Source organism: Lactuca serriola, chromosome 7 (assembly GCF_051521515.1).
Source record: "Lactuca serriola cultivar US96UC23 chromosome 7, Lser_US96UC23_V15, whole genome shotgun sequence".
In the NCBI taxonomy this organism is placed as follows: domain Eukaryota; kingdom Viridiplantae; phylum Streptophyta; class Magnoliopsida; order Asterales; family Asteraceae; genus Lactuca; species Lactuca serriola.
Genome location: NC_136414.1, coordinates 73,729,650 through 73,801,738, shown reverse-complemented (window position 1 = coordinate 73,801,738; position 72,089 = coordinate 73,729,650). Strand labels below are relative to the sequence as shown.

The window sequence follows — 72,089 nt, the reverse complement described above, 5'->3', positions numbered from 1 at the left end:
TCGAAAATCAAAGATATAAAATTACGTGAAATGAAAAATAAAAATGGAAGCACAGCCCTTCACATTGCTGCAATTGTCGGAAACACAGAAGGAGCAAAGCTCTTGATTAAAAGAAAGAAAAATTTGTTGGCAACAGAAGACAATAAACATGAAACACCTTTGCATAAAGCTTTTGAAAATATGCATCTGGATACCGTTGAATACTTGTTGAAAGCTGCCAACGAAGTTGGAAGAACCAACAACATCCCTCACCCTATTGATGTAAAAAAAGGCTCCAAACTTCTTGCTAATGCTGTTTCTGCAAAACAGTATGGTGTGTAGCTAGCCAAAAAAAAATCTATATCACATTCACATAGATACGATTATAAGACTTGCTGATTAATTTTGAACATGCATGCCTGCAGATTTAGCAAAGGAGTTAATTCAAAAGTATCCTCAATTTGCTGTGGAAGGCGATGAGGTACTGATGGCAATAGCTAAAACCTTTCCGACTGGGCTAGACCATTGGCAAATACTTATATATCCAAGTAAGTTTTTGATGTATATATATATATATATATATATATATATATATATATATATATATATATATATATATATATATATATATAGTTTTTTTTTTGTTATTCGTTTTTAATTATGTTTCCGGAGCAGCTTTAATTCATTTTAATTAAAGATCGGATGCATGCATGCATGCTTCATGTATGATTGGATATGTTTTTTCTGTTTCAGTTCCGAATCATATTTTTGAATGGATGGTCGACAGAGCGAGGATAGTGTTTTATGAATTAGTAAGATTCCACAAAATCCCAATTATGAAAATCATAGAGGATGTACCTAGCAAGAAGATTTTGAGTATTTTGAAAGTGGTAGAATTCACCGTTATAAAGGGTGAGTTATCAATTGACAACCAACGACTATATAGAACTCGAGAATTATATATATATATATATATATATATATATATATATATATATATATATATATATATATATCGTATTACTCTAAGAATAGTTTGTGTTTTTGCAGTTCCATTATATATGCTATCTTGGATCTATTGCTTGATAGTTCTCCTCTTCATACCGATGGTTTATTTTCCGCTCTTTATGTTTTATTTTTCTATGTGGACGATTTTAAAAACACAATGTAAGAGCGTATATATGAAGTTAATCCACTTATATAATTTATACAACAAATTTGATATTTTTTTACCTTTTTTCCATGCATATACAGTTAAATATATTGCCAATATCGAGAAGAAACACAGGAAACCCGAAGAAGCAAAAGAAATTTTAAAATTGGTATGTGATGAAATCGACAAGTTAAAGACCACTAATAAACCTCATGATCCTCGATATTACAAAAGACCAGTTCATGAAGCAGCACGTCAAGATGCTTATGAGGTTGTTGATGAGATTTTAATGAGATGCCCCCAAGCAATTAGGTATAAAGATAAAAGTGGGTATGACATCATCCAGTTAGCAGTAATATACCGTTCAGAAAATATCTACGAGCTTATCAATATCCTTGGGGAGCGTAGGAATGTTTATAGAACTATCGAAGACTCTTCACAAAACAATATGTTACACTTGGTTGGAAGATTAGCTCCCACTCGTAAACTAAAGCTTAGAACTGGTGCAGCACTACAACTACAAAGAGAGCTTCAATGGCATGAGGTATGAATTGTAGGACTGGAATTATATATTGTTGTTTAGTTAACCAGTTAAATAATTCTATATAGGTGGTGAAGAATATGGTATCTCCAGCATACATTACTAAAGAAAACATTTTTAACGAGACACCGAATATGGTATTCACAAAGGAACACAAACATTTGGTGAAGGAAGGAGAACAGTGGATGAAAGCTGTAGCAGAATCATGCAGCATCACTGCAGCACTGATTGCCACAATCGTATTTGCAGCAGCAATCACGGTACCAGGTGGAAGCAAGCAAGACACAGGCATCCCTGTGTTTACAGAAAACGTTGCCTTCACAGTCTTCGCTGTAGCAGACGCAATCTCACTATTTGCATCGAGTACATCATTACTAGTGTTCCAGTCCATCCTCACTGGCCGTTTTTCTGAGCAAGATTTTCGAACCAGTTTGCCAAACCGATTGATTCTTGGTCTCTGCAGCTTAATGATATCAACAACTGCCATGATGGTGGCCTTCAGCGCGACCAAATTATTTTTAGATTTCAAAAAATCAAACTAAGTATTTTTACATTATAAATTAACTACTATATCCTTCTATATCATTGTTGGTACCGTCTACATTTTTTTTTAATTTGATTCTAGTTTGTTGTTTATGAATTCTTTAAGAATATATTGTATAAGAAACTCAAAATATTGAAAATTTTTTGAAGATTGCATTGATTCTTTTGGTTGATTTATTGATTATTTTTTATATATTCTTTAAGAATACAAATTAATACTTTTGAAAATTAACTTTCCTAACCGATTTCTTGGAGATTGATTTGAACTTTTTCTAGAGGACACAATTAAATATTTATTTTTATCATTTTCATTCTTGAAGAATAAAGTACAAATTACAAGTTCATAACTAATATTCTTTAATAATAAAATTAACATTCTTGAAAAAAAAAACAACATTCTTAAAGAATTTGATATAATAAATCTTGCATATTGGATGTTCTTTAAGAATACATTCATTCTTTTGGTTAATTTTGTTGATTATTGTATCAGCATTCTTTGGTTAATTTTGTTGATTATTGTATCAGCATTCTTTTAGAATTAAACATTCTTAAATAATTCAAGTTCTATAAAGAGATTTTATATGAATTAAACATTATTAAAGATTATGACCGAATATATTATAAATAATAAGAATATTCTTACTGCAAAATTGATAGATTCTATTGAGAATCGTATAAAAATTATTACAAGTCAAAATATAATATGTTGTTTCAGTCTATAAAATTAGTAATACATGCTCAAAGAATAAGATTTCTTTGTGATGTCCATTTTGAAAGAATATCACAACAAAAAAAAATGGAAAAACTCAATAACGATTTTTATTTCTCTTTTTCTTTGAATAACTTAGAAATGATTAGAAAAATAATTAATAATGACTAGAAAAATAATTAATAAACATTATGAATGAATATGCATCTTTTAAATAATTTCGTATTATGCATTCTTAGATTATCATATTATGTATTCTTAAAGAATTTGGATAGCAACCATTCCTTTTGATTATCGAATTGCAGATCCTTAAAAGCTATTAATCCAATTTGTGCATGTTGTTCTCAAGAATAGAAGATTTGAGTGTGACTTGGTTTCACCCTGTTATACAAATCAATGCAATGACCAAAACAAATATAACATATTATAAGGATATAATTTCACTTCCATAATCAGAGACTTAGTTTCCATAATAATAGGCTTACAATTTTAGTATGTAATTAATTAGTTAATGAAATTTATTATATGAAATGATTGGTTAAGAATTTGTCATACATTCACACAATAATTATAGGTTATATATGATCCTAACTCTCTCCCTCTCTCTCTCTCTCTCTCTCTCTCTATATATATATATATATATATATATATATATATATATATATATATATATATATATAGGGCTAGGTTATAATGTGGATGGAAAACTATTGTGTGCACGTGTGGATAATGTTATTTTATGAAAATTACTAAGAGAACTATACATTCAATCTCACAGAACTATTGTTATTTTAATGGATTATCACAAATTCTAATTCATTTTTGTTCTCATGCATCATTTTTTATTTTTTTGAATTCTTATAGAATATATCTCAATAAACATCCTAATAACATTCTGACAGAATGAGAATATTTAAAAAAAGTGTATAATAACCTTATATATGATTTGATTAATGAAAATGTTTAATAATTACAATAATTATATAAGATTAAACGTATTGATATTATCAAACAACATATTTTCTTTGTCATTCTCACAGAATAGCATTATCCACACGTCCACATAGTAGATGTCAATCCACATTTGAACCTAGCTCTCTCTCTCTCTCTCTATATATATATATATATATATATATATATATATATATATATATATAATGGTTGTAAAAATCGGTCTAGGCTGCCGATTAATCGGTGCCTAGATGCTTGGCGGCCTGTAACTACCTACGAATAGGGGTTAAAGGGTGAAGCTAGGCGGAATTGGTCAATATCGGTCAAAACCGGCCCAACTCGGACCTAATCAGTCCAAAATACTTTAAAAGACCCACCAACTTATGGAGCCGGCTTACCAAAAGCATAAATGTGTTTGTTTTCGTAAGGAGGATTCCCTTTATATAGAGTATGTTTTCCCTGATAGAATGTTCCAGCTTTAATGTGGGATGCTCAAACTTTTACTCTTTCATATATGTTCTTTGCATTTCATTCTTCCCCCAATTTTCTTGATGGATCGTCTCCTCCCCTGTTCGACTACTCCTCCCCTGATGAAGTATCGGACCCAATCAACAATAAATAATCGCTTAATCTGGAATCAATAATCGTCTTCTGCCACGAGTTCTCAAGTATCAATTTTCTTGATGGGTATGTCCTTTTCCAGGGAGGAGTTCATGTTTGGATTCAGGTGTCATAGAAAAGATATAGGTGGTGTATGAGGCCCTTTTCAGTGGTGCTTTCCGAATTGTAGGTTCGAGCTATGTGTGAATGAAGAGCGATTTCGAGGGTGAAATCAAGTTAAGTGGGGGAGAGTTGTAACATTCGGATTTCCAGGTATCATAATTTAAGTATTTATTTTTAAGTTAGGAAGAGGGGCTTGACGAGTTGACGCGTAAACTCATCGAGTAGGATCGCGACTGATGACTCAGATTAATGAATAGACTCGATGACCCGGTGAGTCGACTCGACTAGTCTGCGATGTGGACAGAAACCCTAAATCTTTGGGCATGTGCCCTATTTAAGGAACCTTATGGCCTTCATTGGCGGCCACACACATACTTGAGAGACCCTAACGAACCAGAGAGCATAGAGAGTGAAGGAAGGAGCTAATTACACCACCATAGTGCATTCTTGCAAGGAAGGAAGGGAGATTCAAGCTAGGCTGCTTAGAGGGGGCTCAGAACTTCTTCTATTTCATCAAAGGCTTCTGTTTGAGGTAAGAATCCATGCCTATTTTCGTGTATATAGTAGATCTCATGAATCTAGGGTTTCTTTACCCCTTTTGTTGAGATTATGGAGCATGGGGAGTCCCATTGTGGCATATGACATTAGATCTGGACCTTGATAGGTCCAGAGAGTCCCAATCATCCAGCTTTATGTAGTCCCATTGGATTTTTGAGTCTAGGTTGTCATTTTAAGGGCTATTTCTTCAAATAGAGCTTGATGTGTGGTGCATAGACATAAAGATTGAACCTTTACGTGACTTTTGGGTGCTAGAAGGCCATATCTATAAGTTAGAGAAATAGATCTGACCTCAGAAGCTCAAATGAGTGTTGCCATGGAGGAAACTCGCCGAGTCCATAAGAGGACTCGACGAGTCGCATCGGGTTGCCCCGCGATTCGTGATCAGTGGTAACCCGTCGAGTGAACGGTTAACTCGACGAGTCGAGTGAGGCCTTAGGAGGATTCAGAGGACACGCATGGACTCGCCGAGTCACCCGAGTGTACTCGACGAGTTTAGTCAAAGTTGTTTTGTTGACTGGAGTTGACATCTTTTGACCTTGGGGGTTTGGTCAAACTGATTCATGAGAGGCCATGGTAGGGTAGAATGGTCTTCTACCCATTCTTTAGAGATGAGAACATGAGGAGAGTATTGATTAGAGATATTATCATTTTAATAGACAGAGGATAGGTCGGGGATATCGAGCACGAGAGTTTACTAGACATCATACGAGGTGAGTCTTCTCACTATACATTACCTAGAGTGGTATCTATATACAAATCGGAGGGTCTTATGTGTTATGTGTGTATTTGAGATTATGTGCATTGTGATATATGTATGCTATGTGTTATATAGATCGGACCGGAGGGTTCAACGGCTTACGAGGCCAGAGGTTCCTCAAGTAGACCAGATCGGAGGGTCCAACGATTTAGATCGGAACGGAGGGTCCAACGAGCTAGACCGAACTGGAGGGTCCAACGAGCTACGGGACTGGAGGGTCCCGTTGAGACACATTGACCGGAGGGTCATACCGAGTTATAGCCTTGAGTGGCTTATGTGTTGTATGTGGTATTTTGGGGAACTCACTAAGCATTTATGCTTACCATGTTATGTGATATGTGTTTCAGGTACTACCGAGGATTGCGGGAAGGCGCCGACATCATTTCTACTCACTGGCAGAGGATTATGCTTTTTTTATTCAGGGATATGTTTTATTGTTATGACATTGGATACACATGAGATTTTGAGAATATTATATGAGTTTTATTGTGTTTGAAAAATGAAAAATTGTTTAAAAATTTACGTCGTTACAAGTACTTGTATTCAGATGGCCCAACAAGACCCCATGCATCTAAGCCCAATGGAAAGGTCCACACTTGAAGCCCAATAAGTGAAGCCCAAACGGACTGAGTACGTGGGGCGTACTCAGCTGTACGCTAAGTGTACACGCTAAATGGCTTGTATACGACATGTACAGACTTCTACGCCCAACATATTCACTCATTGAGCCCTAAAGTCACTTTTGACCCTTAATCCATTAAGACATTTTTCCAAAGTGTAGATCTGACTTCCCTGAGCTAGATTATCACGTAAAGTTGCTAACTTTACGTTCATGCATGGCTAAATGAAGCTCTTAAGCTTAAAAGGGAGTTAGTAAGTGACTTAATGCATGCATGTGACCAAAAATCCCATAAAACTTGCACCTTTAAGACTAAGGAGTCCATAATAAGCTCATATCTAAAAGAATAAGTCCTTAAAACGTCTTAACTCTTCAATCAACCCAAAAGGGACCAAAAGCATAAAAAATAAAGCCAGAATGAGATCTAAACATTTACAAGCCAATATATGAATTTGTTACCTTAAAAAGGTTGCAACAAGGGTGATGATTCTGGATCTATAACCTTCTCACCAAGCCAAGCACCTTCAATCTTCTTAACTCCCTTCACAATGCGCAAAACAACCATCAAATCTTCTTAAGGACTCAAATGTACATCAATGGAGGCTAAAGGGCCGATTTAGGGGTTTTAGGGCAATGAAAGTTGGTAAAGAGACCAGCCCTTAAGACTTAAGGTGCTTATATAGGGTGCAACACCCTAGATTAGGGTTTCATTAAATCTTAGGTATGCCTCGCATACATAGATGTATGCCCCGCGTACGTTCCTGGAGTCCCGATCAAAACCTCGCATCAGTATGTTAAGCGTACCGTGTGGTACGCCCCGCATACTACCCAGGGGCCAAAAGTGAAACATTTAAATATTAAAGGGACATAATGAAACATACCAATATCCAAATGTTACAGAGACGGTAGAGAGGGATGCAACAAGAGGGAAGAGGGGTACTGGAGAAGAATGTCGTGGGAAGGAACATCGGCTGAAGGGACAATCTCCGGAGAAGAATCGAGGGAAAAGAACACACAAATCAAAAAAGGCAGAGGGAGGATCACTTTATATGGGTTAAAAATAGCAACGACACCAAAAAATTGAAGGATTTATTCGCGGTTCCTTTTTCATGGTTTTCGCGACGACATCATCTCCCTTAAGAGTATCACCGCTATTGGTCATTCACAATTAACATTAAACCTTACCTGTTGGATATAATGAAGGTTACTTCGCTAATGGTTAAATTTCTTTTTGTGCAATCCAGATTACGATTAGTCAATTAACATATCCTATTAAGATAGATAATTTTATATCTAATCTATTTTAATCCTATTCATGTTTATCAAATTCTTTATAATCTTTTTTATAAAAAAATGTTTATCAACTATTTCACATAGGATTTAACTTAAAAAGTTAATACCATTAACCAAAAGGACCTTCAGTGTCAATTTTTTTTGGGAAGAGATCTCCATTGTTCATTTGAAATGTGAGAAAAATCCTTTTTGTATAAAATTTCATAAAAGACATGTAGTAGTACTCTTTTTAAAAACTACAAACACCAAATATGGAATTTTTTCTTATTTTATATGAACTAGGATTTGTGGAGGTTGGCAACTCGCATGGTGCATCATCTTTGGTGGTGCTGCAACGTTAACGAGGGTGGCGAGGTGGTGTAAATAGGCACAAGACGATGGAAGGGCAGATAGGTCGTGTTTGGCAGGCGTTTCCAGAGCAATCGACATACCTGAAGAGAATGTTCGAATAAAAAATAAGTAGGATGCACCCAGTTCAAGAGTAAAGATTTTTGTATTCAAAAGGTTAGAGTTAAATTTATAAGAATCGGTACCGGTACGATAACATACTGAGGAAAAAGGAAATGACGAAGAAACGAAACTGGGGAAGGGAAAATTCGAAACTTGTTCGATCTTTCTTCTTTCCCTAGTTTATACCACCCAAAAAACACATCGGAAACTGGGGAAAGGAAAATTCGAAACTTGTTCGATCTTTCTTCTTTCCCTAGTTTATACCACCCAAAAAACACATCGGAAATAGTAATCAAGTATGAAGTGAATAAACAAAATTTGAGTTCAAGGCCTTTACCTAGAATGTATGGATCAAAGTGATGTGAATTGTTATAGAGATTTAGAATGCAATTATGATTTGTATAAATGAAAAGTAAGAACACAAGAAGTAAATATTAATCAGATCTTATATTGATGAAGAAACTGATTACAATAAGTAGAGAGAAAAATTATTCTTTCTACTTCTAACCTCAGTCCCTATTTATAGGAAACCTGAGTGTACAAAAAATATACTAAGTCATAAACTGTAAGCTTCGCACAAAAGAAGACTTAGTAAAATAACTAACATGCGAAACAAAAGAAACAACCATTTCGACTTTTACAACTTTTATTCTCTACAATCTCCCCCTTTGTAAACAGTCGAAACTATTCTGTCTGTGAGACGCTGAATAGCTGAGTTCATTGTTCTTCGGATTTCAGAATACCAAGTAATAATCTTTTTAAGCTCCTTCCTGTCTCCTTCATTGTTCTTCGAGCAATTATTCATACGAACTATGAAATTCGTATATTGCAAAGTTGTATATCTTTCAATCTCTGAGACTTTAAACAAAAACTTCTTTGGCTTCCCCTTCGTATCTTTCCCTTCCTGACAACCTTCGCATCTTCAACTTTACTCCCTTTTATTTCTCCCCCTTGCACCCCTGTGAAAGCAGGTGGGGCATTCTTCGGCAATAGAGAAGTATAGTTGGTAATCGGGGCCAACGCCTTTTGATTTGCTTGCTCCAGAGTATTAACTTTGAGAGTTAAAAATTCCGAAGTAAGAATCGTTTGTTGAGAAGTCTGCGAAACACAACTTTTTAACTCAGTAGCCAACTGAATTAATTTTGAAAATTGCTCTTTATTCTCTTGATGCTTGGCTTTGATCAATTGAGCAGACGGTTGATAATCAGTAGCAAGCTTAGTTACTGCTTCAACAATAATATCAACACGTTTCTGGACCTCTGAATTTTTCAAATGAAGGTCTTGAATCTCCTTTGCCACTTCAGCCTTTAACTCCTCAATTTTGAAGTTAACATCTTCCCAGACCTTCTTTACATCTTGTACAAAAAGAACATGGCGTTCTTTTGTAACAATTTTTAAATCCTTGATAACACCATCAAAAGATTTGCCTTGAGCTTGAATAAGAAGCTCATTATTTTTGTCGGAGTCATCAACTTTCGCAATGATCCGCTTCTCTGCAGCTTTTATCATAGATTGAACCTCCAAGCCCGAGATAGATGACTTTGTACCAGCATCTGCTTGTGATTGAATAATGGCATTCAACTTGCGATTCAGTATTTTAAACTGCTTACCTGACATAAGCATATGATAAGGTATTTCCTCCTCTTCTGAATCAAAATGGATGGCTGCAAACATTCCTCCAAAACCACCTCCTTCGGTTTCTTTGTCAGACTGAGCTTGCGAAGGTATAGGTTGTGGTGCTTCAGGTGATTGAGATGGAAACAGTGTAGTGAAGGGATGTTTTAAAAGATGATCAAATATGGATGATGTGGTTGTTTGAGTATTTGGAAAAGGAAATGGTGGTAACAAAGTAATTGGTTCTGTGATTTGAATATTTTTGATAGGTGTCTCCGTATTAGATACGTTAACAATACTATCAAAAATAAGTTCTTCCTCTTGAACTGAAGTGTGTGTAACAACTTCCAGTGGTGTGGATGTGGTAGTCGAAATTTGCGAAATGATTGGAAGAGAAACAGTTACCGTTGTGGAAACAGGTGGAGTTTCGGGAACCACTTCATCTGATGATTCATTTTGAATAATCAGATTTCGTTTCTTGTATAGCTTCTGGGTAATATGCTTCGCAACGTCTGTGGCTCTTTTTCTTTTTGAGCCAAGAGAAACAGGAGCTGGAACATCTCTAATAATTGCTCCTTTACTACTCACCTCAGTTTTGCGAATAGTAGGTGAAGTAGTTGGCGATTGTGATAATTTGTGAAGCTTCTTTAATACCCCTGATTTTGTTGGGATTGTTTCCTTCGTCTTGGTAGGAGAAACCACCTCTTTCTCAGCCCCTTCATCCTTCGCCACTTTGGAAGATTCTTGTTTGGCTTTCTTTTGAGTTTGCTTCTTTTTCTTTGAAGATTCATCAGTAACTTCAAGCAACACTCCAGTTCGCACATTATGATCAAATGTTTTCATGTAACGAACCAAGACTTTATGAGTAGGCGAAACTTTGCGAAGCATCGCATCAGGAATTCTTGCGACACTCGTGAAGATATTTTCATCATCTTCAACAACCATTGGAAATTGGTACAAAGAGAATTCTGCAACTTCTCCGTCTTCAGGAACTTGAATTCCTTCTTTTTCGTATACTTTCTCCAAAATTAAGCTCCAGTACCTGGCACAAGAAATCCCCTTCTCAACACTTGTATTTTCAAGACTTTTATTGAACTCCTTCCAAAGCTGAGTTCCATAATCCACACTCAAATAGTAGTAAAGACCCATCATCATAGCATAAACCTCCATCCTTCCCCTGTCTAAGCCAACACTCCTCCCAGTCAAACACCTGAGAAATATGCCAAATAAGAAGTTCCAGATGCACGGTAGGCTTGATTTGCTGAAATCACTTATCTTTTCAAGAGTGGGTTGATGACCCATCTCATTGAACATAAAGATAATCTGTGAATTTGTTGGCTTAAAGAATGGTGGGTTATTTGGAATGTACAAGAAGTTCATGAACATATTCTTGGTAAGACGAACTGTCTTGTTGTTCACAAGATTGAAGGTTATTACATCAGTAGTATAATTGTATGACGCAGTTGATGCTGCTATTGACAACCAAGACATTGGAACAGAGAAAGAATTGAACATTGCAGTAGATAAAGGTGACCTTTTTAGAGCAACTACCAACATCTTCAGTTCTTCTGGGTAAGATGAAACAGTAGGATCAACTTGGTAGTTTGTGCTTTGAATCTTCATAAGGGATTGTGAAACAACTTCTTCTGTGTTGGATTGAGTAGCAGCCATTGTTAGGGTTTGAAGAAAAGAAATAATCAGAGAATTTGGGAATTTTTGTGTTTGATCGCGTAACCGTATAACACCCACTTTAACCCCCTTTTATACATAACCCTGATTGATTTGAATTTGAAGCGGGATGCATTTAATGATATCCGATGTGACACCTTGAAAATCAGACCATTACTGCAAAAAGTTAGCCATGTGTGAAAAAGCACCTGTTACATTGCCTAGAAAACCGCGCAGAATACCATTCGTCATGTATACACAGCCTGTCAATATTCCCTTTATTGAAATGCAGCCGTTGGAACCCTTCGCATGGAGGCAATGCTCTTTCACTTTTGGGATGAAAAGCAAAGTCATATGCCAGACTTGCGAAATCTTCAGTCTAAGTTGGTATTACTTAGAACCTCAAGGATTTCGTGAGTGCAGTGTTCCAAAGAAATAAGATAAGAATCAAGATAATTTTTTTTTTTTTTGAATTTTGTGATGTCAAAAATGCACTTTGACACAAAAGCAGTTAAACCCCAGGCAAAGGTTGCTTCGTTAATCATCAAGAAAGATGATCAACAGCTTGTGTATGTTCCTGTGAATTACAATCGAATACTTTTTGATAAGTATCAAAGGGCTTCTTTTTAAAATGGATTCTTGGGTTAGTTTAAAATTTCGTTACATTTCATCCTAAACATAAGGTGATTAATTGTAACAGAAATTACTTGTATGACCAGTGTAGTCAGTGACAAGTCAGCTTTAAAAATATTTATCATGACTAGAACATGCAAATGAAACTCACACGAAAATCATATTCATAAAAAAATTAATGAATTGGATCTTGTTGGATAACAAACATCGTGGGTTGCGAAAGTTTGATCAAGACCACGCATGCGAAATGAATATGATTTGGAGTTTCAAATTTTTGGTACTGAAACAAAAGTTTCTTCAATATCTGGAACAATGTTCCCCGTCAATTCCTTAAGTTGTTAGATGTTTGGGTTTTACCTTCATCACGTACTCATGATGTCAGATCATTAACACATAATTTTTGTATATCTAGGTCTTGATTGGTTTGATCAGAGACCTCTCGGACATACATCTTTGTGTGTGATTTGTGTTAAGAATTTTGTGATGAAAAAGATTGGCTATAAGATCGAATGTACCTCTGTTATTTGTGGACCAAACAGAAAACTCTTTTTCTCATATGAGAAGAGTAAGGGTTCTCTTTTGACTAATGCGAATACAAGCCTAATCGGGAAGAAATTTTCATGAGATAATTTCATTAAGGCTTTCACTTCTCATACATAGAGTCATATGAGGCTTGGGTCAACATGCTGCAGCATGCTTCTAGGGACATCCTAACTAATACAAAATTGAAAGAAATGATACCTTCCCATAGAAACATATATCAGCATGACCTATTGGTATTCTGCTCTTGACAAAAACTAAAAACACACAAAACTTTGTTGTCTGATGTGAGGATGCGAAGCAATGTGAAGCCTCTTAATGCACAATAACTTCTGAATGATTTTGTCTCAGAGCTGCTGAATGGACCTTTCATTCTTGTGTTATTGATTTTGAAACTGAATTTCCATCAATCATTCCGAAACCTGCTAAAATTCTTACAAAAAATTTTTCATCAAGAGGTTTAGTAAAAATATCAGCAAGTTGTTCAGTGGTTTTCACAAAATGTATTTCAATATTCCCATCTTCCACATGATCTTTGATAAAATGATATCTAAGAGCTATGTGTTTTGTCTTTGAGTGTTGTACTGGATTATGACAAATGCGAATTGCACTTTGAGAATCACAATACAAGGGAATCTTTTTCATGTTTATTGCATAATCACGTAGTTGACTCTGAATACAAATGATTTGCAAAGTGCAAGCAGCAGCTGAAATATATTCAGCCTCAGCAGTTGATATAGCAACACAAGTTTGCTTCTTTGACTGCCAACTCACCAATTTTCCATCCAATAGTTGACATCCACCACTTGTACTTTTTCTATCCAAAGTACATCCTCCAAGATCAGAATCTAAAAAAGCTTGAATGAAGAATCCCAATTTCACAGGATACCAAAGTCCTAACGAAATTGTTCCTTTAAGATAGCGAAAAATATTTTTCACTGCAGTTAAGTGAGGTTCTCTAGGATTAGCTTGATACCTAGCACAATTACACACAGAAAACATAATATCAGGTCTACTTGCAGTTAAATACAATAAAGACCCTATCATGCTTCGATAAAGTATTAAATCAACAGCAGGAGTATCTAACGAAGGAGTTAGTCTTGTTCCCACTGCCATTGGTACTTTAAGCTTTGTGCTATTTGTCATTCCAAACTTTTCAAGTAGATTCTTTGTATATTTTTCTTAGTTGATTAAAATTCCATCCCTGTTCTGTCTTATATTCAAACCAAGAAAATTGTTAATTTTTCCCATCATACTCATCTCAAATTTACTTTTCATGAGATTTTCAAATTCAGTAGACAATGCTGGGTCAGTTGAGCCAAAACTAATATCATCAACATAAATTTGGACAAGCATAAGATGACTCTCAACATTCTTGCGAAATAATGTAGGGTCAACTGATCCTTGTTTAAATTTAGATTGTTTCAAAAAATTGGTAAGTGTTGCGTACCAGGCTCTTGGTGCTTGTTTTAACCCATAAACTGCTTTGTCTAAGATGTAGACATGATCAGGATGTTCTTCATTTACAAATCCTGGAGGTTGTTCAACATAGACTGTTTCTTCTAGTTCTCCATTTAAGAATGCACACTTAACATCCATTTGAAAAACATCGAAGACTTTGTGAGCTGCATAAGCTAAAAATATGCGAACTGCTTCGAGTCTTGCAACAGGTGCAAATGCTTCTTCATAGTCTATTCCTTCTTGTTGCGAATATCCTTTAACAACTAGTCTAGCTTTATTCCGAATAATATTGCCATCTTTGTCAGTTTATTTTTAAAATCCATTTTAATCCGACAATTGAAACATCAGAAGGTTTAGGAATTAATCTCCAAACCTTATTTCGTTCAAATTCAGCCAATTCAGATTGCATAGCAATAACCCAATTTGAGTATTCCATAGCATTCTTTACTGTCTTTGGCTCTATTTTCAAAATAAAAACATTAAACATACACAACTCTTGATTCACATTCAGTACCTCATTTTTCGCACGAATTTGAACTCTTGTCAACACACCATCTTCTGGATTCCTAATCACCTGTTCTTTGGGATGATTCCTTGTCCATTTCTGAAGTGGTGGATAATCAGGATTAAATTCCAATGGTGCATCTTCGTACAAATCTTCATTTTCAGATCCTGCAACAAACAAATTATCATTTAATTCAAGAAATTCATCATTTTCATCAAGATTAATTGTCTCTGTTGCATCATGCTCCCCCTCAACATGATGTTCATGTTGAAATTGCGAATGCTCCCCCTCAACTTGATGTTCATGTTGAAATTGCGAATGCTCCCCCTCAACTTGATGATTCAGATTTTCATTCTCCCCCTCGGAAGTTTGCTCTCTCTGTGCATTGTTGATCGTATGATCCCCCTCCATACGAACTTCTGGCACACTTTCGCAAGATATTGACTTTTTAGTTATTATTGAATCATCAATATGTTTTGAGGATTCTGATGTTTGATTATCAGGAGCATGTACTTCTGCATCAATTGCCCTGTCAGGAGTTCCAAAAATTAAGTCATAATCAAAATCATTGATATCTGAATTGTCAATTTGAGTATCTGAATCAACAAGAATTGATTTATGTTCAAATTTACTATCCGTTTGTTTAATATAGTATTCATCAAAAGTTAAGTTGAAAGTTTCTTCAAATTTTCTTGTTCTCTTGTTTAACACTCTGTATGCAACTGAATTTTGCGAATATCCTAAGAATATGCCTTCATCAGCTTTAGATTGGAACTTGGTCAAATTATCTTTTAGATTCATTATAAAACACTTGCAACCAAAAACATGGAAAAATTTTACATTAGGTTTTCGATTGTTAAGTATTTCATATGGAGTAACATTGAATCTTCGATGAATGAATGATCGATTCTAAGTAAAACATGCAGTTAATATTGCTTCAACCCAAAGATATTGAGGTAAGTTCTCATATGTTAACATGGTTCTGGCAGCTTCGCATAGAGACCAATTTCTTGTTTCAACAACACAATTTTGTTGTGGAGTATATGGTGATGAGAAATTATGCGAAATGCCTTTGCCTGTGAGAAAAGAATCCAGTGTTTGATTTCTAAACTCAGAACCATTGTCACTTTTAATTTTGCGAACACTCTTCTTAAGACTCATCTCAATCTTTTTGATAAAATCAATCATCGTGTTAACAACTTCAGATTTTAACCTGAGAAAAAATACCCATGTGAATCGAGAAAAATCATCAATAATAACTAAAATGTACCGTTTTTTATTGATTGTTGCAATAGTCGACGGTCCACATAAGTCAATGTGAAGAAGTTCCAATGGTTCCACGATCTTTGAATCTATCACAATTGGATGACCTTTTCTATGTTGTTTTCCTTGTTCGCAAGCTGCACACAAAGTATCATTGTCAAATTTTAGTATTGGAAATCCTCGAACCAAGTCTTCAGTGACAAGTTTATTAATATTGCGAAAATTCAAATGTGACAATTTTCTATGCCAGAGCCAGCTAACATCATTAGAGGCCTTTAATAGTAAACATACAGCAGGTTTGCCCACAATTGGTTTGATGTCTATTGTAAACACATCGCCATATCTTTTGGATTTGAGAAGTACTTCATCTGTCTTTGCGTTTGAGATGATACTTCCTTCTTCATTAAACACAACCTGATTTCCAGTACCTACAACAAGTTGCGAAACACTGATCAAGTTATGTTGAAGACCTTCAACATAAGCAACCCTGTTAACTGTGAATTGTCCATTTGTGACTTTTCCATAGCCTTTCACTTGACACTTGTGATTATTTCCAAATTTGACTACTCCGGCATTCTCCAAACTTCTATAATCTCGCAAGTTTTCCTTTCTTCAAGTCATGTGACGAGAGCAACCACTATCAATATACCATTTCGCATCATATTGCTCGTCACATATCACCTGCATTTATTGAAAAAATTTAGGAACCCAAAACTTATTAGGTCCATCATTAGTAGTTTTGAACAAATTCCTTGAATTTAAAAACCATGTTTTCACTTTATCTGAGACACTTTCCATTTTATGAATATCATCAGATCTAGATATTGAAATATAGTTATTCAACAGTTTTGGATTTCCATTGACTTTCATCTCATCCTTCACAACATTCGCAACTTTCATAACTGGTTTCATAACTTTCATAATTTAGTAGCAATTAGGGTTCTTTTATGGTGGAGCAGAATTGATTGAACTGAAGGCAAAAACAGACATAGATGGAGACAGACGGTTTTATAGAGCAAAACTGTGACAGATGGTGAGGATGAATAAGCTGTAAGAGATGGCGAAAGCGAGATGGATTAGGGATATTACTAGTCAAAGCATCTAGAAAGCGTAGAACAGTACGCGAGTTATGAACAATATCCGAGTTCGATGAACAGTTCCGAGTTATGAACAGTGTCCTATTTGGTACTGTTGCTAAATTCATCCTTTTTTTAATACATATATATTAATTATTAGGTAGAATCAATTTTGGTAGCTATTTAATGCGTATAAAGTTCTCTAATATTGCTTTATGCACACTCAAGATATGTGAGCATTAGCAGTGACAGACATTGTCGTTAAAAGTTAGAAATGTCACCACTAAAAGCTTTTGCGACGGTCTACCACCGCTAAAAGGTTGCCAGTGTTGCCTTGCTGCAAAAGATCCATATGTCGCCGATATTGCCCACCGTCGCCGGCAACGGGTCGCCGGTGATGGGAAGTCACGATTGAGGCAGGTTGGGGCTTTTTAACGGTGAAATTCTAGCAACGAAGACAGAACGAAGCGAATTAAAGAATCGGTGGAGTTGGATTTGGGAAGACAGAGCAAAAAAAGGAAAGAACGAAAGTTCATTATTTGCGCAGACTTTTAGCGGCGACACAAACGTATTAACAACGGTGAATTATTTGTGGCGACACGGAGGGAACTTTTGGTACCATCTATTTAGAGTATTAGCGGCGACACCTTCGCTGTCATTGGTGTCGCCACTATTGGTAATGTACGCAACGAAGGTCCAACCCATTGGATTTGCAACAAGATGGACGGGTAGATGTAAAATCAAACTTTCACATGGAACGTGGTTGAAGAACATTAACGCCGACGCTATTAGCAGCGACATCCACTATTGTGGTTGCATGCATTGTTTTGCCACGGTATAAATTGGTTAATTATTATAATGACGAGTTTTTTATTTTTGTACTACAAGTATATTATTGTTGAAAAATCAAAAATGAAATACACACCCACGTTTTTCAGGCCACCGACATATATAAACCCTCTCTCACTATCGACAAGATTCATTAGAATAAAGTAATTAGTGATAAAATAAAAAAAGATAAAGCAAAGAGGATGCTATAATCAAGTATTGAATACAACTTATTTTATATATATATATATATATATATATATATATATATATATATATATATATATATATATATATATATATATATATATATAGGGTTAGGTTAATGTGAGACGGCCTAATTTTGTGAGACCGTGAGACGTATTTTTTTATTTATTTTTTATTTTTTTTATTTTTTTTAGTTAATTCAAGTTCCGAAAATAATATTTAAAAAAAGAATTTTTTGATTTTTCCATTTATTTTGCATTTTAAAATTATTTTTAGAATATGTATACTGTAATATTCTATTTAGAATATTTCACGTATTTTTCAAAAAAAATAGGACTTTTTTTTATTTATTTTTTATTTTTTTTAGTTAATTCAAGTTCCGAAAATAATATTTAAAAAAAGAATTTTTTGATTTTTCCATTTATTTTGCATTTTAAAATTATTTTTTAGAATATGTCAGTGTAATATTCTATTTAGAATATTTCACGTATTTTTCAAAAAAAAAAAACGGGATTTTTTTTAGTTAATTCAAGTTCCGGAAATAATATTTAAAAAAAGAATTTTTGGATTTTTCCATTTATTTTGCATTTTAAAATTATTTTTAGATTTGGTCTCACGGTCTCACAAAATTAAAATGGTCTCAAATGAACCTGAACCTATATATATATATATATATATATATATATATATATATATATATATATATATATATATATATACTCTCACTATTAACAAGATTTAGTAGAATAAAGTTATTAGTGATAAAAAAAAAAAAAAAAAAAAGATAAAGCAAAGAGTATGCTATATTCAAGTACTGAATACAACTTATTATATATATATATATATATATATATATATATATATATATATATATATATATATATATATATATATATATATATATATATATATATATATAAGCATGAAGAAGGTAACTGCATATCAAACATTATTCATCTGCGTAGGAATTATCATCTAGCAAAAACAAAGTGAGTGAAAAAAGATAAAGCGGAGACTAAACAATGCAAGTATCGAATAAAATATAAAGCTCTTTACACAATATATAAACCATGAAGAAGTTAACTGCATCTACATCATATCTTACTCATACATACCCATTCTCCATTCAAATGGAAGAATCAATCCCTTATTTTGGACATCGTTTTGAACAAATACAAAGCCCTTATGTTCGACATCCTTTAGAACAAACACAAGAAGAGCATAAGTACTTATATGCATCGATTACTAATGTTTCTAACTTTGTCTCTGTGAAGCTTTCCAGTGCCCGCAATTACCATCTTTGGCAGACACAGATGCTTTGCCTCCTGGAGACTTACAATCTGCATGGCATTGTAGATGTAACAACTACCCGTTCAAGAGCTTTAAGTCCGGAGATGGAGAAACAATATAACAGTCTTGTCAAAGGTTGGATCTTTGCTTCAATCAGTGAAGAGCTACTTGGCACGGTTGTCAATCTTGACTCCGCCAAAGCAGTTTGGGATAAACTGAAATCGTTCTACGATCCAGTTTTGATAAGTTCTCAACAAGGTATCGTACCTATCTATCTTCTAAACAAATTCTATATTACAAATTATCTCACGCACGTGACCTAGCTAGGCACCTAGCTACTCTCTAATTAACACTTTCTTCGACGTAGAAAATGGAATGGTCATTATATGTCAAAAAAAATATAGATGACATTTTCCGTTGGAAAAAATTTATATGGTAATAATATAGATGTTTGTGTCCATGTATATTAATATAAATTTCTTAAAGCACATTTCCGTTTGTTTTATAGACATAATGGAACAACAGCCAGCAAAATATTTGTAGTAAATTATCATGCAATGGAGAAACATTATATTAATCAATCTAACCAACATGCATATATGTTTTCCGTTCCAGAGAAAAAAACATGCATATATACTTGTTTCTTTAATTCATGTAATCTGTTAATTTAGTGATTAGCTTGATTTTGTACCAATTGTGTAAAATCTTTATTTATCACGATTGATGTATATAATTAAAAAGGTTGTTATGGTATTCTTTTAAATAAATTTTTAATACGGTAATGCACATTCAGCTCAAACGAATAAGGAAGCAGAAACAGACACAGAGACAGAAACTAGAGGCCTAGATAAAGGTGAAATACCTTTGGATAGAGCTTATGAATATTTGTTGAAAGTCGACAAAGGTGCTCGTATACCAAAGAGAATGTCTGCTGCTTCAGAGGGTTCTTTTCACCGTAGTGGAAAATTTGGCGTCATCCTTCTTGTAAATGCTATTTATGCAAAGAATTTTGGTGAGTAGCAAAATATATATATATATATATATATATATATATATATATATATATATATATATATATATATATATATATATATATATATATATATATATATATATATATATATATATATATATATATAGGTTCAGGTTCATTTGAGACCATTCTAATTTTGTGAGACCGTGAGACTAAATCTAAAAATAATTTTAAAATGCAAAATAAATGGAAAAATCCAAAAATTCTTTTTTTAAATATTATTTTTGGTAGTTGAATTAATTTAAAAAAAATCAGTTTTTTTTTGAAAAATACGTAAAATATTGTAAATAGAATATTAAACTGACATATTCTAAAAAATAATTTTAAAATGCAAAATAATTGGAAAAATCTAAAAATTCTTTTTTTAAATATTATTTTTGGAACTTGAATTAACTAAAAAAATTAAAAAAAATCCTATTTTTTTTGAAAAATACGTGAAATATTCTAAATAAAATATTACACTGTACATATTCTAAAAATAATTTTACAATGCAAAATAAATGGAAAAATCAAAAAATTCTTTTTTTAAATATTATTTTCGAAACTTGAATTAACTAAAAAAAATAAAAAAAAATGTGTCTCACGGTCTCATAAAATTAGACCGTCTCACATGAACCTAACTTTATATATATATATATATATATATATATATATATATATATATATATATATATATATATATATATATATATATATAATAGAAAGCATTCACACTCTTTTTAATATGCTTCAGGTTTAGCATCGGATTTGCTCAGAAAGTTTCCTGAATTTGCTGTGAAAGATGATAATGTATTGATGACAATAGTTAAAAACTTTCCGAGTAGGCTAGACTATGGGGAAGCACTTATATATCCACGTAAGTTACTTTCTAATGCACTATATATAAAGTCTAGAGATAGTTTATTTTGTAATTCTTTTTTAATTTCCCTTTTCTTCCATGGTGATAGATTATGGTTTTTTCTTTCAGTACTCATGGGCGATATTTGTGAAAGGATAGTCAAGAGAGGTAGGGACTCGTTTGAAATATTAGTAGACTACTACAAAAACATAGTGGATGTGATACAAGAAATACCTGACGACGTGATCTTTGGTACTATACAACTTCTGCTATACTTAACGTTAATGGGTGAGCTATTGGTAACCTGTAACTCATGAATACAAACCCAGAATCAATCATATATTTGAATTAAAAAATATATCATATTTTACTAATGAAAGATTTGTTCTTAATTATGCTGCAGGCCCGTTAGCCATGCTTTCTTGGATTTATTTCATGCTTCGCGTACTCATGTTGATGCTTTATTTTCCGTTCTTTATGTTTTATTTGCTCTTCTGGAAGGTTGCAACAAGAGTAGGTATATAATGACTCAATGTCAGCTGAATTTGAGGTATAATTCCGAATATAAATTTGATGATTCTGTTTTAACCAATTGTTTTCCAACTTTTAGTTACACCCATTAAGCATATCGAGAAGAAAATGAAGGAAAGGAAAAAAGCAAAAGAAGTTCTGGCGTTGATATGCGATGAAATAGACAAGTTGGGGCACCCAGATGCACGTCGTCGCTTGTACACCGGACCAATTCACGAGGCTGCACGTCAAAATCTTTATGAGGTTGTTCATGAGATTTTAACGAGATCCCCCACAGCAATGCAATTTAAAGATGAAAGTGGTTACGACATTATACAGTTAGCAGTTATATACCGATCAGAACGAATCTACAACTTTATCTATTCAGAGCGTGAAGGTATTTATAGAACTATTGAAGATTCTTTTAGGAACAATATGTTGCACTTGGTTGGAAATTTACCTCCTTCACAGAAACTTAGACGAAGATCAGGTCCAGCACTACAACTACAAAGAGAGCTTCAATGGCGTCAGGTATATCCAAAATGTATTACTATTATCCTTATCGTGGGGGATCAATGTATATATTCGTTGAATAAACAGAGTAATTTTTTTGTAGGAAGTGGAGAGGCTCGTTGCTCCAATATGCATTACTCAAAAGAACGCTTTTATGGAGACACCAGATATGGTGTTCAGAAGGGAGCACGATAATTTGTTGAAGGAAGGAGAAAAGTGGATGAAAGCCGTAGCAGAATCATGCAGCATCACTGCAGCACTAATTACCACAATTGTATTTGCGGCAGCCATTACAGTACCAGGGGGAAGCAATCAAGAAACAGGCATCCCCGTGTTTACAAAAGAAATTGCTTTCACGATCTTTGCAATATCAGATGCAATCTCACTATTTGCATCCAGTACATCATTATTACTGTTCTTGTCGATCCTCACAGGAAGTTTTGATGAACAAGATTTTGTAGTCAATTTGCCAAGGAGATTGTTGATTGGTCTTTGCACCTTGATGTTGTCCACAACTACCATGATGGTTGCATTCGCCGCAACATTGTTCCTTGTCTTTTGTCATAAAAGACCATGGATGCTTGCTCCAATATGTGTATTATCATTGGTCCCGATTGCTTCTTTTGGTATTCTTCAAATGCCCCTCATAATAGATTTCTATCGGTCGACATATGGACACATCTTTGGCCTTCCAGAAAACAATAACAAATTGAAGACGAATGACATATAACTGTTTTTTGGTAAGTGAAACGATATCTTGGAAAGATGCATTCTAGGTCCAACAATTATATATCGACTTTTTTATTGTAAACTAGGGATAGGTGTGCGAGGATATTGAGTTTAAAAATAACATACACAAATATCTACGTATTAAGTATTTTTTTTATTTACAGAAATCAACATATTTTGTTTATGTATATTTAAAGAATATAGTTAAATACAAATTAACACATTACATTATTTAAAAAAGGAAAGAAATAAACATATGCTGATGACTTTTGTTCAAAATAGAATGATATTGTCAATCTTATGAGGTGAGAAGAAGATGTTTTTATCATTCATTGCTTTAGGTTGTTCCCATTTTTGTTGTTCCCATTTTTTTGATAAGCTGATTGAAGTAAAGTTTTGCTATTTCATTAACCTGGAATGATACACAATTGTTCACTACAAGATTATGAAAACAAAGCCGAATTATGTTTGTAACCTTTCTTGGAAATTATGTTAGTTGTATGAGTTGAAATTAAATCTCAAACTCATAATATAGTTCAATACATATCGATTGAAGGCAAACGGACAACAAGCTGTGCTGCTAGCCTTTTCTGAATGGCAAAATCAATTCTTTTGAAAACAACATTTGTGGATCTAGGAGATATGACATTAGAATGCATGATCCATTTGACTCTATTGAGGAGCTCCACCGCCTCTGATGCGAGAAAACCAAATGTATCAAATGCAAAAGGCACAAACACATGTTGATTTTCTATACATGCATCCTCGTGCTTCATCACTTTGCGCGTGGCGGCTATCAAAGCGGCTTGTCCAGCTGTGAAACCCCGTTCCCCAAACCAACGAGAGGAGAGACCCCAGTAAGATCCATACACGCATGCTTCCCTCCTATCCATCCAAAGACCAAAATGTCAGCCGGTCTAAGTGTTGACCTTCCATCCTGTAGGTCCGTCAAAAAGTTCACTGACGCTTCTTTCTTCACAGAAATACCAGCACGCCGACAAGCATCAAAGAGAACATCCCGAACCACATCATGTTTGTACTTGAAATCAGGGAGCTCTCTACAATGAACCGCGTGTTCCCCAAAGGTATCCCAATATGCCTTGCGGCAAACTGGGCATATCTCGTCAATTGAGAATATGGGATCATGAGGCGATAATGAAGGATAGTTCGGTACTCTGCAGGAGACATATGTTGGCCAAGGCCATCAATAGGGATGGTTAGCAGAAATTCCTGAGCATGAGGTGCTTTAAGACACTCAAAGACTGCTTTCTATCTGACAGTCATGTCGAAGTCGACTTCCATATCTTGGACGATTTTGCTAAAAAGGATACACACCAAAGCTTTTTGGGATTTAGGGGGCGGTGTCCTTATTAGTGAAACCGCTACAGTCAAATCCCGGAATCGTATCGTGAAGACAAGTCATAGCACATAGGTAATCCGAGTCCATACCACATACCCCACTGTCACATAAGATATGGTCTTGTAATGCCCAAGATTGGGCCCTCGAGGCTACAAATGCGTAGGAGGAAACCTCGTATGTCGAGTACAAACCCAAACCACCAAAACGAATAGGTAAGGAAGCCAGGCGCCACTGAATGTCTCCAAAGAAGGGGCCTCCACATACCACCATATCCTCGATAGACCTACGCAATCCTTTGTCAAAGAACAAAGCTGCCTCTTCTATGTGTACTGGCTGGCATGTCCTTACACTGAAGAAAAGTTTTGCAATACCCATACATGATCGAAGCAAAAGGAGCTCACTCTGCGGGTCACATAGTTGTGGAAGAAGGCCCATCAAATCAACAGCATTGACTGCTCTCTTCATGGCCAGCCCGCTAATAAACTCTGTGTCTCTGCTAACAGTCCCCCAAGGAGCTTCACTCCCAAAGAAGGTCTCCCTATATCCGTTGGGAATAAATCGGCACGAAGCTTCCTACCATCACAGGAGGGCCAAAAAATCTCTGTTTTCTTGATGTTCAACTCAAGACCCAAGCCTGGACCATGGAACCGAATAATGTTCAACACTCTAGTTACCTCCTCTGAATCCCCAATGACAGTCTCATCATCTAGATACCAAGCATGGAGAATGAGCTTACAATTGTCTCTAATCTTGTGCACATGCGGGTGCAAAACGAGGGCAAAAAGAAGAGAGCCCAAGGGGTCACCTTGTTGCACCCCAATGGCAGACCATATATGTTGGTCTCCGATATAAAGTCTCGTTGCTTTCCCGTATAAGAAATTCACCCACAAAGAAATGGAAGGGCACATCTTCTTAACCTTGTGGAGCAATGCTGATCGATCCACCAGGTTAAAGGTATTCGAGAAATCCATAGTCAACATTGCAAGAGACCCATCAGCATGGTGTTCACTTAACACCCTATTGGAACTGTGTAACACAGCTTCAACAATGCCTGATACACCAACCCCGAACTAAAAATCATTGAGGTACTTGGCTATTTCTTTACCCACACCTTTCATGGCAACCTTGGAAACCAGACATCTCCATATAGTGCCTACTACAATCGGATGGATCCCGTTGTTAGGTTTAAGTAGAGGCGTGAGAGGAGCGGACGCAACAAACTCTGCCAAAATGGTTGGACATCTTCTTGCTAACCATAAATTAACCACTAAAGTGAAAGCATGTATGAGATATGTTAGTTGGCATAGTAAAAGAAGGATGAAACAAAAAAAAGCTAAAGACGACATACGAAAAGGTAAAACAAATGGATTTAAAGGAAATAAAGAAAATCAAATTAAACAGAAGATGGTAGGGGTGTTCCTTTGATTGATCGGTTTCATCCGGACAATCAAATGAATTAAAATTTGTTTTGAAAACGTGGATCTGGATAATCCAAACCAAATTCAAATTTAATACTGACCAACCAAATTACAATTCGGATGTATTGGATTTTACAATTCAGTTTTCAAGAAACAAAACATTTAAAAGTAAGTATCACATGAATATTCATCGACTTAAACAAAAACAAATTGTTTTCTTGGGAATGAAAATGTATGAGCAACTATTCAAACATTTTATTATAATTTAATATTTTAAAAATATAAAAAACTTTTGAGAAATATACACTAAGATATTTTATTGGATAATGCTTTCTAATCTATTTAAAAATACTAATAATGTAATCTAATAAATAATTAAAAGATGTATATTGAAAATAAACAAAATAATAATTCGCTTTTACTGAAACCTCATTATTCAAAATTTCAAATATCCAAACCAAGAAGTCATATGAAAATTTTGCAATTGGACAATTCAGTTTTATTTAAACACTAATGTAACGCCCCAAAAATTCATAGTAAATTCTCATTTTTAAAACAATAAATCATACAAACTAGTTGATCCAAAACCGATCAAGTGAATATATTATTTAAACATCAGAGTAATATCGTTAATTGCCAATGCAGAAAACTTTGGGGAAGTTGTGTAGTCACGTCAGACTCTTCCTTTTCGAACCGGAAGTATTTGAAACCATAAATATGAAACCGTAAGCACAAAGCTTAGTGAGTTCCCCAAAATACCACATATCATATATACAATAGAGATTGCTATGTGCCAACCATAATCTTGTCATTATACCATGAGCCGTATCATGGTCTTTCCTTACCAGATCGGGGGCAAACATCTTGGGTCTTACAAACTAGTACCAAGAGCCACCTCATGGTCTTCAATGCAAGTATCACATCGACAATAGCATACTGCATATAATTGACAGGGTCTGATCCCTAGTCTTGTAACCAAATTTTCGGGATCTACTTCTAGGTCTTTCATACAAATGCCAAGGTTCATCCCCTAATCTTCCTATATAACATAAGTTAATGGGCCGACATTGGTGCCTTCGACCCCCGAGTATAGTGAAGAGAATCACCTGAATTACCAAGCCGACTAAGACGCTCAAAGCCATGCAACCGCCACTACAACACTCTTATCACAACATACAAGGTCCAACCTTAGATTAAATATTGGAATCAGCCATCTTGGCCAAAAGTCAACCCAAGTCAAAAGTCAAAGATCAAAGTCAAAGGCCAATGTTGACTTCAGTCGACCGCTACGTCGTGACCACTTATGGCCACGTCGTGGCCCTCCAGCAACAGTCCATCGCGATATTTGTTATCGCCACGTCGTGGCGACTTGGTGTCATGCCATGGGCACTGAGTCTTCAACAACTCAATGGATTAAGCTATTTCCCTTGATCCTAAGGGCTCCAAAGTTCAGATCAGGTCCATATTATTGTCTAAATAGATAAAGTTTCCAAATTTATCCATTAAGGCACCCAAAGAGATCAATATCTCAAACCTTAGGTCTAAATGAAGCCAAAACCCATGATATCTTAATCATTAAGCCCTTGATCTGAAAAAGTCCTTAACCCAATTACTCCAAAAGGTTTTCTAATACCAGTTCCATCATAAAGGTGGAAACTTTATAGACACGCATGTCCAATACATGTCTAAGATCCATCTTAGTTCAAAATATTAACGTTAAAGGCCATAACTTAGGTGCGTCATCCCCCAATTTCTCGGCCAGAAAAGACCGATTTTGTTTATGCTTTTAAAATAAAATCACAGTGTAATCTCTCCAATAAAATATGTGGAATTTGACCTAAAACAAAAAATGATAAAAATATTTACCAAAGCATTTCTTAAAGAAATGTATTTTCATTTCATTACGAAACTCGGGATGTCCACATCGATACAGACCAAAAAGATAAGCAATATATTATAGGCATTACAACAGTTATTTACATCTATTGGCCTATAATCCAAAAATCCTTCGTCATCATCCAACTATGCTCTGGGTCCACTACCTGTATTATAGAAAGTTGAGTGGGTGAGACTTGGGAGCCTGGTGAGCATATAGGGTTTTCAACCCACAATAAATTAATTTATTAATTTTCATCAACCAACAATAAATTTTTTAATTTCATCAACTAACAATAAATTTAATAATTTCACTAATCAACAATAACCCTGATTACTAGTTTCTATTATCCTTAATTTATGTCCCTTAACATCTAGTAAAAGGGACCTAGCTTAAGGATCATAATCGGGCTAACAACAATGCTTATGGGATACTTCTGCAGTTTCTTAAGGTTCCACTCTAAGAATCCTCTATCATTCACTCATTCATTCCAAATATTGTCCTAAGGTATAGGCACAAAGTTCATCGTTTCCAATAGCACAAATGACAACATTCTCTATTAGGCACAACTGCTAATATTATCCTCCGTCGGCTGAAAATCACTCAATCTAAAATTCGAGTTTCGGGTTGCATACTATTTTGCCAAATCTTAGAAAATTCATAATTTCCTCATACAAAGTCAGATTTAGACATTCTTTTTATGCACGCTCTCGGTTTAACGAACACTGCGACTTTCCTTTAGATTACTAATGCTAAAAAATACTTTATCGAAAACCCACTTTTTACGTCACACAGTGTCGTGTCGATTTTGTCGCGGAACTTTGACAGGTTATAACTTCTTCGGTATAACTCGGATTTCGGTATTCTTTATATCTCCGGAATCCTTGTTTCAACCATTACAACTTTCATCATAGATAACGACTTGATCAAAGATTTATATTAGACGCTTATTTTTATCCTTAATTCATTAAATTATAATAATTATGTATAAAAGACATAGTACTCAAATAATACATCTTATTATTTCAAAACAAATTACAAAGGTTGACCTAGACTATTACATCATCATTAATGCCTAGCTTTGAAACACGGGCGTTATAATTCTCCCCCCCCCCCCTAGGATGATTATGTCCCTAGAATCATACATCAGCAAACAAATTTAGATAGCGACTCATCATGCCACTCTCCGTTTCCCACATTTGTATGTTTCCATTGCATAAACACTAACTCGACCATCTTGTATCCACTACTAGAAAAACAGCCTTTTACGACGGGCAATTATTGACACACACTAATAGAGGACGCGCATGTGTGCGTGCCTTAAAAATTTATGTCAGTTTTCCAAAATTTGAAGGATAGAAGACACGCATTTTTACGCGCCCTAAAATTAGTGTCCGAAAAAAAACATGGAGGGCACCTATCATATGAAGTGTGTCGTGTAAGGGTGTCGTTTTATATTTTTTAGGAAGCGCGTTCTCCATTTTTTTAATAGACTACGGGGGGAATGAAATCCCAAAAAAATTAAACAGCCCGCCTCTTTTTCGCCTTCTAAAATCCTCTACCAAATTAAGAACCCTAAAATAGACTAAACACATTTTCGATCATTTATCTTTGATCAACCCAAGCGATCGAACATACCAACACCTTATCCCCTACTAATACTCTCCTCTTCCTATTCATTCTCCAAATTTGATTTCTCTCTTCCTCCCTCAAATCCCCCAAATCAGTGATGTCTTGTAATTTTATTCCTCCCTAAAATCGGCGTACGTTATATAATTGGAGCAATTTTTCTTAATGCATCAGATTATCGTATAGTTAGAGCTAGTTGTCTTCTGTTGCATCGTAGTTCTAACCAAGAACAGTCAATCTCGTATTCTTCTTCTCGTCAAACAGGTATTATTCATCTCATATTTCTGGCATTAGGGCTCTTTGGTTAGCGTCATTCTTTTGTTGCTGATTCCATATCTGTGTTCCCAAGTAGAAAAGCTTCTTATATGCAAACTGGCCCAACATAAGGCCCGCTTGCAACTGGTTCTAACCCGACTGGACCCGATGTCTGCATCTCAACGACCAAACCCGCAGTTATCGTAATCGCCGCACCAAAAAAAATGGCAGCAGGATCCGATTCCGATTCTGCACCCCCCTCCGCCAACAACTTCTCGTCCGCCGCTAAGGGTGGCATGACGGTGGAGGAGTGCGAGACTATGATCCAAAGAAGCCTTAGAAGTAATTCTGCATAACTTTTTCAGATTCTTACACCCTGTTCCCGAGTGGAATTTAAGGAGCGAAAGGTTATGTGGATCATGTTCCTGAGTTATTTTTTGGAATGATTCGGAAAGAATGGATAGGATTTCGGAGGATTAACTTCTCTCCTAATCTTCCTCCCAAATTGGAGTGATTTGGAGAGAAGAGAATCACTGGTGAAGATAAATTGAACGTATTCCCAATATACCCTTACACCCTTTATAGCGATTTCTTCAAACATACAACACGCATCAGGCGAAGTCTCTTCCACCTATGTATACACAAGTAACAACTGCCTGCAAGTCTCGGCTGCTATCAGGTTTCACCTTCTTCTCCTTATCACCCCAATTTTCTCCATTTCTTTCTGCTTCATTGCTGCCATTAGTCGAGTATATTATGTTCACGTTTTTTTTTTTTTTTTGCTTCAAACACTTTTTCTGCTTCAACAATCTGTGAACCAGTTTATCGGTTTGCTTCTTCCTCAATTTTTTGCTGTTATGTTTACATATTCCTATGAATGTTTTTATCCTCATGGGCTAACTGCAGAGTGGGGTTCAATCGGTCATCATTTTTATTTGATAAAATCAAAAAGAATTATGGGTCCATGGGAGTTTTACATCGTCAAGTAACTTTCAGTTTGCAATGTTTGGTAAACAATTTTCAATCTAGCATCTTTTCGTTGAAACTTCAAGCAATTTGCAACTTTAGGGGCCACAAATTTGTGGTGGGCATTAATTTAATCCACATCTTTACTGTAAACAATAATTGAAATTCCAATTCATCAAAAACTATTGTTTTAACAGGGGCATTTTAGGCATAATATTTACTTTTGTTAAATTGATTTTTCCTTTGGTATTTAACAGGGGCATTTTAGGCATAATATTTACTTTTATTGAATTGATTTTCCTTTGGTATTTAACAGGGGCCTTTTAGGCATAATCTTTGTTGAATTGATTTTCCTTTGGTATTTAACAGGGGCATTTTAGGCATAATATTTACTTTTTGAATATATTATTTTTATAAAAAGCATTACTATATATTATGTTATGTGTATATTAATTAATAGCAATGTGTTTGCACTTGGACATAATCTAACTTCTCGATGTAACTACCCTTCACCACCATCAAAGAAACTTCATTTTCTTGATTGCATCGTTGCTACTAATAGAAAAGAAATCAATAGGAAACAGTGGTTTTCTACTCTTTATTTATAGACACTCATAGAACTTATGTTTGTTGAGTTGTATTTTTGGATATATATATATATATATATATATATATATATATATATATATATATATATATATATGTTCGATACTGACTAATTCTTTTCTTTATTTGTTTGATTGCGTGACTTGTAGATAAGATTCATGGGAAAATGGGAGAAGGTGAGTACAACTTATGAACAAATTACATCTAATTGTTTGTAATATATGATTATATTGACTAATCTGATTGATTAATGTATCATTCAGGTACATTTGGGCAAGTACTGGAATGTTGGGACAAGGAAAGAAAGGAAATGTTGGCAATGATCTCAAGGGAAGACCCCAAGAGGTTATTATTATTATTATTATTATTATTATTATTATTATTATTATTATTTAATAAAAAATGCTTTTTGTGGGTTTTGATGAATTTATATTATATATATTTATAGGTGAGGGAGGTTATTGGTACTGAAGATGATAGTGAGGTGAGGAGATATAAGGCAAAAATGGAAGAACGTGCAAGGAGGGAAGAAGACCTCTTCACCCGTGCTCCTCTTACAAGTAAGGAAAAAAAGAAGCTAAAACATATGCGCAACTCAAGAAATGGGTGAGTTGATGGAGGTGCGCTTTGGTAATTATTGCGGGTGCGAATGCTGGTGCGCTTTTAGTTGATGGACATGGACCTGGACAGAAAGCTTTGGACAATATCAATCTCTTCTTAGTTATCACCATCATCTTTTTTATCTTGTGATCCCTTTTGTCTTCTTATTTGAAGGCTTCAAGCTTACTCCAGAGTACCTGCAGTCTACTGTGAGTATATAATATATTATATAGACCTCAATTGCCATATAATATTTTAAACTGTGATATTTATATGAATTTTATGAACAAGGGATTGTTGTAATATTTTTAAATTGTTAGGCAAGTCAAGTTGTTAATGTGAGAGAGCTATGTGTGAGGTCTGTTCTAGTTGGTGTATGCTTTCATAGTTATCAACAAGTAAGAACTTAAACTTCTACCACATTTAGACATAAAGAATATTGATACTATATTAATGTGATGATTAAAGTAAAAGTATGTATATGGAGAGGAGTGACTAGTATCGTATATGATACTACAAATGGTAAATCCAGTGACACCAATGTACGTCCTCTGTTATCTTCTTCCAGACACCAGTGTCTCCCATCAACTCAATTAGTAAAATTTATAAATATGGATACTGCTTATAAAGTACAAATTGCATTTTCTACTGGATACTATTTATCTTACCTTCATCATATTTAATTTCAGGAACTGGTTTGGCACTTGCTAGAGTTTTCCTATATTCAAGAGCAAAGAGGATAAAGCGAAACCCAAAACAAAAGGCTGCTTGACTGGTAATTAACAACTTAACTTTCTAGAAATTTTATTGTTCAGATTATTTCACCTATTTACCTTTCTGTTTTTTTCCTCATATTTTATTTGTTTTTAGCTAATTAACAACTTACCCTTTATTTAGGAACTTCTTGTTTGTTTTAATGTTCCGATTATTTCAGAAGTCTATATTTGGGCAAGCTAATGAAGTAGAACTGAAGTTCAATAATAAGAGAAACAATGAAGATTTAGATCTTTTCATTACAATCCTTAACCAAGAAATCAAAATGCTATCACAATAGGTTTGCTATGATTTTAATACATACAGCTCAAGATGTCATGCAGAGCACCAAACAAGCCTGGTTGCATGTTTATTTTTTCTAGAAAGAAGGGTACAATGTTCGTATTTAGATCATTCATACAGTCCCAAAAAGAAACAGTCATTGTTAGTTTGTTTATATAGTACTTTTAGGTATGTTTTTTTTTTCTAGTCCAAATAAACAAGAAAGTGTTTGTATGAGACTAAATCACTAAATGACCATTTTACCCTTATATTCCTTTTTTGTAGGATAGAAGCACAGTAGTTTCTTTAAGAAAGAGGTTAAAGTTATTCTATGATTTTCAGGAGAAAATTTACTCTTTACTTTACTTTTTTACCCATAATACCAATATATTAACAGTTTGTTTTATATTTATGGAACAAATCACCAGAGGGGTTCATGGTTATGAAGAGAAATTTTCATATTCCATTAGAGGAGGAGCTTAGAAGAATGGTGACACCAGAAAATATATGTTTTCACTTTTCTTTAATCTTTATCTTTATCTTCTTTTTCTTTTATCTTATTTTTTTGTGTGTTAGGTGTGAGCTTTTGAAAGCATGCTAGCTGGAATGTACAAATTAAAACTTCTAGGAATCAGCATGACTCATCCATGTCGTCTCTCCTCTGCACTGAATCAGCTCCCTACTGAAGCAATAGCTTTAGCTGCTGCTTCCCACATCAAGACAGAATTACAAATAACTCCCTGGAATTTAAGCATCAACGTTTTTGTACAAATCAGGTAAAAAAACAAAAAGGTACTTAATACTTAACTGGATATGATTTATTGATTTGAAGTCTTAACTGGATACATATACCTTATTTGTTGTGCCTTTGAAGGGGTATGATCCTCATCACATCACTGAAGAACATCTAGGTGGCAAAATAATATAATGTTCTGTTCTTCTTTGTGCCTTTGAAGGGGTATGATTCTCATCTCATCTTCATCTTTATCTTCGTCTATGAGGGCAAATTTGTAAAAAGTGTTTAATGTTTCATTATAGATACCTTACTTGTTGTGTGCACTTGGGGATGGACATCTTTTGAAATTTTTACTCAGCACAAGAACAGGGAAATTAACAGACAGGAAAAAGGTGTCACTTGGGAAAAAATTAAGAATGTTGAAGCTGGTGAGTGAATTTTCTTTAAAAAAATCTAAGTAGTATATAATACAGTTTTATCTAAATTCTTTGAATTGTAAGAATAAATAGTATTTAAAAAATTATAATATATGTTTTCACAGGCTGCAACAGATGCTAGAGCCCTTAGAGAACCTAAGGACAAACTAGAGAAGTGAGTTGAAGAGCTGACATGGAGATTAGACTTTGAATATCTCCCATTTGAGGGTATATATTTTTTTTATATTTCTTGTATCTAATTAGTTTGTAAATTTTTGTTACAACTATTGATTTGTTTTATCTTTCCATGGAACAATTATTTGTATGACATTAAATTTTATACAATGGATTGTATTTTTTGTATATGATATTTTATTTTCTATTATGAAACATTAAATTCAAATTTAAATTGAAAATTAGTAAAACTATAAATAATATTTTTTTTAAACATTTAAAATTATGATACGCCAAAATGTGTGTCATCTTCATTTATGACATGGCCTTTCTTGACAGGGGCTTTCTTGATACGCATTGCGTGTCATTAACACGCATGTCGTAAGGTTACGACACACGAATGTGTGTCATCTTTCTTTATGACAGGGCCTTCCTTGATACGCATTGCGTGTCGTAAACGCGCGTCGTAATTGCGCGTCGTCTATAGATGACGCGTAAAAGCACGTCGTCTCTCTTTATGACATGGCCTTCCTTGACGCGCATTTGCGCATCGTCTGAGCCTTTTACGACGCGCAATGAGCGTCGTAAAAGGCTGTTTTTCTAGTAGTGATCGCAACTTCTTAGTCTTACGGTAAACAATTTCCTCCGGTTCTTCAATTAACCTATTGCTTTCATCCATCCTTAACTCAGAAATTGGAATTATGTTGGGAACTTCTCCCGTGAACTTTCTTAAATAACACATGTGGAAAGTGTTATGAATACCATCTAGTTGTTCTGGTAGTTCTAGCTTGTAAGCTTGGTTCCCAATCCTCTAAAGAACTTTAAACCATCCAATAAATCGTGGACTCAACTTAGTTGGACTTGATTCGATATGACCTCTAGGGTCAGAATATCAATAATATTCTTAGTCATTATCGAAACGATGGTAACGACATACTTGAACAAAAATGAAATAATTTACTAGCTTCTTGGTAACCTTGTGACCTTCCGTGTGTAACGCCCCGATTCCCAGGTACTGATTTATGTATGAATCCTTTTTTGGTTTTTGGGTCTACTCGATGAGTTGGCCGCCCTACTCGTCGAGTAGTAGCGGGTTGGTCCACGTGTTTTAGTGATCTACTTGCCGAGTCAAAGAGCAGAATCGACGAGTAGTAACTGGCAGATGAAACCCTAAATTTCAGGATATTACACCCTATTTAAAGGATCATTGGCCTCCCCCAGCCTCCCCATTACTGCTTCTTGTCCCTCTCAAACCCTAAATTGAGTGTATGTGTGTGTGTGTGTTATTTTGGTGTGTTCAAGCTTGGAGGAGGAGTTTTGGAGGAGGAAACACTTTAGGAAAACAAGCAAGTAGAAGCAAGAACTCGTGGGATTCAAGATCTACATCAGTGAACACTCGCTTGAAGGTATTAGACTGTTTTCCTTGGCTCATGTTTATCAAAAACCTCTTTTGGATGGGTATTATGAAAGGCTTCTTATGTTTGAGCTAAGATCTGAAGTTGTAACTTCAGATCTGGACCCTTTTGGCCCCTAGATCCATAAAGTTATCAGTCTTGACTAGAATGAGGCTTCCCTCAAGTGTGAGACTTCATTTCAAGCTTAGTTTTGTGATTTAAGGGCATTAAAGCTTTGCATGCACATAAAGTTTGCAACTTTACATGATAAGCAGCCCTTGGAAGGCTGGATCTATAACCTGGAACTTTTGCATGGCTTAAAAAACATCTGTATGGTTGAAGGATTGAAGGGACTCGGTGAGTCGCAAGGTCGACTCTACGAGTCATATGAAGATAGACATGTACTCGACGAGTTGGATGAACAACTCGGCGAGTCCGATGAAGATTGCCTTAGGCTCGGCGAGTCAGTCGAATGACTTGGCGAGTCGGCTAGGGTTTTTCCCGAACCTTTAGACACGCAAGAACTCGACGAGTTATAGGGGAACTCGACGAGCCAACCAAGGATTTCACGACTTCTCGAGTTCATGAAGGAATCGACGAGTCGGTGAACTACACTCGACGAGTCGGGTCAACATGGACTGTTGACTTTGACTGTGGACTTTGACTTTGACCAAGGGTTGACTAGTTGACCTCTAGGGGCATTTTGGTAATTTGGAAATTTATGGAAAAGGGTTTTATGGTAACTATAGGTGGCGGAGTTCGTGTTGTCGATTCGAGAGTTGAGCCTCTCACTTCAGTGCGACATTTGGGAGGTGAGTTATCCTCACTATATCAACAGGGTCTAAGGCACCAAGGCCGGCCCTTTATGATTACATCCTAGTTAGGATGGTAGCTATGTTAGATTTCATCCTGGGTTAGGATGGTTTCCATGATTAGTGATCGGTTAGATCTGCATGTTTACTTGTTTATTTGTATGTGTACATGTTTTTTGGTTTAAGGAAAGGGTTAAGGAAGATCCTGCTGTGTGCAGTAGGCCAAGACACCCTGGGCAGACCGGGTAGACTGCAGGCCCGGGCTGGGCAAATCCAGTCAAGCCGAAGGCCCAGCGAGCAGTCCGGATAGGCTGATGGCCCCGAGGAGGGCGGTCTAGACGTGCCGAGGGTTCGGAGAACGGTCCAAATAGACTGAGGACCGGGAGTCGTTCCAGTCAGACTGATGGATTATTATGCATGTTGTATCTGTTGTTTATATGTTATATGATACGATTATGACTGTATGGTGTTGGTATTTTGGGGGTAACTCACTAAGCCTTTGAGCTTACATTTATCAATTATTGTTTCAGGTACTTCTGATGATCGCGGGAAAGCAAAGGCTTGATTGTACCGCTCCTCACATCTTATGATTTTATGATTTGATTCTGGGATACTTTGACTATACACTATTTTGAAAACAAAAGTGTAATAATCATGTGTTTGAAATGCTTTAAAAAGTTTTAAATTGGCTTGAATTTTATGGATGTTACACCGTGATCCAAGTGTGAGTCATGTGCTTCCAGTAGTATAGGCCTCTACACTATTCACACCTACTCATACTCATCCCAAGTTTTGTCTTGCAATTTATCCAAGTCACTATACAAGCAAATCACATAACAACTTAACACACCGGATAGCAAAATCAGGTTTTATATTACTTCTTGAAACGATTAAATGGATGTTCAAGTTTAATCTATATTATGCCTCTAATAGGCTACACCACCGAATACTATCTGCATGGCTATGTTATATCTTGATTTTGGTATATATAGTACTTACTCCTGATCCCTTTCATCCCCGCCTGCTTCATTAAGGATCATCGGGAATGCTTTTTCCTTTGGTTTTAGAGCTACGTTTAGGTTTTTAGCTCCTTTCCACTTTGGGCAGTCTTGCTTGTAGTGCCCTTCTTCATTACATTCATGACACACCCTTTTATTGAATGTACATTCATTGGCGTAATGCCCATACTTTACACATTTGAAATATGTCACCTCCGCGTCATATTTTCCTACGTGTTTCTTCTTTCACTTATCACACCACCTTGCTTCACCTCCTCCTCCTCCTCCTACAGACTTCAAGAATTTTCTCTTTTCGTTGGACCCTGAAGTTCCTTCAAGCTTTCTCTTCTCGCCAACTTCAACCTTGCTGGCGGCTCTTCCCTTGATCATCTGTTCAACAAACTTGGCAGCCCAGATAGCTGCCTCCAGAGTAAGTGCCTGACGCACTGGCACCGCGTACTCCCATAGAGGTTCCTTTGCGTACCTTTCGATTTTTGTCATCTTGTCTGGAACAATACGCTAAGCAAACTACATTTTATCTGTGAAGTTATTGGTATATTCACCGACGGACACACTTCCCTTCTTCAATGTTAGAAACTGGTTCTCTAGCTCAAGCAGATTTTGGGCTGAGCGGTAATTGCGCTTAAAGTGCACCAAGAGCTCTGCCCAAGTCAGTTGCAGTGGCTCATTAGTGCTTAGGGTCTTCCCCAGAGTCTTCCACCAATGAACAACGCCACCTTTGAACTAACACACTACAAATATGGTTTGTAACTTGCTTTGGCAACCACATGTTATGAAGGCTAATTCCATTTCCGAGATCCAATCCATTACTCCGACGGGATCTTCCTTTCCAGTGAAAGTCATCGGATTGCAAGTAATAAAATCTTTGTACTTGCATCCATTTCTCTCGACTCCATACCCTTTGTTATTCCTACTAACCACTAGCGGTTCTCTTTGACCAACATATCTACTGTAATTTTCTTCCTTTGACTGAATTTCATTTAATTCAGGCTGTTCAACAGGCATTGAAGGTTCATTCTTGTTGTTCAGCAATAGTTGTCTCATTTCTTCCCTTTGTTCAGCCATCATAGCTTGAATCATGGCTTGTACTCCAGCCATTGTGATTGGTTCTGGTGCAACTTCTGCTATAGGCACCTGTTCCATTACTTGGGGTTGAGATTGCTGATTTCTATTTGCATTTCCAGCTCCACTTCAGGTTCTTGCCATTATGATCTATACACCAAATTAGGCGAATTTAGATCTCTACTCACGATAGATATTTAAATTATCCTTATCACTCTGAAACGTTATATGCTAGTTCTAATATCGTAGTCATACACATAGAATCTTAAACACATAAGGTTTTCAGATCCGGTCGGCAACAGACCATAGATCGGAACAAATAATATCATATATGACAAACATATAGCAGTTAGCACATAAAAGCATTTTAGGCATCTTTCCTAAAATATACTAGTGGTTGTGTCTAAAATATGGTAGACACTCATCTCACAATCATCACTTAGCATTCTAGGTTTAAGTCTAGAAATCCTACATATTCCTAGTTCGCTTAAACTAATGCTCTGATACCAACTGTGACATCCCCCAATTTCTCGGCTTTTAAAATAAAATCAGAGTAATCTCTCCAATAAAATATGTGGAATTTGTCCCAAAACAAAATATGATAAAAATTTCATTACGAAACTCAGAGATGTCCACATCGATACAGACCAAAAGTATAAACAGTACATTATAGGCATTACAACAGTTATTTACATCTACTGACCTATAATCCAAAAAACCCTCGTCATCATCCAACTATGCTCTGGATCCACTACCTGTAATATAGAAAGCTGAGTGGGCCAGGTTGAGTGGATAAATTTCAACCCATAATAAATAAATTTATTAATTTTCATCAATCAATAATAAATTTATTAATTTCATCAACTAACAATAAATTTATTAATTTCATTAATCAACAATAACCCTGATTACCCGTTCCCGTTATCCTCACTTTATGTCCCTAAACATCTAGTAAAAGGGACCTAGCATAAAGATCATCATTGGGCTAACAACACTGCTTAAGGGATACTTATGTAGTTTCTTAAAGTTCCACCCTAAGAATCCTCCATCGTTGCCAATAGCACAGCTACCAATATTATCCTTTAGGCACAGCTGCCAAGATTTTGTTGTTCTCAACCAGGCGCAACTGTCAATATCATCTATTAGGCACAGTTACCAATATTATCTATTAGCCACAACTGCGAATATCATCCATTAGGCACAGCTGCCAATATTATCCATTGGGCGCAGCTGCCAGGATATTTAAATTACAACTCGTGAATAGTTAAATCAAAATACCTGGTGAACACTCTGTTCAAAATACTTAAAGAACACCTACTTCAAAAACACAAAATGAACACATAGTTCAAAAACATATAATGAACACATAGTTCAAAAACATCTACATGTTACGAGCCTGCTAACGTTCCACTAAACTATCTAGAAAATTTTGTGGTTATCATCTATACTCCTCTAGATGATTGGAACATCAACAACTTCGAGATCTCTCATCATTTTATTTCATCATACATCAGTTATTTCATCTATCCATGTTATACCCAACATATTTGTAGATAAAAATACATATACAATTTAAATCATTCTAAACATGTATACAATATTCAATCAACATCCATCTCAAATAAACAAACAATATATATACACATAGAACGTATTTTATATGAAATATTTCATAACTATGTGCAAGATGAACGTGACTATACACTCACTTGATAAGACGGCGGTTGGAAAGCACTCCGTCCCTTAAAAACAATATTTTTTTTGATGAAAGCGGGATGCTTTCTCAAAAACTGGGCTTTACACGGGCAGAGTTTCGACTCAAAAACTCTCTTTCTCGGGATCTTTGGGCTCTCTGGGGCTTTCTTACGATGCTAGGATGGTATAATAGGCTTGATGGTATTTAAAGTAGCATACAAGATATTATAAGGTGGGAGGAGTGAAAGTTTGTAACATAAATACGGCTGGTTTCGATCACTATTTATAGTGGCTGAACAGTCGAGTACATTGGGCGTAACTTTAGGGTAATCGGGGTGTACTGCTTCTTCAACCAGTACGTTGGGCGTACATCGAGTACGCTGGGCATACAAAGAGATCAGCTTGGATGCTTCTAGGCTAGGACACATGTCCATTATGCGAAGGAGTAGGGGGTAACTGACTATGGATCACGTATACGAGTATGCTGGGCGTACTCCGAATTTTCAAACTTCAAAAATTCGTAACTTTCGCATACGAGCTCCGTTTTTTGACGTTCTTTATATCCACGTGTAGGTGAGACCGTCCTCTACAACTTTCGTTTAGACTCCATCGGCTAAAAATCACTCGATCTAAAATTCGAGTTTCGGGCTGCATACTGCCATGCCATATCTTAGAATATTCATAACTTCCTCATACGAAGTCAGATTTGGACATTATTTTTATGCACACTCTTGGTTTACCAAACACTACGAATTTTGTGTAGATTACTAATGCTAAAAAGTACTTTTATCGTAAACTCACTTTTTACGTCACAGTGTCGTGCCGATTCTTTCGCAAAACTTTGACAAGTTATAACTCGGATTTCGGTATTCTTTATATCTCCGGAATCCTTGTTTCAACCACTACAACTTTCTTCATAGATATCAGATTTATCTAACATTTATTTTCGACGCTTATTTTTATCCTTAATTCATTAAATTATAATAATTAAGTATAAAACACATAATACTCAAATAATACATCTTATTATTTCAAAACAAATTACAAAGGTTGACCTAGACTGTTACATCACCATTGATTTCAATGGGATCGAGATAATAGAGTGTGCTAGATGGTCATCACTATTATGTACCCGAATGGAATGTATGTCAACTTTTTTCTTTCCCTTTTAGACCAACCTGCCGCATATATTTTATTTGTCTCTCGAGGGTTGATTCTCCATTTTCAGATGTTGGAAGAAGCCCTAATCTTCGAGTCAGGAGATACCTTGAGAATAATGAAAGCAGACTCCTATTTTATTTAGTTGAGAAGAAGGTTGTCTCGTCCCTTCCCATTTTAATTGTAGGAGGGAAAGTAAAAGGAGTGGTTGTACCTAGCCTAGAAACACCGGCGTTACATTAGGCGAATGATAAGATCTTCCATCAAAGACTAGATCCATAACATATAACACTCGTGGGACTCAGGAGAGTCATAAATTTGCGAAGCTTATGATTTCCTTCCCTCCAAACTTGCACAAATATGAGGAAGATAGGATGATATTCAAAATCTAACCACCAAATGACATAAAGCAAAGAACTTGGGCACTTACAAAGGTCTAGAGATAATATGATGTAATGATAATGTTGATTCCTTGGAACCTCCACCAAAAGATCACCTTCTTTTTCTTCTTCTTCTTATTCTCTTCTTCTTCGAGCTAAGAAAGCTCCAAAAAGTACACAAATCAAACAAGGGATGGAGGATAGGGTTTTATGAGGTGAAAGAGGGCTTAGAGGCTGATAATGAACCCTAAAAGAATGATGGGATTGGGCTAGAACATCTGCCATGTCGTGGTAACTCTTGGCCACGCTGTGGAGGATCAATAAAATACGCATGTCATTTATTCAATGACACGCGGTGGGCATCCTTAATCCATGCTGTGACATGGAGTTTTTCTATAAAACTTCATCTTTAGCCCTAGAAAATAAAAGCAAAACCATAATAAAACACGGGCGTTAAAACTCTCCCCCACTTAAATTAGATTTCATCCTCCAATATATTAATCAAAATCAACCTTAGCAGGAACCACATACTGATGACAATCATAAGCTTTCCCCACTAACCTTTACCAATGAAGAATAACTATCACCACTTAGCTCAAGATCTAGAAATCCAATACATTGTCTGACTTCCCAACATACGAAACTATAACATTCGTGTAACACTCTAAAAATTCAAGCCAATTTAAACTTTTCAAATAGAACCCAATTTCTTAAAGTTATTACAAAAAGGTTTTCAATATATTTATTATCAGAGTCTTCCCAGAACCACATCAGAAAACATAAACATGAGGAGCGGTACGATCACGCATTTTCCTTGCCACGGTCTCCTGAAATACCTGAAACATTTAAACCATAATTGTAAGCCCGAAAGCTTAGTAAGATACCCCCAAAATACCAACCACACATAACATGCCATATCATAATCATAACATAGAACAACCATGCATTTCGGGTCTACTGTGTGATTGGTCTGCCACACCGGGCCTTCAGTCCACCTGGTCCACCCTCTGAGTCTAGCCATATCCATCGAGTCTGTAGGGTGGTTGGTCCACCCGCACCGGGCCTTCAACCCACCTGGTCCACTCTCTAAGTCTACAGTATGACTGGTCCTCCCACACCGGGCCGTCAGTCGGCCTGGTCCACTCTCCGAGCCTCGGCACGTCTGGTCCGCCCTCGTGGGGCCTACAGCCTATCCGGACCGCTCGCTGGGCCTTTGGGATATCCGGTCCGCCCTGGGTATGTTGGCCTACAGCATAAAGCAGGACCCGCCTCAACCCAACCCCAGTCAACCAACCATGTGCACATAAACATATAACCACATAACAATTACTCATCAATCAGCCGATCTAGCAGATCACATACATAACATACTCTAAACAGGATGCCGACCTAACCGATCACTAACGTCTACCATCCTAACTACCAGGATGCAAACATAGCAAAGCAATAACACAACAATAATACCCGAATTACAATCCAATAAAGGACCGGCCTTGGTGCCTTAGACCCTGTCGATATAGTGAGGATAACTCACCTCGTAATTGCCGAAACTCTGAACTGAAAAGCAGACTCCCGAATTACCGACTCACCGAAAATCCCGAACTAGCCAACATAGCAGAAATAATCATTAGATCAATCATATATCCTTCCAAGGGTAAATTGACCAATTACCCTTAACTCACTCTAGTCCATGACTAAGTCCCACAACACTTTTCAAGTCCATCATCCTCTTATTGGGCCAAGCCCCAAAGTGAAATTCTCATACAAAGCCTAATTTTGGACCAATTTACTAAATTGGGCCCACCTCTACAAACGGGCCTAGATCCAAGGACCATAATAATAAATGGGCCCAAAATACTCCATCCATACTATTTAGTCAAGGCCCAAGCTTATTAGTCCATAGACAGCCCAACAAATAAGTCCCAAAATTGAAAACCCAACAGAGGGAGTATGTTGGGCGTACCCTACTTAGTACACTGGGCGTATAACGATGCTTCGCGAATTGGGATCGGGACACAAACCCACTACGCTGGGCGTACTCCCTTGTTACGCGGGGCGTAACTCCGCTGAACTACATCTTCTCATAAGTTCTTAATGGCTTAAGCTCTTAAGCCCAAACTTTAGATCTATAGACCAAATATACCTAGGATCCATAAAGTCTCAAACTTTATTACTTGGGACGTCCATAAAGCTCTTAATCCAAGGTCTTAATCCATTAAGACCTATCTATATCACATGCGTATGAGACAACCAAAGCCCTTGGGACCTCATTTTTCTTACTCAGGACCTCTCCTAAGGTCTAAAAGGATAGCTAATCTCAGCCAACTCGAATCATGCATCAAGATGAGGTTTTTGGGACAAGAATGGTGTCAAAACTTCATAACACATAGATCTACACAATATGATTATCAAGCTAGAGACTTTTTACCTCAAAAGGGCTCTAGAAGATGATGACTTTCCAGATCTACAAGCTCCAGCCACCCCACTCCTTCTTTGACAACTTCCTGTTTCTTCTTCTTGGCTCTCCTTTGCTAAAACAAGCTTTCCAAGGTCAAACACACCCAACAATGGAGGTGGAACGGTTATCTAGGGCTTTTGAGGATGAGAGAGTGTTTTATGGAGGCTAGGGTGAGAGCCATTATGTTCCTTATATAGAGGTTGGCCTTAAATTTAGGGTTTCTGGAAGACAGACGTACGCTGGGCTTACATCCAGTACGCTGAGCGTACGTCGAGAGACCCCCGCGTTCCTTTCCTGCATTACGTTGGGCGTACGTATAGCTTACGCTGGGCGTACCCAGCCAAAATCATACATGCATGCTTGGCATGCATCGAACTCATTTGCTAAACGTCCCCCTTAGGGACCCTTGCTGCCAATATCTTTAATTTACAACATGTCCTCCATCAAAAGTCCGTTCTCGTTAATTCTTTATCCACATTAAGGACCGAAACACCCTTACTTTTGATCTCGGGAACCCATAAATAGATATTTCAAGAACGGGGCGCTACAATTCTCCCCCACTTAAATTAGGCTTCGTCCTCGAAGCCTACTGCAACATACACAACATAATCAACCGCTGCACTGCAGATACCGATTTACCCGTCATCTCTGGTTCTTGCAACCTTACTACTGCGTCTTCTCTATCATGGTTTCTAGGCTCTTGGCCTCCGAACGAAATCTTTATACCGTTTTCAGCGTCGGTCCAAACTACTCCCGATTTTGTTAACCTGCTGTCTCCCTTCCTCTGTACCAAATCTCCACTCTAGAGCCACTAACTCCCTCCTTTTCCAAGGAGACTGAAATTATGTCTGAGCATCACTCAAAATTTGCCACTACCTCGACGAACAATCAACCCGCAGATGCTTCCGTATATCTGGTACAATCCAGTGCCTCATACTAATGACCGAGACACGACGGTAATCCATTTTCTCCACTTCCTCCCCTAATGGAGGACCCACGCTCCTTTCGGAGCTACATACCCTTTTCCTTTCCAGGAAATCCACCCGAGAACTCTTAAGCGCCTGCGCGAACCACGGAGCTAAACTCCACTCTACATTATCCATGTAGAGCAACTGCTACTCTCGAACTTCACCTACTCTGATTCTGCCCGCAAAGACTCTCGAGTCCATGCCCAATAATATGATCAACACCCGGGGCCAGACCTACTGGTTGCCATTGCATCGTGACATACTCAATCCCTCTCCTGATATAGATTTATCAACACCTACCGAGTCTTCAGCATGACTGGACCGCCTTATCAGGCCTTCAGGCAATCTGGACCACTCTCAGAACCTTCAGCATGTCTGGACCCCCCCCCCCTCGGGGCCTTCAGCCTGTCTGGACCATTCTCCGAGCCTTCGGCCTGACTAGTACGCCCACAGGCCTTCAGTCTCCCCGTACAGCTCAGACTATCGTAACTCATCCCGAACTATCCTTCTTGGGACTCTCTCCCGCATATTGTTCTAGCCCTCAAGGGGTTCCGAACTCTAACTCCATTCCGATCCAGGAATCCTTTCCATGGCCTAACCTAGGCCTAACATCAAACACTATCTACCCTGAATCCATGGTCTGCTTCCTGCCCCCACTAGTCTGTCACTTACTCATACCAGCCCACACTCTCGGCTGATTGAAACACCGCCGACTTCCAAATAGCTAATCGAACTCAATTACTTGTCGATCCTCTTGAGAATATTCCAGCTCTCCATCACTTAGAACACTGACCTCCAAATACCGGTGACTCATTCGGCCGAGAACGATCGCCTCTATCCCAAACCTTCCTTATCCATAAACTGCTTTCCTCTAAACGAGTAACCTTCATAAAACTGCTCTTCCGACAATTGAACATCTCGAATCCCAAAGGAGTCCAACTTCCAGCTGAACATTCCTCACATCGTGAATGCTATACTCAATAACAAGACCATACTACTAAATTCTGCCCATCAATCCCTTGGATACTAACCGATTCCTCAATAATACCATAAACCCGAAAAATCGAACGAATGCAATACCAAGAATTATGCGAACAAGACCAGAAGATATAATACTTCATAACAACCATAAGATAACAAGATATCAAGAAGGAAACATACCCGCAGCTGAATCCGGCTCTGCCCTGACCTCCTCTGCTATAAGCTGAAATGTACGACCCGGAGCCCTCGGGGGCTCTGCTCCACCCTGACTTTCGCCCATAATCCTCAAAGTGGACGGTGCTATAGCCTGCACCGGTTCTGCAGTAAGCTGTGGACAGTTGGCCCTCATGTGACCAACCTGATGACACTGGTAACAAATCCTCATATCCTAAACAAGGGCTAACTGACGACAATCCCTCGCATAATTCCCCTCTCTCCCGCACTTGCGGCACGCACCTCCAGACCTACAAACTCCGGTGTGACCCTTCCCGCACTTCTTACAAGTGCGGCTGCCCTGACTGCCCAAACTGAAATTAACGGTCTTGGACCGTTTCGACGTTGGCTGCAACTGTACCGGAGCCTTCCTCTGCTCTCTCAACTATAACTCGATCTCCAACTCCCGCCGCCTAGCGGCTTCCTGCAACTCCAACAATGTCTCACACCTCTGCGTCGACACAAACTGCCTGATATCCCTCTTTAGCATACTCAGATATCGGGACATCTGAGCCTGCTCAGAAGCAAACTCAGGGCAAAACATCCCCTCTCAGTGAACATCCTGGTGATCTCCATCACCGACTCGGAATCCTGCTTCAACTCCAGTAACTCCTGAGCTAATCTCTCCATCTCAACTTGCGGAACATAACGAGTACCGAACATCTCTTGAAACTGATCCCCAGAAACTGCAGCTTGCTGCGCATTAGAATACGATCCTGTGGTCAACCTCCACCAATCCTTCCCCCCCGAGCCTCAAAAGGTTCAGAGCACACCTCAACCTCTAATCAGCAGGGCATGAGCACGTGAAGAAACACCCCTCCATGTCTGACAACCATCTCATAGCAACAATCGGGTCCTGAACTCCATCGAAGGTAGGGGCTTCGTATTATCGAATTCCCGATACTGAAAACCTCTACCGGCTCCTCCCCCTGCCGCTGCTACAGCCCTTGTAGCTGTTGCGGCAGCCGTCTCTGTAAGTGCTGCATAACGCTCATCAAAATACTCAACCATAACGGTCTTGATCGACCCAAACAGTTCCGACAACTCAGCCCGGAACATCGCAGCAACCTCATCATGCAAGATCTCACGAATCCTAGCATCCAACTCGTCTGTGCTCATCTGACTGATAACCTTGGGTGGTGCTGACCCACCCTGATCGCCCTCTCCTGCTCCCGATCCTGACCCGGATCCACTCCCAGCATGCCTCGTAACCACCATAATAAAAAACACCGCAAACATCAGAAACCTCCCACTAACCCGGGAACCGACTCTCAACCCAGCCCTAGGGGTTGTAACTTCCTTGATACGCGTATAGGTCCTGTGCTTTTAGTAGTACGGGCCCATACTACCTTCCACACCTACCCATATTTATACCAAGTATCACCACAACACGCTAGTGAAGAACAGGCATACCAAGCACTCGACCCTCACTCCTAGAGGAACACTAGAAATCTCATACAGAAAGAAACCCTAGGCTAGCAGGCATCACAAATCAGGCAACACTATCATGCAATTCCTAAAGATCCCTAGCCTAGTACTAGCATGTTGTTCTATCATATCACGTATACAAATAACTTGTATGGTATTTTGGGGCTACTTACTGGCTCCGGCTGATCGTACCTCCGCGTCCTCCTTTACTCATTTTGAAAACCAATTTAAATTCTCTTTTGAAAACTCTCCTTGATTTGAGACTGGATTCACACGAATGTTCCTCTAATTCACTCAAACCAAGGCTCTGATACCAACTTGTAACACTCTAAAAATTCAAGACGATTTAAACTTTTCAAAAACAACCCAATTTCATAATGTTATTACAAAAAGGTTTTCAATAAATTTATTATCAGAGTCTTCCCAGAACCGTATCAAAAAACATAAACATGAGGAGCGGTACGATCACGCCTTTGCTTTGCCACGGTCTCTTGAAATACCTGAAACATTTAAACCCAACTCTAAGCCCGAAAGCTTAGTGAGATACCCCCAAAATACCAACCACACATAACATGCCACATCATAATCATAACATAGAACAACCATGCATTTCGGGTCTACTGTGTGACTGGTCCGCTGCATCGGGCCTTCAGTCCACCTGGTCCACCCTCCAAGTCTAGCCATATCCATCGAGTCTGCAGGGTGGTTGGTCCCCCCGCACCGGGCCTTCAACCCACCTAGTCCACTCTCTAAGTCTACAGTATGACTGGTCCGCCCGTACTGAGCCTTCAGTCGGCCTGGTCCACTCTCCGAGCCTCGGCACGTCTGTTCTGCCCTCGTGGGGCCTACAGCCTATCCAAACCGCTCGTTGGGCCTTTGGGATATCCGGTCCCCCTAGGTATGTTGGCCTACAGCACAAAGCAGGACCCGCCTCAACCCAACCCCAGTCAACCAACCATGTGCACATAAACATATAACCACATAACAATTAGTCATCAATCAGCCGATCTAGCAGATCACATACATAGCTTACTCTAAACAGGATACCGACCTAACCTGTCACTAACGTCTACCATCCTAACTACCAGGATGCAAACATAGCAAAGCAATAACACAACAATACCCAAATTACAATCCGATAAATGGACGGCCTTGGTGCCTTAGACCCTGTCGATATAGTGAGGATAACTCACCTCGTAACTGTCGAAACTCTGAACTGAAAAGCAGACTCCCAAATCACCGACTCATCAAAAATCCCGAACTAGCCAACATAGCAGAAATAATCATTAGATCAATCATATATCCTTCCAAGGGTAAATTGACCAATTACCCTTAACTCAATCTAGTCCATGACAACGGCCCACAACTCTTTTCAAGTCCATCATCCTCTTATTGGGCCAAGGCCCAAAGTCAAATTCGCATACAAAGCCCAATATTGGCCGAATTTACTAAATTGGGCCGACCTCCACAAACGGGCCTAGATCCAAGGTCCATAATAATAATTAGGCCCAAAATACTCCATCCATACTATTCAGTCAAGGCCCAAGCTTATTAGTCCATAGACAGCCCAATAAATAAGGCCCAAAATTGAAAACCCAACAGAGGGAGTACGCTAGGCGTACAACGATGCTTCGTGAATTGGGATCGGGACACAGACCCACTACGTTGGGTGTACTCCCTTGTTACACGGGGCGTAACTCCGCTGAACTACAGCTTCTCATAAGTTCTTAATGGCTTAAGCTCTTAAGCCCAAACTTCAGATCTATAGACAAAATATGCCTAGGATCCATAAAGTCTCAAACTTTATTATTTGGGACGTCCATAAAGCTCTTAATCCAAGGTCTTAATCCATTAAGTCCTATCTATATCACATATGAGACAACCAAAGCCCTTGGTACCTCATTTGTCTTACTCAAGACCTCTCCTAAGGTCTAAAAGGACAACTAATCTCAGCCAACTCGAATCATGCATCAAGATGAGGTTTTTGTTGGGTTTTGAGCAATCTAACACTTCCTAAGTGTGCATGCAACCCTAATAAACCTTGGATCTATGTTTGTATAAATACATGCAAAATAATAATTTTCCAAGGTTTATAACCTATCTAACATGGCATGGGGAACATTTTAACATAAAAAGTTAGAAGAGATTACATACCTTTTTGATGAGTTTGGTTCTTGAGGAGTTTGAGGGCCAAGCACCAATAGTGTGAATGCCTCAAATGGAATCACAAAACACCACAAACTCTTGGAAAACTTTAAGAGAGTATACACACTTTGTATTTTTCGGCCACACACAAGCACACACACACTAGTTCACTAGTTGCCATTTCATGCACCATAAGCATGCTTATATAGTGTACATGGTTAGGGTGAAACCCTAATAACCCATGACCTTTCCTTTTCCAAGGATCCATGGGTTAAAAGCTCCATGGATCATCCATGGACTTCCATCAAAGCCTAGCCCATTAACAAATGAGTGTTAGCCCACACCATATAAAACCAATAGCCCATAATCTAATTAGTCTTCCTTTTAATCTCTAAATTAATTCATATTTAATTTAAGACTAATACTAATTAAATAACATAACTTCATATTAATATATTATAACTTATAATATATTAATAAACATATGTGTATAACTCTCATAAAATTATCCATAAATAGTTTGGATGAGATGCAACCCAAATGGACCATGCCGGTCGGGTCAAGTATATACCAAATAAGTTATGGACTTAGACACCTTATCCAACAGACTCCCACTTGGATAAATCTAATAACTCTATTTGCCTATATAACTTCAGGAACCAACCAGCAATCGTAGCTCTCGAAAACTCCGTTGAACTATGAAGCGCCATTTTAAGACAAGTGATCATATAATCCTCTGTTCTCTTGATATCAGCCGGACAAACACATGGAACTATGTCTTGCTTATTGTCTGGCAGTTGTTTCTTGATTTCCGATTTGTTTGACTAAGAACTTCACTGAACACATCAGTTTAGTTCTGACCGGGCCCGGTACATGGGTCAACACAAAATCATCGAGGGGCCCATATATCGCTTCTATTTCTAGAAGGAACAGATAAACTTCGACTCATATGCTTGTTGTACTACTTGTTGAATTATACACAAAGGCACGTTTTATAACATCAAGTTACTGATGCGGTTTCGTGCAATCAATGCACAACCAACTCATAGGTAACAACTCATATCTCTAGGTTTGAAGACTTATATGATATTATCGTCTCACGATCACTCGAGATAAATTCCATGAAGTGATACAAGTGAGCGTGGGTTTATACCAATACTCATAACTTATGAGTACTCATGAATGTTGCAGCAACCATTGCCATGTCTAAACACCTTTAGCCATCTACAAACCCAATTCATGACAATCTTGATTCATACCTACTTCCGACGTATGACCGATTGTGGAGGTTTGAACAAATTAATTATTCTGGAAGTCAAAACATGCAAAACTGAAACAATAGTAAATAATTGACAATGATAGTAACACTTTACTCATAAATAAATCACAAATTTTATTCATCATCAAAACGTCGATTACATTTTACAAGTTTCAGGAAAACTATCTAATCTGTAAAACTAATATCGTCCCTCAGCCCGATGCGCCTCGCATGCTGAAAATGCTTAACCCTCGTCAGTCCCTTCGTAAGGGGATCTGCAGGATTCTCATCCGACGATATCCTCCTTGCCACGAGGAGTCCTTCTTCAATCTTGTGATATTTTCTGTCAATGTGTCGGGATCTGCCATGATCTCTTGGTTCCTTGGCTAAGGTAACCGCACTATTGTTGTCACAGAAAATCTCCATAGGTTCCTTAATAGCTGGTACAACTCCAAGGTCTCCGATGAAGTTCTTTAGCCATATCGCCTCCTTTGCTGCTTCACTCGCTGCTATATACTCTGATTCACAAGTCGAATCAGCCACCGTCTCCTGCTTGGAACTCTTCCAAGAAATTGCCCCTCCATTTAAGGTAAAGATCCAGCCCGACTGAGAGTGGAAGTTATCCCTATCAGTCTGAAAACCAGCATCACTATACCCTAATACTCTCAAGTCATCACTCCCACCAAGGGTAAGGACCCAATCCTTAGTCCTCCGCAGATACTTGAGAATGTTCTTTACCGCGGTCCAATGAGCCTTGCCAGGGTTCCCCTGATACCTACTGACCATGCTCAAAGCAAATGCCACATCAGGGCGGGTACAAGTCATAGCATACATGATCGAGCCAACAGCGGAAGCGTACGGTAGTTGGCTCATCTTAGCTATCTCTGCCTCTGTACTCGGACTCTGAGTCTTACTTAGTTTGGCATTGCTTTGGATCGGTAAATCTCCTTTCTTGGAATTCTGCATGTTGAACCTTTTCAACACCTTATCCAAGTAGGTACTCTGACTAAGTCCAATTAGTCTTTTACTCCTTTCTCTTAATATCCTTATCCCTAGGATATAGGTAGCCTCCCCTAGGTCCGTCATAGCAAAGCACTTCCCAAGCCAGGACTTAACCTCCTGCAAGGTTGGGATGTCATTTCCTATAAGTAGTATATCATCCACATACAGTACCAAGAAGCTAACTATACTCCCACTAGCTCTGACATACACGCAAGACTCATCTTCGCTTCTCGAGAAGCCAAACTCTTTTACCTTCTCATCAAAACAAAGATTCCAGCTACGAGATGCTTGTTTTAATCCATAAATGGATTTCTCAAGCTTGCATACTCTATTAGGGTACTCTGCACTGACAAAACCCTCTGGCTGATTCATGTACACATCCTCAGCCAACTTTCCATTAAGGAAAGCGGTTTTGACATCCATTTGCCATATTTCATAATCATGAAATGCTGCAATGGCTAGCATAACCCTAATAGACTTAATCTTTGCTACCGGCGAGAAGGTTTCATCATAATCAATAGCCTGAGTCTGAGTAAAACCCTTCGCAACCAGTCGAGCCTTATAGGTATGCACTTTTCCTTCCATGTCGGTCTTCTTCTTGAAGATCCATTTGCAGCCGACTGTTTTACGGCCTGGTACATGGTCAACCAAGTTCCAAACTTGATTGTCATACATGGACTGTATCTCGCTGTCCATAGCCTCCTTCCATTTAGCAGATTCCGGGCCTGCCATGGCTTCCTTAACACTGCTAGGTTCATCCAAATTTACCAGTGTACTATCGCTGATAAACGTATCACCTTCCGTAGTAATATGAAAGCCATAATAAAACGAAGGTGTGTTCCTAACCCGTGTGGAACGCCTCGGAGGTACAGACATGTCAGCTTGCTCAACAGGTGTTGGGGTTGCAAAGTTATTCATTCATGACTTTGTAAATGTTTGACTTTTGTAAAACCCACTTGCATGTGGTGCTTTAACCTTTAGACCCATTTGTTAGAGAGTGAGAGAGAGACATGTAAACACCTCTATAAATAGTGGGTTCATACCACTTGTAGAGGTGTGCTTGAGAGATGTAGAAGTGAGTGTGTAAGTGTGTGTTAATTATGTAGTCTAGATCTAGTCCTTTTTTGTAACACCATATACATTCAATATATCTCTTAAACACCCAAATCACCATGTTCAATTGTGCAAGCTTTAATTCCGCATGCCAAACCATGTTCTTTGTCACTACAATTGGTATCAGAGCAGGTCTTCAAGATCAAGGTGATTTTTGAAGAACGATTCTCGGTTTGGCAATTTTTGTCACAATTTTGAACAATTTTGGGGAGTCTCTCTCTATGATCTCTCTTAATTTCGTTGAAATCGTGCATAACGTTTTTGATTTTTGATCGTTTTGATTCATTGGATCTAATTCGTTTCAAACCTCATTATTGATCCAATCAATTTTTGTTTAGATCAAATCCAAACCAAAAATAAAATCGAAATTGTTTACTGTTCATGATTTAATCAAAATTCAAGTCCAATACATTGTTAGAATGTGATCCAAAAGAATAGATCTGATACTGTTCATCGAGTAGCCCAAATTATCAATCAATTCATGAAGAGCCCAATTAAAAATCTGTTACTGTTCATCGATTGGATTTGAGCCCAAAGATTCGATCAAATCAGTTTGATATACATATCAATGTCTCGTTCCTTTTATCACACGCATTGATTGGTTGTACATATGTTCAACATACGCAGTATTCATGTTCTTGTATCGGTTTATTCTTGTCATCCTTACAAGTTGATTAATCTTGTGTGTTATCCTAATCTTGTGAATCGATTTTGTTTCTTATGTTTCAAAATCGATAATGATCAAGATATGAGTATGAAATCGATTTTGCTCAAACCATGAAGCCGACAATTGAGTATTTGAGGTTCATGAAATTGTTCAAAGAAATCTCAAATTTCTGTGAAGAACATGTTTAGAACAGATGTTTGAACATATTTTGATCCACAATTTGGTGTTGGAATCCATAATTTCGTGTTTGTTGATCTTTGACTATGAAAAGTCAAACCTAAGAAAAGTCAAACTCGATCTTCAATTGATGAATCGTTGAATTAAAGGTTGAAATCGTTTGTTGCAAGATGAACAGGAGGGAACTGGAAAGGCTGATAAGTCGAGTCTATTGATTTCATTTGTAATTGTTTGGAATCGATGGCTTGAGTTGGAGTTAGGAATCGGATAATTTTGGTTTTGTTTTGGAACTGGGATGCGATATCGATGATGTTGGAATCTGGAATTGTTCTTGGAAGGATTTGGATGGAAGTTAAGAACAAACAGATGAAGAAATTGAAGGAGGATGCGAAAAGATCAAAAATTTGGGTTCGCATTTGTATGATTGTAGTCGATGGTGAACGATTGATGATTACCTGTTAAAGCAAGTCGATTACGAGTGTGTACACGAAATCGATTTTGATATGTTCGCAAATTTGGGGTTGATCTTGACTGAAACGCGAAGGATCGATTGTCAATAATCGATTTTTTTTAGAAGTCGATCGATTATGCGAAGTTGATTGATACTGCATTTTAGTTCGCATAAGGTTGATTTGGGATCAATAGTCGATTGGTCTGTAAAAAGCAAAGTCGACTGGGAAGAAAACTTAGATTGGGAATTAAGTTCGCATCTTGGTTGGGTTCGCATCTTCCATGTTTGTTCAGTTCGCATATGAAAATTGCATATGAAAACAGATGAGTCAAGATCGTTTGATTTTGGATTCGCATTTGGCAGTATGTGTGATAATCAATTTTTAGTTCGCATTTGGAGCAGTTCACTTGTAAAAGCAAAAGTATTCGCATTTTGGTGAGTGAAACATGCGAAGGGATGCGAAGGGTATAAGAATGAATATGCGAAGCATGTGAAAGCTTTTACAGTAAAATGTGAATTAGGGAAGAAACACACATATTTCGCATTTGGTCCCAGCTCTTTTCAAGAAATAACACAAGTTGACCAACTTCGCAAGTTTGAAGAACATGCAGAAATTGCCAAAACAAATACCTGTAGTTTCGCATTTTTGACAGTTTATACCCAACTTCGCAAATGGGGTCATAAAATGCTGAAATTACAGAATTTTCAAATCTGGTCCCTACAGTTTGTGCGAATTTACGCTTTATGCCCGGTTTCGCAAATGGGCTAGAGTTTCGCATATTTGACTGTTTTTGGCGCAACGGGTCACTGCAGAATATTGAAATTGACGATTTCTACCCATTTTTGAGAAATTTTGTCAAAGGCGATCCGTGAACGAAGCTAAAAATTCAATATTTTTTGGATTTTTCGGATTAAAGCACAATGTTTATGCCACATGTTAAGGGGGAGTTTTGACATGAAAAATTCCGAATAGAGCACGTTCTTTTTCCTTTGGAGTTTTATCATCAAATTTCGATTATAAAAAGGGGGAGAAGTTTTATATGGAAATTCGAACTTGAATTTTTCATATTACGCGGATTTGAAGACCGAAGTGATCTTGAAGTTTTAAAGCTTACGAGATGATGCAATTGGAAGTTCGGAAGTGATGAATTCGAAATGGGTTTGGAATTATTGAAGATTTTTGGGGTGTGTTTTTATGCGCAACTTTGGGTGATTATTTGGAGTTTGGAATACTCTTGATCATTCGTTGTTGCTTGGTTTGTATGGTCTCACATCCTAGAGCCCAAATTGAAGAGTCATGGAAGAATTGAAGATTGAAGTTCGTTTCGACATGTGTCACCTTTGAGGCTCGAACCGCGTAGTGCTTGATTTTGGAAGATTTGAAGTGGGTCATTCATTCCTAACTTTGAGGGGGAGAATGTTGGGGTTGCAAAGTTATTCATTCATGACTTTGTAAATGTTTGACTTTTGTAAAACCCACTTGCATGTGGTGCTTTAACCTTTAGACCCATTTGTTAGAGAGTGAGAGAGAGACATGTAAACACCTCTATAAATAGTGGGTTCATACCACTTGTAGAGGTGTGCTTGAGAGATGTAGAAGTGAGTGTGTAAGTGTGTGTTAATTATGTAGTCTAAATCTAGTCCTTTTTTGTAACACCATATACATTCAATATATCTCTTAAACACCCAAATCACCATGTTCAATTGTGCAAGCTTTAATTCCGCATGCCAAACCATGTTCTATGTCACTACAACAGGAGTTTCCTCCTCAGGTTGATTGCTAGTGTCTGAGGTTCCTTCACCAATTGCTTCTTGAATTTCTTCAAGATCAATTTGCCTCCCACTGTCTCCTTGGCTTATAAATTCTCTCTCACGAAAGACCCCTCTTCTTGCTACAAAGACCACATTCTCACTGGGTCTGTAGAAGAGGTAACCGAAGGATTTCTGTGGGTAGCCGATGAAAATACACCTTTCACTTCGGGGTTCGAGCTTATCATGAGTCTCACGCCTCACGAAAGCCTTGCAGCCCCAAATCTTGATGTGGTTCAAATTGGGAACCTTCCCAGTCCACATCTCATGAGGTGTTTTGGTAACCTTCTTTGTAGGGACTAGATTAAGGATATGGGCGGCAGTCTCTAAGGCATACCCCTAAAAAGAGATTGGTAGCAAAACTCGACTCATCATAGAGTGAACCATGTCCAGCAAGGTTCGATTACGCCTCTCGGCTACACCATTCAGTTGTGGTGTCCTGGGAGGAGTCAATTGTGAGACAATCCCACACTCCTTAAGATAGTCAAGGAACTCGGTACTAAGATACTCACCACCTCGATCGGATCGAAGCATCTTAATGTTCCTGCCCAATTGATTTTCTACTTCCTGTTTGAATTCCTTAAACCTTTCAAAGGTTTCTGACTTATGTTTGATTAAGTAGACATACCCATATCTACTAAAATCATCAATAAAAGTCACATAATACCGATTAGCATCCCTTGTGGCGGTTTTGAAAGGCCCACATACATCAGTATGTATTAGGTCCAACAAACCCTCACCCCTTCCACAAGTTCCAGTGAAGGGTGATTTTGTCATCTTTCCAAGTAGACAAGATTCACAACTATCATCCGATTTAAGGTCGAATGATTCCAAAACTCCACTCTTTTGGAGTTGGCCTATGCGTTTCTTGTTTACATGTCCAAGACGACAATGCCATAATGATGCTTTATCTAGGCTAGTAGAAGAATCAATATACAACACATTATTTCCTAAGTTGTCTACAATCGACACAGTTTCATACACACCATCACAAGGTAACGCTTTAAAATAAAACACATTTTTATAGAAAGCATTAATACCACCACATTCATTATCAAACGAAAAGGTAAAACCTTGTTTGTACAAAGCATGAAAAGAAATAATATTCCTCGCCATTTCAGACGAGTACACACATTTATTCAAATCTAATTTTAACCCATTATTAAGCAACAAAGTATAAACTCCAATCTTGGAAACAGGCGTAGCCTTCCTATTCCCCATGATCAAGTTTATCTTCCCGTGCTCCACATCCTCACTTCTTCTTAGGCCCTGCATATCAGAACATATGTGAATTCTACATCCTGTATCAAGCACCCAAGAGTTAGAATATAATGAGTAATTAGACAATATAGTGCAAATACCTGCATGGGTGGGTTTCACTTTCCCATCCTTTAGATCCTGCAAGTAATTAGGGCAGTTTCGCTTCCAGTGTGACTTTTCATGGCAATAGAAACATTCAGCATCCTTGGGAATGGCAGAAGGAGTGACAAAACCGCTCTTGGTCTTCGATGAGGAGCCTTCAAGGGACTTTCCCTTGGTACCCTTCGAAGGGTGCTTCCTCTTTTTCCCTTTGCCTTGCCCGATAGCCAAAACAGGGGTAGATGTTGGAGTAGGAGTAGTAGAGGTAACAACCGCCTTGCCCTTAAGACCGGTTTCCGCGGTCTTCAAGAGTCCTTGAAGCTTGCTGAGGGTAACTTCCTCCTTGTTCATATGATATGTCATACGAAAATGGTCATAACAAGAAGGTAAGGAGTGCAAAATGATGTCAATTGCCAACTCCTCAGGGATGTTCACATTCAGCTTCAGCAAACGGTCCACATACCTTTGCATCTTTTACATGTGAGCCGTGACGGAATCACCATCCTTCATGCGGGTAGTTATTATGGAGGAGATTATTTCATACCGCTCCTGACGAGCACTCTGATGGTACCTTTCCATCAGGTCTTGGTGCATCTCAAAATGGTAGTAATCTTCATATGACTTTTGAAGCTCGGCTGTCATCGTGGCCATCATGATACATGCCACCTTAGTAGCATCTCTCTCATGTGTCCTGAATTCAGCGATCTCCTCAGGAGTAGCAGTAGACTCATCAAGCTCTTTTAACTACTTATCGAGGACATATTCCTTGTCCTCATAACGAGTAACCATCCTGATGTTCCTAATCCAATCCATGAAGTTGGAACCATCAAAGATGACCCTCCCACAAAGATTCATGAAAGAGAAAGAACCAGTTGGGTTAGAGCCTGAAGCATTAGTGTTGGAAGACATCTGAAGGAAGAAAGTTTAGATTAGATATATAGAATCCTTAATAAGACACCCAAATGTAATATTAAGGCTAGGACCCAATCACAATATATTATACTTAGAAGAGGGATGCCGTAATCTAAGTAATAATATATTTGAAAGGTAGGTGAATGACGATTCACCAATTTCCACCATGAAAAACAAAATGAATTATTAGGTTTAATTGGATTTGAAATTCCTAGATTCTTTTGAGATTCATTGAACTTTTCAATGGCATGTTTCAATCTCGATTGTGCCCTTCAAGTTTTGTGACTGGGATGCCGAGGATCACAAAACAAGGTGTGAATAACCATGCTAATTCACTTGGTACCCTTAATATTATCACCTAATCAATGTGCCGGTAAAACCACACATGCTCCATTGATCCATGACAAACATTAAGTCACCCTTCGTGATCCTTACTAGTCCAAGTTAGTGTGCCGGTTAACCACACACGCTCCACCAACGACTTGGTAAGGTACAAAGTGTGAATTCCATGGACTAGCACCATGTTCACATTTTTCCTAAAATAACTAAGATTGGGAATTAAAAAGGTTTAGTTACTTTATAATAATCATTATACTTTTAATGAGGATTTAAAGTCATTGTCCTACCCCTTCGGCTAACGACCCTCCACCAGTCAAGCAAGCGGTGGGTGAGAGTGGACACCCATTAAGTTGCCATTTTATAGGCAACAACCTTATACCCACCTTATAGACCGGCTTCGTGAATGAGGCCTACTAACGGTAGAACGACTTATTCTTATACATATATATAATAATTAACCATTAATGTTATAAATAGTATTAGGGTTGAATTTTAACTATTAAAACTCTAAGGGTTGGAATTAAAGTTTATTAATGTGTGTGAAACTTTACAAATTCCAAAACTTGAGGACAAGTTTTGTAACTATCCAAAACTTTTCATTTCATAACTTATGAATTAAAGGTTCATAAAAATGAAGACTCTTCACTTTCATGTAACTTATGTGTTTAAATGTGTGTGTTAAAGAAAGTGACCTTTGGATATCCATAACTTGAGGACAAATTATGGACTCCATTAAAACACATAAATGATCAAGAATTAATTCTAAACAATTCAGCAAATAATTCCTATCATCTTCTAAATTCATAAGAACATGAACATGATCATCAAAATTTCAAGAATTATATGAACACATAAAAATCATGGAAATTTGATATATGCTATTGTAAATGGATTAGAACAACCATTACACCAACTAAAACAAGTTTTAAAACACAAAAACAGTTTAGGGTAATGTTTCTAGTCCATTTCCAGCAGCAAAAGTCGAAAATCTGCACTCTGTCGCTCCTACTCGTCGAGTGCATGAACCTACTCGGCGAGTAGGTTGAAGATACACATGGACTCGGCGAGTCCCCCCATGGACTCGGTAAGTTCATCAGTCAGACAGCAAGTTTTTTTGACTTTTTCAACTATTTTGCATCATGTATCAAACAAGCAAGCCTAGGCTCTGATACCACTGTTGGGTTTTGAGCAATCTAACACTTCCTAAGTGTGCATGCAACCCTAATAAACCTTGGATCTATGTTTGTCTAAATACATGCAAAATAATAATTTTCCAAGGTTTATAACCTATCTAACATGGCATGGGGAACATTTCAACATAAAAAGTTAGAAGAGATTACATACCTTTTTGATGAGTTTGGTTCTTGAGGAGTTTGAGGGCCAAGCACCAATAGTGTGAATGCCTCAAATGGAATCACAAAACACCACAAACTCTTGGAAAAATTTGAGAGAGTATACACACTTTGTATTTTTCGGCCACACACAAGCACACACACACTAGTTCACTAGTTGCCATTTCATGCACCATAAGCATGCTTATATAGTGTACATGGTTAGGGTGAAACCCTAATAACCCATGACCTTTCCTTTTCCAAGGATCCATGGGTTAAAAGCTCCATGGATCATCCATGGACTTCCATCAAAGCCTAGCCCATTAACAAATGAGTGTTAGCCCACACCATATAAAACCAATAGCCCATAATCTAATTAGTCTTCCTTTTAATCTCTAAATTAATTCATAATTAATTTAAGACTAATACTAATTAAATAACATAACTTCATATTAATATATTATAACTTATAATATATTAATAAACATATGTGTATAACTCTCATAAAATTATCCATAAATAGTTTGGATGAGATGCAACCCAAATGGATCATGCCGGTCGGGTCAAGTATATACCAACTAAGTTATGGACTTAGACACCTTATCCAACAGTTTTTAGGACAAGAATGGTGTCAAAACTTCATAACACATAGATCTACACAATATGATTATCAAGCTAGAGACTTTTTACCTCAAAAGGGCTCTAGAAGATGATGACTTTCCAGATCTACAAGCTCCAGCCACCCCACTCCTTCTTTGACAATTTCCTGTTTCTTCTTCTTGGCTCTCCTTTGCTAAAACAAGCTTTCCATGGTCAAAAACACCCAAAAATGGAGGTGGAACGGTTATCTAGGGCTTCTAAGGATGAGAGAGTGTTTTATGGATGCTAGGGTGAGAGGCGTTATGTTCCTTACATAGAGGCTGGCCTTAAATTTTGGGTTTCTGGAAGATAGACGTACGCTGGGCGTACATCCAGTACGTTGGGCGTACGTCGAGAGACCCCCGTGTTGCTTTCCTGCATTACGTTGGGCGTACGTCTAGCTTACGCTGGGCGTACCCAGCCAAAATCATACATGCATGCTTGGCATGCATCAGACTCCTTTGCTAAACTTCCCCCTTAGGGACACTTGCTGCTAATATCTTTAATTTACAACATTTCCTCTATCAAAAGTTCATTCTCGTCAATTCTTTATCCACATTAAGGACCGAAACGCCCTTACTTTTGATCTCGGGAACCCATAAATAGATATTTCAAGAACGGGGCATTACAATCCGGAATCTAAAAGGTCAATCATGGAAATAAATTCCCTTTTTAGGGGCCAACTCGTCGAGTTTATGGCATAAACTCGACTTGTTGGAAGCTTTTGGGGCTTGTGTTTTTAAGGATCAACTCGTCGAGTCAGTATAGGAAAACTCAAAGAGTTGGACGTTGTTTGAGAAAACCCTAATTTTAAGGTTTTGCACCCTATTTAAAGACCTTAACTCCCTTTTGTTGGCCTCCTTACCAGCATCCTTGTCTAGAAAACCCTAATTCCATGTTTTATCCTTCAAGGTTTAGTGTATGAGCTTGTGGTGAGGTTGGAGAGTTGGTTTTTGGTGTTCTTTAGAAGGAGTTTGAAGAATAAAGGTGCTTAGTTTGGAAGGAAGTCTTTGTATAAAAAAAACTCTCCATTTATTGAGGTCCTTTTGAGGTATAAGGTCGGAATCTTATGTTGTTATCTTCTAGATGTCCTTGTGGGATGTTTTAGTTTGATTTTGGGTGTTTGATTGGGCTGTACAAAGGTTAAGACTCTACGGATTTTCATGTTAGATCTAACCCTTTTATGACTTCTCTTGGCATAAAGTTGCAAGCTTTGCTAAGTCCTAAGTCTCATCCGTGCATTAAGTCCTTTATTAAGCCATTTTGGGCTCCATGGTTCCTTTCTTGCATGTATGGATGTAAATTTGGAAACTTTACATGATAATCCAGCCTTGTGATGCCAAATCTATGTTTTGGGAGTACGTTTTGAGAGTCTAAAAGTTTAATGGGTTTGTAACGCATCGTTCCTAGTACGTATTTAAATTGTATTTTGTTTATTTGTAGCGCTACTCGATGAGTTGGGAGCCCCAGACTCATCGAGTTGAAGAGGGATTGCACGCGGGTTTAAATCCATCTACTCAATGAGTTGAGAGCCCTCAAATCAGCGAGTAGGTTTGCCAGGATGAAACCCTAAATTCAGGCTTTTGCACCTTATTTATGCAATTTAATCCCCACCTTATTGCCTTATTTCCAGCCTCCAAGTCCCAAACCCTAATCCATGAAACCCTAGGGCATTGTGTGAGTGTGTGAGCTATTTTTTTAGGGTTTTAGTGTGTTTTGAAGCTTGAAGAGGAAGAGGATGCTTGAGGGCTCCAAGAGAAGATTGTAGATCCAAAAGCAGCGTTTCATTCCCTTCCTTTTCTGGTAATCAAGTCTATAAATTGATCATTTATTCTTTAGATCTACTTATTTTCCGTTTTTGAGGCTTTTCATTCAAAGTGATTAACCTTTGGGGTTTGGATATCCCAAGAAACGGTCCTTTCAGATCTAGGATCATTAACGGTTGTTAAGGCATTAAGGTGCAAACTTTATTCCGTTAGATCCCCCATGCAAACCATAGAGTGCTATTTTGGCCTTTTTAGCCCAAAAAGGCCATGCATGAAGAGAACGGTGGGAGCTTTACGTGTCCAAGTAGTGTTAGACATTTAGATCTGTGGTTATAAGTCTTAGTTTGGTGTATGGATGGCTTAAGGACTAAGTTTTAGGTCCCAAGGGGTAAGGGTTTGAGCTAAACCCATTATGAAGAGGTATCAATGGGTAAAGTTGGAAACTTTACCCTTAAGAGGACATTTTTGGGGTTTATGTGAAGTATGAAGCTTGGATATGAAGTGTAGGGGCTTAATCCATAAAGATAGCCCAAACAAACAAGGAGACTCGGTGAGTCCAGAACGGGACTCAACAAGTTGAGTCGATTTGTACCGATTCTGTACCAGGTGGAACTCGACGAGTCTGTGAAGGGACTCGACGAGTTGACTAGGGAGTTGACTTTGACCAGGGGCAAAATGGTCATTTTACCCTTAGAAGGATTTTCAGTTTTTAACTAAGTGTTCCTTGTAAATTTATAGTCGGGGAGTCGTTGGAGCAGCCATCGGAGTTTCCTCACTTGAGATATTAGCAGCCAGCTTGACAGGTGAGTTTTCCTCCAGTAGGAACGAGTCGAAGGCATCAATGCTGGACCGTTTATGTATGTTAGCATATACCGTATTTAGGTCCGATGTCGGGGCTAGACCGATGTAGCTTATATGTTTCCGTATTTCGATCCGATCCCGGGGAAAGTATGAGGAATGTTTTTATGTTTGATATCTTCTTGATACTTGCATGTGTTTGTTTATGTGTTCCGAACTCCGGTCCGATGTCGGGGCAAGCCTGAGGAATGTTTAGCTTATATGTTATGTTTTATGTGTTCCGAACTTCAGTCTAATGCTTGGGCAAGCCCGAGGAAGGTTTATATGTTTATGTTATATGTTTATGTGTTATTTGCCTGTTGTTATGTTATATGTATACCGGACTTTGGTATGATGTCGGGCGGGGTACGATGTTGGGCGGGGTACGCTGTCGAACAGGGCTCGATGTAGTGGGCAAGGCCTAATGTATGCTTTTATGTGATTATTTTTATGGTATGTCGTAGTTTGGGGAGGCTCCCTAAGCTTCATGCTTCTAGTTTTCAGTTTTGGTTTCAGGTACTTCTGGTAGCAAGGGAAAGAGCTCGGGATGACTGCATGGCACACACCATAGTTTTCAGCTTGGGATATTTTAAACTCTGATATTTTGATACATGGTTTTGATAATGTATTTTGATATGATGTTTGAGATACACGATTTTGGATTTTATTATGTTGTTTTATGAATTATGAGTTTTCTTAAATGGTTTAAAACGAAATTTTTTGACTATATTTTTGGGATGTTATAGGGTTAAGCCTCACTCTATTAAGTCATGGATTCGGGTTTGGGTTCAATGTAATGGTTTCTAAGGGTAAAGTTGGAAACTTTACCCTTCTAGTCATCATTTGGGAAAAGATCTGAGAATGGAAACGGCTTAATGCATTAAGTTGTTTGATTCCTGACCAACTCGACAAGTTCATGAGGAGAACTTGACGAGTTGATGCGAATTTTCCCGATCTGTGCATTTAATGGGAGAACTCGACGAGTTGAAGGACAACTCGACGAGTTGGGTCAACTCGGACCGTTGACTTTGACTTTTGACTTATAATTAAGGGAATTATAGGCTTAGGACCATATGGGGTTGGTCCCAATTTGAAAAATTGGGCCATTAGTGGGCTTTGATGAATCTAGCAATTTATGGTATTTTGGGCATGAGTTGTTAATGGGCCATCGGGATACAAAGTATTTCGACTATAAAGAATGGTTGGGCCTTAAGGCAGGGCCATGTAAGGAGTTTGGGCCCAATTTGGAAAATTCGGCCATTGATTGATTAGTGGGCCATTTGGCCTTTCAGATTGTAGTTTGACTCACGGGCTTGCTCAAAGTTAGGTTGGGGGTAAAATGCTCCATTTGCCCCAGGTGTGGAGTTGTGGTTATGGATTGGAGCCTAATTGTTAATTGGGTGTATTATTAATATTGGTAGTTCAGGAAGCCGTCGGGGCAGCAACTAGGGATTGTTTCACTAAGCTTCTGCAATGCGAGGTGAGTCTCCTCACTATATTCATGGGTCGAAGGCACGAATGCCAGCCCATTATGTGTTATGTGGTATGATATTTTTTTGTGATATGTGGTATGCTAGTTGTCTCTATGATACATACATGGAAGACCATAGGGGTAGCCCGAGGCAGTTACATATCAGACCATGGGAGGAGCCCAAGGCATTCTAGGAAAAGACCATGGGGGAGCCCATGCCACTTCCGATAAAGACCATGTCGAGGAGCCCATGGAAATTATATGTATATTTCATGATATGAAATGTTGTTGGATACCATGCGGGGGAGCCGATGACACTCCAGATAAAGACCATGCGAGACAGTTGGATATCAAATGTTGTTGTGAAGCCGAAATCCATGAAGCAAATTTGGGTTCCAAAGAAAAAATCTCCAAATGTTTCAATGAATTGCAAGTCAAAACCAAAAAGTGTTTATGGTTCTTGTGAAGATGTTCTTGGATCATTGAAGAACATAAAGAACGAGATGTACAACACGCATCGTGGATGGTACAATGTTAAAATTGGAGATTTTCTCATTCCAACAAAAGAACCAAGATCATCAAAATTTGATTCGTTCATTGAAAATGGAACCCGGATCGTCAAAAAAGGTATCTCAAATTCTCAGATGGATTCCAAAACGTTCACAATTTTGATTCGTGCGTTTGCATTTTTCATTTTTGATCGATTTTTTTCGGTTGGATAAAATTTGTTTCAAGCGAAATTGTAGATCCAATTTATTTTCTTTCAATAGATCAAGCCCAAACCAAATTAAAATCCAAAACTAGCCCAATCGTTTTTGATTTAACCCAAAATCAAAATTAAAATCTTTTGAAATCCATTGTTCATCAATCCATCTATTGAGACCAAATTTCATGTTGTTACTGTTCTTTGATCACATCGATCCCAACCTAAAATCCTTTACTGTTCCTCTGAGTTAGAAGCCTATATATCACTTTAACCTATATATCACTTTAAATCATTTACATCGATTTTTATATCAAGCCAAAAGTTACTCACAAAAGATTGATTCACGAATGGTAAACTTCATATAACCTCAATTTTTAAAATCGATTTTGTCCTCAGTTGCAGTTTACGAACAAATAAAGTATCAATTTTCGGTTCTTACGATTCTTCCTGATGAATGTTCAAGAACAGATGAAGAACATGAAAGAATTTTTTGAATTACTTTGTTTAATCTAAAAAATCAATTGGAATAATGCTTTATTTGTTTGAAGAGTCAATAGTCGAATGTCGTTTTTTGGGAATCGAATGAACTTGGGATCGAACATGTTAGCTGATTGGAGTTCAGATCGATTGTACTTGGAGTCAAAGTCAAATTCGACTTTGATTATTTGGGGGAATCTATGTCAATTCAATTGGATTAGTTTTGAATCGAAATTTATCGAAGGTTTGGGATTGATTGAGAAGAATGAGTTCGATTTTGATTATCAGTGTTGATGATATTGAAAAAGTCAAAGCTTCTTACAGAGTCAAAAATGAGGTTCACTTTTTTTTTTGTGGTCATGATCGTGATTTGGAGTTGAATGCATTGGAAATGAATATGATCTAGAAATTATATAAATTGTGAAGGTTTGATAATCAAAGGGTTGGCATTGAAGGACTGATGTCAATGATTATTGAAGGAGTTTTGAAGGTTTAACTTGGAATCAATGATCAATATCTATTGCTGCTGTCAGATTTCAAAGGATTGATTTTTTTTGTTTTCGAAGGGTCGTTTTGATTCGTTATCAAGGAACTGTACACGCTTTGTTAGCGAATCTTTGGAGTTGAGTATTGGAATTCGAATGGGAAGAATGAGTGATTGAAAGCAAAGAATGTGTTTGCTTACTTAAAAGCGAAGTGTAAAATCCCAAAAATACAGGCCAAAAATTTCATTTTTAAATAAGTTATTATAAAACCATAAGTAATAAAACATCCATAATAATATCTCATGTCAAAAATCAAAAGTAGAAATAATCAAAACATGTTATCATAAAACAATATCAGAGTGTAATCCCCAAATCTCATGTGCGGAAATATAGTGTGATGCATTGCGATCATACCGACTCCTTTCCTTTGAAAACGAAGTACCTGAAACCAAAACTGAAAACCATAAGCACAAAGCTTAGTGAGTTTCCCCATCATACCACATACCATACAAATCACATACTGTCGAGCATATCTGGGTGCCCGGCCTACCCTGTCAGGCATATCTGGGTGCCCGACTTACCCTGTTGAGCATACCGGGGTGCTCAACCTACCCCACTATCAGGCATATCTGGGTGCCCGGCCTACCCTTCGGTGTATCTCAACCGGTTACGGGGACTATTTCACCCTTACCACTACCACATAATAACATTACATAACATAAACATACTGTCTAGCATAGTTGGGTACTAGACTACCCCTTTGGCCCTAACGACCGGAAACCAGGGACTATTCCCCTATTACCACTATCACATAACGTCATATCATGCTAGCACATAAAACATATCAGATAGTAGCAAACCTAGATAATTATCATAAACACAATCAACGGTCAAACAAATCCTACTAATGGGCCTACATTGTGGCCTTAGACCCATTTCTACTGGAACGTAACTCACCTCACACTGCTGAAGTCTCGCATACCCAACCCCAGCTGCTGGATGACAAGTTCCCAAACTATCAACATCAAAATAACGCCCAATTAATAATTGGGTTCCAATACATAACCATAAGTCCATGCTTGGGGGTAAAAGACTACTCTACCCCTAACTTGGCTTGATTCAAGCCCAAGGCCCAAACCAAAGGCCCAAAAGTCCAACTGTGGCTCAAGGCCGAACATATGGCCTAATTTTCCAAATTGGGCCCAAACCTTTACATGGTCTCATTCTAAGGCCCAAGAATTTATTCCAGTCCAACAATTGACATTCTAATAGCCCAATATCATATAATCATTAAGGCCCAAACTATGGCCTGATTTTCCAAATTGGGCCCAATCCCCCCTACATGGGCCTTACCCAAAAGCCCATTAAATTATTCTAGTTCATTTGATTATTCTTGGATGGCCTAATTTTGGTCCAATCACCAAAGCCCAATAGAAAGGCCCAATTAAAAGTTATGGTTTCTTACATGAAATGATGATTAGGGTTAAGTGTTCCTACTTAACCCATTAAGGACTTAATCCATCAAGTCCAATATTGCTTTTGGTTGATTGCAAATGATTATTAATTAATATATTATGTTTAGTGAATAATTGAAGTGCGGGTCCCGAACAAATTCCCAAAATTAGGGTTTCACATAAAATGACAACTAGGGTTAAGTGTTTCTCACTTAAACCATTAAGGACTTAATCCATTAAGTAATGGGTTTTGAGCATTCTAACACTCCTATGGTGTACATGAAACCCTATAAACCTTGGATCCATGCTTTCTCTATTATACATGCAAATATTTAATATTCCAAGGTTTTATCCTAACTAGCATAATATGAAGCAACTATACTACAAAAGCCTAGTTAAATCACATACCTTTTTATGTAGCTTGAAGTCTTGAACTTTAAGAGCTTAGCCCTAATAGTGTGGAAGCCTCAAGTGGAATCACAAATCACAAAAAACTCCTTCGAAAACTTGAGAGAATAGTAAGCACACTAGAAATTGGCCCACTCTTGTTTGCTCACAAACTAGTGCCAATTCATGTGCTAAGGACCTCTTTACATAGTATGGAGGATTAGGGTTTCATCCATGTAAACCCTAATACCCATGAACTTTCATTTCCATAGGATCCTTGGGTTAAAAACTCCATGGACTATCCATGCAAGCTTAGCGCAACCTAAATGAACTTGGCCAATACTATATATATAAGAGTCCATATTTAATTAGTTCCTTTTGATCACTAAATTAATTCTAAATTAATTCTTGATCAATACTAATTAAATAATATGATTTCATATTAATATATTAGAACTTATAATATATTAATAAATCATAACTATACTATTCTCAAAAGACTATCCATACAAATTGTTCCAGTGAAGTGAAACCCAAATGGACCATGCTACTCTCGGGTCGAATACATACCAATAATAGTTATGGGCTTAGACATCTAATCCAACAGTCTCCCACTTGGATAAGTCTAAAACTATTATTGCATATGACTCCAAGATCCCGACTAGCAATTGTAGCTCTTAAAGTCGCTTTCGAACTCTGACCTTAGTCAATGACTTGTCCATTAGTTAAGGGATCATATATTCCTCCATTCTAGATATCATATGGACTGATACATGGATTATAATCATTCTCTCTGTCCATTTGTTGTTTCCTAATTTCTGATTTATGACGACCGACTAATTGAACAAATCAAATCAGTCCAGGTTTGGCCAAGCACTTCGGAGTGTCATCACTAAATCATGGAGGGGCCCACAGATATCGCTTTTATCCCTTCAAGGGTAAAAGCAATAGATAAACTTCGACTCATATGCTTGTTCTACTACTTGTTGAATCATAATCAACGGCACGTTTTATAACATCGAGTTACCAATGCGTTTTCGTACAATTAATGTATAACCAACTCATAGACAACAACTCATATCTCTAGGTTTGAAGAATATAAGATATTATCGTCTCATGATCACTCGTGATAAAATCCATGATGTGAGTCAAATGAGCGTTGGTTTAATCCAATACTCAGAACTTATGAGCACTCGTGAATGTTGTAGCAACTCTTGCTATGTCCACTACCTTGGACATCTACAAGCCAGCTTCATGACAGTCTTGCCTTAATACCTACTTCCAACGTATTATCTACTATGGATGGTTTGAAAAACTTAGTCATTCAGGAAGAACGACCTATTTATACTGGAAGTCAAAACATGCAAAGTGAAACACAAGAATAATCGAATCCAATATGGTCTCAGAACTTATGAATATAAATAGAACACCTTTTATTTATCACAACATTGATTACACATTATTCATTGCATACTGTTTCAAATTATCAACTTTATACTTGAATTAAAATATTAGTTGTCCCATGCTCCAAGTATGTACACTATGTTTTCTAAACACTAGTCATGCCATACACCAAGTACGCACACTATGTTTGCCCAAACATTAGTTATTCCATACACCAAGTATACACACTAAGTTTGTCTATGATCTTTACTTTGTGAAATAGATCAATTGAACATAATTCCAATGATTCTCATTTCACAGTCCCAAATCCTTACCGCAAATGCAAGAATACCAAATTCCTGCCATTTACCAAAATCTGTTAGATTTTAAACTTATATGCATTGATCCTCTTGTAATGATTATGCAAAAAGTCAGAAAGACTTGTCAACAGTCATTACAGAGTATTCCAATGGAGATCAACTCCATGGAAATGAAGTCTCAAATTCAAAGTACATTGCTTTAAACATCCTTCTTGCATTAAGTTTCTTAATCTTACACATATTTAATGAATAACTTCCACCTACGGGAATATTTCCATATTCTCATTTTGACTATCACTTCTGAACAAGAGTTGCCTCTTTCAGAATATATCAGTATGGTCCTCTCCAAAAATTTAAACCAACTGTCCCTGAGCAACAAATCTTTGGTAAACCTTAGATTGTCCTCGACAGTTGCTTAATCAAATTACTCATATCCAGTTCTAGTACTTTTTCCCTCTTAATGCTCTAGGCATTTGGAAAAAATTAGAATAGATGAATATTATAGCACATGCAATTGATCCTATATCCGAAGCATATGGGACACGATTCATGATGTCTCACATAAATACATGATACTAGACCAGTCTTTTGCTATAATATTTCAATTTCTATTTGCCATTTTCTCATAATTCAGATTATGAAAAGGAATGCCGTAATGACAATCGAATTTTAGAACGCAAATAATGTTCCCATATATAGAATTTCCTTATGTTGAACCATTCCAACATAACATTCATATATATACTTGACTAAATTTGATTAAAATCTCACGATCTAAGCTTTTAGATTTGAAATGAAGTATAATTTCCTCTCCGATAATTATAGCAAAACAAATTTTCCAGTTGAAACTTTTGTTTTCTATAATTAACATTGCTAAGTTGCAACACTTATCATAATTATCATGCTCCTACTAACATGAGAATTATCAGCATAACACTTATGCTCCCACTAGCTTTAACATGTACTTAGAAATCAGTTGGATTTCTAGAAATCACTACTTTATTGACTTTCTTACCAAAGTTCAGACTTCTGATACGAAATGCTTTGCATGTGTGTCTAAACAGTTTCAGAACTATGAATAGGGATGTCGTAATCATAGTCTCAATTTTTTAGACCTTTTCCATTCCTCACAAGTCCATGTTAGTGTGCCGGTTAACCACACACGCTCCACTAACGACTTTGAGAATGCAAATATCATAATTTCTATCTACTTAAAATCAATTAGTGAAAGCATTTCCTCACCATTATTTTCATGAATCAGAGAGAAACCTTATGACACTTAGATTTTATGGTGTATGTGTTCCTATCCATGTGAATTTGTCAAATCCATAATCACAAGACACGGTTAATGACAAATCCAAACTCCTATGGACTGAACTTGTGTAGTCTTAACTTCTTGCCACCTGGCAACACAAGGGCCTGCCATTGTTTCCAAGTTCTTATGCAACCAATTGAGAACACTCATAACTCATATGCAATGCCAACTTTAACTGGAATGGGCACGAAAATAGGAATATGTCAACACGATAGGTTATAAACCTCAAGTCGTGTGCTAGTGATAAACTATAGGTTTTATTCTTGATTAGTTCTTCAAACTCTTTCAGGATCTTTCAGACTCCCACTGTCCTCTTGACATATAAGACTCTCTTGCCAAATCTTCAAGAGATAGTGCAGATTCTTTATCAAGACAAACACTTCACACAATTGGCCTTAGTTGGTCTCTGTTTTATCCAAAACATCACAACTTACCAATTTCAAATGTACAAGAGTAGGACACATTTTACTCTTACATTTGACAAGTGCTAATAAACCTTCTTTAAGATGTGTCACTCAAATTACAATCTTGAAGTATGACTCTAAGACTTGTTTTGGAACGAAGTATGACTCATCTTCTTGATTTAACCATTTCAACAATTCACGATTCCTCTCCTTAGCCATAGGAATGCACTAAGATGTCCTTAGAAGACCAATTGTG

The 72,089-nt window shown here is 37.4% G+C and overlaps 3 protein-coding genes across 4 annotated transcripts in view; 2 read left to right on the top strand and 1 right to left on the bottom strand.

The window, feature by feature from the left end:
* LOC145062247 (uncharacterized) overlaps positions 1-2,238 on the top strand; it is a 5,542-nt gene extending 3,304 nt beyond the window's left edge. The window contains exons 2-7 of one of the 2 annotated variants that reach the window (XM_079009878.1): positions 1-313; positions 405-527; positions 733-891; positions 1,030-1,146; positions 1,234-1,676; positions 1,742-2,238. The exon at positions 1-313 is cut by the window's left edge and continues 346 nt beyond it. In XM_079009878.1, the coding sequence (XP_078866004.1) occupies positions 1-313; positions 405-527; positions 733-891; positions 1,030-1,146; positions 1,234-1,676; positions 1,742-2,215 (1,629 nt within the window). In that variant the 3' untranslated portion in view covers positions 2,216-2,238. Of the gene's footprint in view, positions 314-404; positions 528-732; positions 892-1,029; positions 1,677-1,741 lie in introns of both variants that reach the window. The other variant, XM_079009877.1, reaches the window with a different exon arrangement.
* Positions 2,239-19,184: 16,946 nt separating this feature from the next.
* On the top strand, positions 19,185-23,297 carry LOC145064813 (uncharacterized). Its single transcript, XM_079012180.1, has 7 exons — positions 19,185-19,622; positions 20,158-20,376; positions 21,131-21,253; positions 21,365-21,523; positions 21,639-21,752; positions 21,846-22,276; positions 22,362-23,297. Exons 1-7 carry the CDS (start codon positions 19,205-19,207, stop codon positions 22,986-22,988), a joined length of 2,091 nt encoding a protein of 696 aa, XP_078868306.1. The 5' UTR covers positions 19,185-19,204; the 3' UTR covers positions 22,989-23,297.
* A 27-nt stretch (positions 23,298-23,324) lies between these two features.
* LOC145064096 (uncharacterized) lies at positions 23,325-29,823 on the bottom strand. Its single transcript, XM_079011611.1, has 4 exons — positions 29,644-29,823; positions 25,022-25,417; positions 24,444-24,920; positions 23,325-23,399 (listed from the first exon to the last, which is right to left on the bottom strand). The coding sequence occupies exons 1-4, from the start codon at positions 29,821-29,823 to the stop codon at positions 23,325-23,327; spliced, it is 1,128 nt and encodes a 375-aa protein (XP_078867737.1).
* Between the last annotated feature and the right edge of the window lie 42,266 nt (positions 29,824-72,089).

Excerpts from the sequence above, each read along its gene's own strand:
- LOC145064096 (XM_079011611.1), bottom strand. The coding sequence starts at position 29,823 with ATGCCACCCTTAGCGGCGGACGAGAAGTTGTTGGCGGAGGGGGGTGCA. Across the intron at positions 24,921-25,021 it reads TCATTGGGGATTCAGAGGAG|GAAGCTTCGTGCCGATTTAT; the intron begins GTAACTAGAGTG and ends CTGTGATGGTAG. Across the intron at positions 23,400-24,443 it reads ATATCTTATGTGACAGTGGG|GTTAATGAAATAGCAAAACT; the intron begins GTATGTGGTATG and ends GTATCATTCCAG.
- LOC145064813 (XM_079012180.1), top strand. The coding sequence starts at position 19,205 with ATGGAAGAATCAATCCCTTATTTTGGACATCGTTTTGAACAAATACAA. Across the intron at positions 20,377-21,130 it reads TATTTATGCAAAGAATTTTG|GTTTAGCATCGGATTTGCTC; the intron begins GTGAGTAGCAAA and ends AATATGCTTCAG. Across the intron at positions 21,753-21,845 it reads GAAGGTTGCAACAAGAGTAG|TTACACCCATTAAGCATATC; the intron begins GTATATAATGAC and ends TCCAACTTTTAG.